Raw genomic sequence first — 72,089 nt, forward strand, 5'->3', positions numbered from 1 at the left:
ACGGGTTCTTATATGCGTATTAAAATAGCTTTTAACAACAATGCCAGCTAGAAGACTGCATAATATCTTACCTATGAGGCTTCAGTGGCTACAGGTGTTTGGTTTACTGGTGGTGTTTTGGTCCGAGGTTTGTTGTGGTTGCAGAACTCGCATGGCAGTTATATTGATTCATTCGAGCCTTAATTAACTGTAGCCTATTTTAGCATCAAGGTTTGTTTGAACTAATAAAAGGTCACTGCGTGTCGTGACTCAGTCTGGTCTCAGTGTACGTTTTAAATTAATAATATCCACACTCTTCCACGTAGTATCATCATCATCATGCACGGTGCTCACTGCTCAGCCTCAGTCAGCTGCTAAAGTCAGTGGTTTTCAACCAGTGGTCCGGGGACCCAATGGTGGACCGGCGGTGGTAGGCTATTCAATATTTTAACTCTTGAGAGACTATTAGTTAAATTATTGTTAAACATCTGCATTACTTGATTTAGGAAGAAGTCTACAGAATTAGAATAATTGTTGTTTGTATCAACGTTTGCCTGTTATCTCTCTATATGCGGTGCCACATCAATGCAGCATGGAATTGTGGACAAAATATGCTTTCGTTTTGGGTCTGAGAGGCACTGCAGTCATCATTTATGGTGGTCCGTCCGTATACTAAAACAGGTTATTATAAATTGGAAGTGAATAAAATGTAAAACTTACTATTAAATCTGTACTTTTATAACTCTTTGAATGAATGAAGTAAACGAACATGACGCCATGCCTGTGCAAGTGCACCATGCAATGTGAGTGAACGAGTCCAAGAACATTAAGAAAGTGTTGTCTCCACCTAGTGGTTGTTTGGACGATATACGTTGTGAACTTGTGGAGTTTGTGCCTGTGGACAGTAACAAATACAAGCCTAGATTTACTTGCGAACTGTCTGGAAAATATTTGGATGCAATTCTTTTGAATACGGTACAAAAAAAAAAAGAACTTTCCTCATCTACCTCCGGATTTTAACCCGGTTTCCTGTGCAAATGCTGTTTTATTTTTGTATTATAATTTTCTACCACCAAGTTAATATAGCCTGCCTGCTTGCCCAGGAGATTAATTTAATATTGACCATCAGGTGAGAATTCCTTTCAGATCCTGCATGTGTCTATAGGTGAGACATGACCGTCCATGTCAATAGTCAATAGTCAAATGTCAATGGTAGAGCAGGGAGACAAAATACAACCACCCCAATTGTATAAAAGTTAGATTGTATTACCATGCTAAATAAATAAAATATATAGGCCTATTGAACATTTTTAATATATATTTTTATTACAAAGCACGAGTACTCCAGTACTGTACACATTTGACTGAGCAACCAGTACTACCAACCACTAATATTTGACCAGTAGCATACGTGTATACTTTTTTTGTGTGTGCGTGACACATGTGCTGGGGTTAATACTTTGGTCAGGCATGCCCAAATATGGAGTGTTGTGATGTCAGAACAGGCCAGCTCCATATATGGAGCCTGGACATGCCAGGGGCCCAGTCCAGAGCCCGGGCTGAGGCCTTTTTTGGCGGTGCTGGACAACCGTGGGTCCGCCGCGTGTGTCGAATTTGAAGTTGGTGGGGCAAACGGTTCCCGAGTTACGTGGATTCTAACCGTATACATGTACAGAGTGACTTGCTCTTTTTTCTTTTTTACTATGAAAACGTGCATTTCCCGTTGGTCCGTCACGCCCCCATATATGGTCATGAATGCCTCGTGACATTCACATGACATCACGTGACAGTATCAGGGATCTCCGTATTTATGGGCATATATGTATAGTCACGACGTATAGACGACATCACCAGGGGCCCTTCCCCATATATGTGAATGTCAATATATGGCCATGCATGCATAATATCACACCTCCATATATGGTCACTGCCCCAGCTCCGCTGCCACCCTATAGATCTCCAGATATGGAGTTGATCTGTTCTGACATTCCATATGTTGATCTGACCCCCCATGCCAAAGAGCCCAGCAGTCTGCTGTCACCCAGGCGGATGCGTGCCGTGTACGCGACCTCAGGGCGCCTTAGTGGTTTTCAAACTTTTCTTTTGCTCAATGCACACCAAAAGGCAAGTCAAAATCTCAAGGCATACCTCTTTTTACTCTTAAATAACTATGTAAATGTATTAATGGAAAATAAGGCTTTTAAGGCAGCGCCAAGCCATATTTCACACTCACAAATCTCCACAAATGGCTTTTAAGGCAGTGCCAAGCCATATTTCACACTCACAAATCTCCACAAATAATAACATAGCTGAAGGTCAATGTACAAGCTCATTTATTTTAATTTGTCGAAACCACATAATGGATTAAAAAAATATAATACGTTTCACATTTTCACCTATGTGAAACACATGCCCAAAATAGGAATGCCAGGTTGAAAGTGCACATAGAATTTGCCTCTGTACTGTCAGAACTGGGAAATTGATAGTGCTCATGTCTGTAATTTAAACAATAAAAATGTTGTATATACCGGTAGTTGCCTTGGAGTTGGCACACTGTTTGGGAACGTCTATTCAAAGCACCCTAAGCATAAATTATCACTTCATGTTCACATGTTGATCTCTTTTTTGGAGCTTGTAAAACAAAGACGTAGTAGTTTCAACCACAACAATAAAAGTTGAGTGTCCATCTTGTTTACAGCATGGCACTTAGAAGGCCCAGCCTTGTCTGTCTGTCTGTCTGTGTCTGTGTCTGTGTCTGTGTCTGTGTCTGTGTCTGTGTCTGTGTCTGTGTCTGTGCAGAGCTAATCTTGCACACCGTTGGACAGATCAGTGCCAAATAACTTGTACACCAGTAATATAATACCTTAACTATTATACTATGTAGATGTTGATGGCCAAGTCTATTTCAGCGCTATAGCTGTTGAGAGAAATAAGAATAGTTAACTTATATTCTTTGGAAGGCCAGTTGGATTGGCCTTATCATATAATTGCCCAAATACAATGGGAAGTGATACACCCCAGATGTGTTATAGAATAATAGATGACTGGCCACATGAAGTCCGACAACAACATGAAGCCACAGAGTTATTATACCATTTTATACTATTTAAATGTCCCTCATTCACACCTAAGACACGCTTGTGTCCTGTGTCTTCTGTGTCATGGCCACTTCAATGCATTTCCAATGGGAGTCACATGGTTTGATAACACAACTTCATTCACACAGAATGAGGCCTAAGCGTATACATGAAAATATTAAGGTATGTTTATGAACCGTAAAGTTAGTTACAGTACATCATACATGTGGGCAGTAGTATATACGCATCATATTAACAAACTTTAAGATGTGGACATAATACAACAACTAGGTAAACAAAACATTGACATGTTGCGTATACAGTAGGTTAATATACGTTATTAAATGTTTAATATTGTGTGCACATTTTCTGCCTGTACTTAGGCCAGGTGCTGGATGTCAGGCATCAAGGGGAGGATAAAAACAACTGCTCTTTTATAGCTCCAAGGAATGTACTTTGTATTAATGGCGCAACGCTTAGACCTTTAGGTCTTCATCAGGCAAATTGCGACGTTAATACAAATGTGCAGATGTTTATATCCTCTCCTTGCTATGCCACCCGTAACAGATTTCTAACATACTCTTCCTAAATTAAACGTAGGTTCCAGCTCCTCGCGAGGGAATTTAGGCAGACTTTTCTCTCAGTATTGTACGGAGCCACATGGAGTTAATTCAGAGTGACATTTAGATACGAGCGAGAGTAAAACAACAGATGTTATTGGCGGTATAGCCATAGACATATAAAGGTAGACAGACGCCTCTTCCCCCTCTGGTGCGTGAATTCTCCTTAGAGTATATATTAATAGAGACGTCACCGGAGAGGGGGCAACATTTTCCAGAGATTCCGTGCGAAGCATAGCAGAAGCATGTCAAGCTTCCGCGAGCGTAACATAAGTCCACGGAAAAGACGCGCTGTGATTGGCCAGTATAGTCACTTGAGTGGCAGCAAGAGACATGGAGGAGTCGCACGAGTGACGTCACTTGGGCAGCGACGCAGCGTGCCTTCAGCACTCTTCCTGCACACTTCCACCCCCCTCTGCACTCCAACAAACTACAGCAGCCAACGAGGCATCTATTTTCTTTTTAATATTGGTACAGCTACCAGACAACGGTCAGGTTACTGACCTCGGCTGAGAGGTCAGTCTTAGAGGGATAGACGACCTTGAGGTTGCCATCCTGGTCCACTGTTTGAACCTGCTGGACGACCAGTTCCCCGGAGGAGGAGGAGGAGGCACCGCCGCCGGACCCCGCCGGCTCGGCGGCAGCAGCCCCGTTGCCGTCTTCTCCGTCAGACCCGGCTTCCTCCATGCTCTGCGCCGTCTGTCTGTTCAACTCTGCCATTCTCACGAGGAGAGCGTCCATGACATCCTTACAGGTCTGCAGACTGGTCGAGCTCGTCACCTCCAAGAACAGCTCTTTGGTCGCCTTTGTGATCTTGGTCTTTTCGCTGTTGGTGATCGGCGGGAACGAGACCACGTGACCCTCCGCGTCCACCAGACACGGGTAAAGCGACTGTCCGTCCAGAAGCTGTAGGTATCTGTGGAGGCCCGAGACGTTCTGTCTCTTCCGCTGTCTCCGCTGCTCGTCGGCCTCCAGCCGCAGCTGTCTGATCAGGTCCACCGCCGTCGTCTCCTTGCGACCCAGCGGCAGCATCTGCAGCTGCGGAGGCGGTCGGGCTTCGTACACCAGGGGACACTTCAGGAGCCCCACGTCGTGGGTTGCGATGGTCGCGGTGGTCCGTTTACCACACAAGTCGTCGTGAAGCTTGGTCTGAGCCACCAGGAACCTCTTGAGGGCGTTCCCGGGCCCCATGATCATGCCCCGGACGACGCAGCACACCAAATAGGGCCGCACGTTTTTAACCTCTTCAGTCACTTTGACGGTGAACACAGCAGGGCTGGAGGACAGGTGAAGAACCTTCACCACCATCTTGTTCACCTCCTCCAACTCTTCATCATCCGCCTTTTTGTTCTTCCCCTGCCGTATTTTCTTACCCGAATTCCGTCCCCCTGCCCCTTGTTCCACATTGTCTCCGTTGTCCTTTCCCTTCCCCTTCCCACCTCGGAGGTAGTCCAAGATGGACTTGGCTTGGCAGCCGTTGACCATCTTCTCCAGACGTTTGTCCTTGAGCTTGTTCCCTTTGAAGTTGATCTCCTTCAGCCTGGAGCAGTCGCTCAGTCCCGAGGGCACCTCGGTCAGCTTGTTGTTAGAGAGGTCCAGGACCTTCAGAGCAGAGAGCTTGTAAACATCCCCGCTCAGCTCTTCGATGGAATTATCCGAGGCGATGATGGTGCTGAGGAGCTCCAGACGGTCTGAGCAGAAGTCGGCAGGGAAGCAGGTGATGTGGTTCTTGGAGACGTTGATGGTGGACAGCTTGGTACACTGGTCCAGTCCCTCTGGGAGGCAGAGGAGCTGGTTGCAGCTCACGTTGAGAGTATTGAGCTCCTTCAGCTGGGCGATCTCCCCTGGCAAAGACCTCAGGGCATTCGCAGACAAATCGAGGACCTTCAGTGACTTCAGACTTCCGATGACACTTGGTATGGACGCCAGGTTGTTCCGACAAAGGACGAGGCTCTGGAGGTTGGTCAGATGTCCGATGTCCTCCTGGATCTCTGTCAGGCTCGGACACTGACTGACCTCCAGGTGGTTCAGGAGTGTGAGAGAGTAGATGGCAGGACTAAGACCCCCGTTGGAGGAGATTCTCTCGTCAACACCCGTACCGTGTAAAACGATCTCGCGCCTCTTCTCCTTCGCTGCTTTATCAATTTCCGGCCAGCTCTCCATGGTGCAACGATAACGCAACCGAGGGACACAAGACACCACCGTCCAGAATATATAACTTAAATCTATGCTGAAAGTCAAAAGAGAGCAACTCCTTCTTTTGAAGTCCATATGATGTCACAGCGATATGACATCACAAAATCAATATGATGGAATCAACATGTCATCCGAGATCCAATAGGAATACTGGTCTGTATTGATTACATTTATTTTGTTGCATAAACACTGCCAGGGGGAAGACATGAACATTATGTATAGATGTTTGAGGGGTGCTCGCCCCTCCTACAGTATATTCAGCTATGAGTGTAGATTTTCGACTTACACAAACATTAAATTCCCATTGACAATGAATGGAGAATTTACGTCATATGTGGACCAGCAAATCGGCTATTTTTGTCCTACCCAAATATTAAATTCTCATTGACAATGAATGGAGAATTTACGTCATGATAATGTACGATGATAAGAGTGCCCCTCACGGGTGTGATTTGTATCATAAACACACATGGAGTGAAGTGGAGCAAAGGGTAAAATGGTAAATGGTGCATTTATATAGCGCCTTTATCCAAGGCGCTTTACATAGATTGTGCATTACATTCACCCATTCACACAGACACATTCACACACCAATGCCGGAGGAAACCATGCAAGGTACCAACCTGCACATTGGGAGCAATTAGGGGTTTAGTGTCTTGCTCAAGGACACTTCAACACTAACTCTGGGGGAGTCCAGGTTCAAACTGGCAACCTTGCGGTTGCCATCCAGCCACTCTACCCCTGAGCCACCGCCGCCCTCACTTCACACGGGTGTGATTTTTATCATAAACATACATGGAGTGGAGTGGAGTAAAAGGTACAACATAGTATAAAGTAATACTCAAAAATCAGTCAGATGACTGCAGTTGATTCAGAACGCTGCTGTTCGAGTCCTTATAGGCTATACACATACGAAGAAAGTGGAGCATATCACTCCAGTTCTTAAATCTAACACTGACTCCCTCCCTGCATGCGTGTCAAAAGATTATTTCAAAAGCTTTGAATGGTTTAGGGACAAAATACATCTCTGATATCATGAACCAGATCTCTATCAAAATACATCTCTGATATCATGAACCAGATCTCTATCAAAATACATCTCTGATATCATGAACCAGATCTCTATCAAAATACATCTCTGATATCATGAACCAGATCATCTCTCGGATCACCTTCATGGGGAAACGTCTGCTTTCTGTCCCTAAAACCAAAAATCACACCCGTGTGAAGTGAGGGATCGCTCTTATCATCGTACATTATACCCATTAGCCAGTATACCCATTATAACTTAAAACTCAATTTTAACCATGATAGATTCATCGAAAATACCGACCTATTTTCTGTTGACTGATAATGTCCTAATACGTGAGGGGCCCGTGGATTGTCATTTACTGTTTTCAATTATTTTTAATAATTCTTTTTGATTTTGTGAGGAGCTGCAGGGCAGCAGGAGGTTCTTTTCCAAAAGAAGTATTAAAAATAAATGAAAACAGTAAATTACAATCCACGGCCCCTCACGTATTAGAAGAACAATATCAGTCAACAGAAAAAGGTTTAGGTGTCTTTGATGAATCTATCATGGTTAAAATGGAGTTTTAAGTTATAATGGGTTTGTATAGGAAGGGGGCGGGGCAGCTAAAATGAATATCAAATATCTAATTACTGAATCTAGCAACTTAAAAACTGTCTGGGGTGTTCACATAAGCCTGACCAAACGTTTTTTTTAAGTGAAATATCACTTGGCCGAGCCGTCCTGGTTGACACTGCCTTTTGAGTATAGGCCTAAATTAACTTTAGTAACTATACATTGCACCACTGGCCAGGGGCCAGGGCTATACCGAAATTCAATATTTTAGGGCCTTTAGGCTATAGATTTTATCATAAACAAGTACAAAATGTCCCTCTGAATGCAGAATTATAATAGCAAGAAATGCACACTCCAGTATAAGACGTATTTAATCAAAGTATTGGGTATTCAATAGTTACATTCTAAATTTCTACCACTGTTTGTGGTAATGTGAATTAAGATTGCTTGATTGATTGATTGATTGATTTATTTATTAACAGTATGCAGAATAGGTACATTTCAAGCACAACTGAATACAAAAACTGTTAACTGTGGACGACACCATAAAGCATTACACTTGTTTACAATAGGGTCTACCATTTTCAATTCATCAGAACATTTAGAGACGTACGAATAGCCTATACACGTCTATATAAAACAGAAAATCATCATAAAAGGAGGTAAAAAGGGATTTTATGATTATGCACAATACATATTTTTGTTTTTTTTTCACATAAAACGTCGCAATGAATGATTATAATGCAGTTCCATGGGTGTTTTGAATGTCTTCCTTTTGGCATCTCATATCATCTCATGTCGACTTTTCCACAGTGAAAAAGCCTGTTTCCTATATCGGCTGCTTAGCGCTCAGATCCGGTCTAGAGCCCGCCTACTGCATCCGGTAAGGTCCACATACGGACACAGGGCATTTCCGTATCCTCTCCATTGCCGGATACGCGACCTGCAGAGCGAATCGACCCCGCCCTGACTGAAGCAGAACGGGGAGATCATCGCAGATGTCTGCGACGCCATGCCTGACCAAAAAAAAAGAAGCCTGAAAATAGCAGATCTACAAGCCCACAACGAGTCGCGGAAGATACGCGCTGTGAGCTTGTAGATTTCCTACTTTCAAGATTCTGTCTCTTGTCTTCTTATATGAAGTAGTACCTGCTTATGAGTGAGAGACATTCATCTCTCGACTAGAGAGAGAGAGAGAGAGAGAGAGAGAGAGGCAGACAGACAGACAGCGGAAAGAAGGAAAGGAAGGAAGGAAGGAAGGAAGGAAAGGAACTGAAGCCTCCATATCGTTACACATTTACACCAGGGCGCGCGCGCACACAGTCATACACTCACTCACACTCACAGTCTCACACACACACACACACAGTACACACCATAGTTATTCATCTCCGTGTATTGACGTACATTGATGTGCTAACATTAGTGTTAGCACCCTCCCTGTCACACTCACTGTGCACAGTGTGCACACACTCATTCACACGCACTCAGACAGACAGACACTCAGTCAGTCAGGCAGACAGGCAGTCAGACAGACAGGCAGTAGTCCCAGCGCTAGTACATGGCTGGTTGAGGAGGAAGAAGGAGGACATCAAAAACTGTGACTGTACGTTGAGAGGTGGGTGAGTGAGACACACTTTTTTATTTATTTTTTTAATACATTTACATACTTTTTAAATTTTATTTACCTTTTTTAAAAGGTCGACAAAATTATGACGTATTTGACTCAACTTTTTTTAAATTACGTCATTATTTTTGGCACGGTTTAAAAAAAAAAGGTTAAAACATAAATTAAAAAAAATAAAAAATAAAATAAAGGAATCGACACTTGTCGAAGTATCATGTAAAATGAAGCCTTATAATTATTGGTGTGTGCTGGATCTCTCTGTGTGTGTGTGTGTGTACATGTAAATAAAGTCGAGTCCATTTTATTTTGGTTGGATGAGGTGGTGTTTTGTGTTGATGTTTGTGGCTGTAGCGGCATGTTGGTTTGTTTATCTGTCCGCTTGCTTTCATTCGGGCTTTTTTTTAATTCGGCGTTTTAGTTTAGTCGGTATTGTGGAGGAACCGCAAAGCAACAAAACACCGACATGTTGGCTGAACGTTGAGCCGACGTTGTGCTTCCCCTGGCCCGCTTGCTGCCGCTGCTCCACTCCGCTGTGTGTGTGTGTGTGTGTGTGATGTGCGTGCGTGCTTACTGGGGAGCTAAAGTGGCTAGCTTCAATGCTAACTAGCATGGTGGTGGTTGGTTGGTTCTGTGTGTTCACTGTTAGCTTTAGCCGTGTGTGTGTGTGTGTGTGTGTGTGTGTGTGTGTGTGTGTGTGTGTTGTGAAAGGGGGGCGGAGAAAATACAAGCACAGCTCAGAAGAAGCTTTGAATCACTTGCTGCCTTTTTAGTAGTTACTTTTATATACTTTTAATTCATATTTTTCTTCCCTCCCAAAACATCACACTGATCACAGATCTGCAAGTTGTTGTGTGTGGGCTTGTAGATCTGTGCTAGTATTATTTATTCATGTGTGATTGACCTGTAAAATGGTTGACTTTGCTTTATATCCATCAATCATACACAGAGGTATATCTGATAGGGCTGCAACAACCTAATCCAGTATGGATTATTCTCCGTTGTTTACCCATGTCAGGATTATTTTATTCAACAGTTTCATTCATTGAATTGGTACCTAACAGTTAATGGGTGTTTTTCTTTTTTTGGTGGGAAAACATCAATTAGTATTTTTGCTCTTGCTCAAGCAAAGTTAATGATAAACAGCGACGCGGTCTGCGTCACTTGTTATTAACCTTTTGTCAGACAATGGGTCTTATTCATTCATGTCAATAAAATAACCCCAAAAGTCCTAAAACCACCACGATACGTAACATTACTGCAAGCGTTTAAAATCCTCAGTTTAAATGAGGCTTTCAGAGGGAGGGACGACATTAATTGTGATATTCTAATGTCCACACATCAAAACAATGAGGGGTTCCATAACTTCCATTTAGATAAAGGGCTTTTTGCATGTCGGTGGCCCAGGGGCCCATTATCTCATGGTCTGCCTATGCTGAGTACATTATATTTATTGCCAAAAGGTTGTGACTACATAATTGTGAAACATAACATCTCGATTGTCAATAATCTTTTGATGAATTATGTGCGTCCACAGCCAGCTGAGCCCCACAGACTTTACAATGAATACTCTTAAAACACTCTCAGCGCCACCTAGTGGCTAGTGCCATAACCCGCGGCACCGCAGGTTATAATAATTACCCTTTGATGGCCAAAATTTATATCAAAATCCACCGGCAGAAGCCAAACGCGTACCTCTACTGCGCCCAGGTTGCTAGGCAGGTTGCTATGTCCCTCCTGGAATCCACTCATTATGATTTATTTCCTGCCTGTTTTCTCTGGAAAAAATACCAAACTCCAAAATCCGTCTTTTTGTCAAATTCGTCCGGCGTTCAGATGAGAATAGTGATTTTCTTATCCCATCGTGGCCGACATATTACCATTTCTGGCGAAAGTTACGTAAACAACATCGCCAGCTGCTAGACTACAATGTGCTTTGGGTTTAGTCTCTGTGAAGCGCGTGACGCACACGGAAGCGGGGCTCATGTGCGGTTGATGGCGCCGAGGTACCTAGACATGACCATTAGATGGCGGCTCTCAAAATGTTAATGACTCATCATTGTAATGATTAAAAGGGCGACCATCTCTAAGGCATCTAGTCTCCATATAATCCCTTTGCATGGTGGGTGGAGATCCATCGTGACTCAAGTCGCAGGCGTGGAGAACACATGCCAACACAACAGTGATATGTTACCATGCATTCTGAAGTTTATTACCCACACACAGTCATATATACAGTAGGACTATGACGTCCCTAGTAGATTATTGAAACCATGAGAGCAGAATGAGCAGGAACACGCTTGCATCTCGTATCATACTGTACGTACATTCAGTCCTCTGATACAGTAGTATAGACAATCATCATGTCATGGTTATCAATATGCTGAGTCAGGCAGCTGAGGCCCGGGCGGAAACCATAACAATCAATCATCGTCTGTGTGTTTCTTTCTTCTCAGATCCATAGTGGCTTCCATGTCTGTATCGGCGGCATCCAAACGTGATGGAGATGTCTGTTGGTGAAGAGACCGTGAAGACGGGTGGTGGTGGTACGTCGGAGACCAATCAGGCTCCGTCTCTGCAACCCCTGCCGCAGCAATGTGCTGAAACCCAGCGAAATAGCAGCAATACTTCCACGATGACCACCGAAGCCCCCTCGGTCCCCCCCGGCAGCGCAGCAGCAGCCGATCTGCCAGCTTCCAGTCCCGTGCTGTCCTCGCTGATGGAACAGAATCACACCATCTCCCTCGACGCCCGCTCCAACAACCCAGAGAATGGCGGCCAGAAGAACAACAACAACAACAACAACAGCGCCAGAGGGAACGAGAACCGCATTTACCGCAGGAACAGCTTCAGTCAGTCCAAGCAGCAGCAGCAGCAGCAGCAGAAACTGAACAAGCGCCGCAACACGTCCAACTTCGGATTCAAGCATCCGGCCTCCGGTGGCGGCAAGCGGCGGCGGAGGGCCAACTCCGAGAGCGACTCGGTGCTGCCCAGCAACTTCCTGCTGGGCGGGAACATCTTCGACCCGCTGAATCTCAACAGCCTACTGGACGAGGAGGTGAGCGTAGGGGCTCATTTTTTACCTGAGCACGATTCTACAAAATGCTTTCTAAATCTTGAGACAGTTTTCTGAAAAACCTCATGTTTCTATGTCAGTGGTGCTCAACCTTTTTCATGTCAAGGACCCCCAGAATTATCTGTAATTGGCCACAGACCCCCATCTGAAAATGTGTTGTTCTAGGGACCCCCCCCCCCCCCCCCCCCCAGAAGAATCTACAAGCTCATAGCGCGGCATCGAGTGCTTGTAGATCTGCTATTTTTGAATAGCTAAAGTATAACATAATCCTTAAAACACAAAAAGGGGTTCCCGTCCATGGCTTCATTGTCACTAGAATAATTGCCATTAACAATTTAATTGTGTTCTGTTTTCGGCGTTGAATAGGAATTACATTTCTGTTTGCCTTTTAGGCTTCGTAATATTCGTAATATTATTTAAAGGATATCTTTGAAAAAACAATGAAAAGGACCCCACACACTGTCGGAAACTTGCAAAAACCTTTGCTCTTCTAAAAAATAAAAATATCCGATATATGCACTTTTGTCCTATGCACCTGTCAACCTTTTGAGGTGTGCATCGGCCTTTTTCTAAAAGGCTTCATCATAAAAAAAGTGCACAGGGCAGTCATGACGAATAACTGAAATATACCAATAAATTACTGACATTTCTATAAATGTTATACTTGAAAATAGCGGAAATAGCTGATCTACAAGTATACAACACGTCACAAAGTGACATGATGTAAATTAGTAGATCTGCTATTTCTGTTCAACGTGGACACGATTGTGACAAAAATAATTATCCATTATCTCGAATAATTGCGATTTGACGATTGTGTAATTAAATTACCGACCGTGACAACCCTCCAATAGGTGAGCAAGACGATCAACGCAGAGACGCCCAAGTCCTCGCCGCTGCCCAGCAAGAGCCGCGACCCGGTGGAGATCCTCATCCCGCGGGACATCACGGACCCGCTCAACCTCAACAGCGGCATCGCCGACAGAAGGGGCTTCCTGGCGGGGCCGTTCCGGACCGGAGGAGCCAGGAGGCGCCATCGCAACCGGCACCATGGGGGGGGAGGAGGAGGAGGGGGAGGAGGAGGGGGGGGAGGAGGAGGAGGAGGCGGCGGAGGCGGCATCTCCACCACGCACGTTGAGTTCTCGGAATCGTCGGCGGGGAGAAACGGCGGCGAGGTGAAAGTCAACGCCACCGCCTCGTCGCTGCCTCTAAGTACATCGTCGTCGGCGGCGGCCTCCTGCCCGGCAGCGCCAGACGACCCCAAGGGAGGCGGAGCCTGCACCCTTCCCAGCAGGTAGGGGTGGTGGTGCGCCTTATGGTGATAAATATAATCGCAATCGTGATAAAAAATGTCTCCCATGATATACTTTTTTCACTTTTCACGTGTATATTTATTGTGATAAAGTGAATGCGCATTCTATGATTTGCAGTTCTATACCGAAATGAATGCGTATTTTGGTCTTGGGTTTTGGTAAATGTTCTGTCGCTCCTTTTTTGTCGTTTTGTTTTCCTTGTAGGTGGTACTGTTAAAGGACCACTTCACCACTTTTCAACCCATCTTCATATAGTTGATCCTCACTAATAATCATGATATAATGGCACAACATTTTTCTACTCAGTCTGCTTCTCATAGGAGGACTGTGGGCAGTTCAGAAACCCGTCCACCCGTCATCGTTAGGCAGATTTCTTTTAACCCATTCTGACCTGAGATCAGATTCATACGAGGTTTCCACTGGACACACACTGGGTCTGATTAACCCATTCTGACCTGAGATCAGATTCTAAAAAAATGTCAGTAGTTCTTCGATTTTTCAAAAATAGCAGACCTACAAGCTCGTATCGCGCCACTCGGTGGCGCGATATGAGCTTGTAGATCTGCTATTTTTAAATAGCTAAAGCATAACATGATGCTGACACCAAAATGGGTGCCCGTTCAGAATGGGTTAAACAATTTGTTTACAAAAATGTTTAGATTTTTATTATCGTGATGGCTTCCATTTTCGCATTGCAACTTTTCAGTTGCTTGGATAGCTTGGATTCCCCATCGATGATGTCACTGGTGGACGGGTTTCTGAACTGCCCCACAGTCCTATGAGACACAGACTGAGTAGAACAAAATGGTAGCCATTTTATAGTAAGGACTAGTATATGAATATAGGTTGAAAAGTGGTGAAGTGGTCCTTTAAGTAACACACAAAAAAAACGCATGAAAACATATCGTGATAATATCATGTATCGTGATAATGCATGAAAACATATCGTGATAATATCATGTATCGTGATAATGCTTGAAAACATATCGTGATATTGTATATTTTCCCACCCCTCTTCCTCCAGGGTCCCGGGGGATTCCCACGGCAGTAAGGAAGCTGAGCGGACCACCAGCAGCAGGGAAGAGGTGGCCGCGCCCTCCGTGTCGTCCGCTCCGCACGTCCGGGCGCAAAGCGCGGACGAGTCCGCGTCCACGACGAACCAGCAGCAGCACTCCAGCAGGCGCAAGCGCAGACGCAACTCTGGCAAGATGGAGGCCCCCAGTAGGCTCTCCACGTCGTCGTCGACGACGACGTCCTCTGCTCCTCCGGCGGCGGCGAAGCCTCCAGCAGGAGGAAGGCCTGGAGGAGGAGGAGGAGGAGACCACCGGGCGTCGTCTGGGAAGAGCACTCAGTCGTCCTCCTCCTTCCACACGCCGAGGCCCAGCGGCGCCCAAGGCGGCGGTCGGCCGCCGCAGCAGCAGAAGAAGCAGCCGCAGAAGGTGTTCCAGTACGGGAACTACAACAAGTATTATGGCTACCGCAACCCGGGCTCCAACGAGGACTCGCGGGTGCGCGCGCTTCGCCGCCACTGGTTCGAGGGCAAAGACGTGCTGGACTTGGGCTGCAACTCGGGCCACCTGACTCTCTATATCGCCAAGGCACTGAAACCGGCCCACATTCTGGGCCTGGACATCGACAAGAACCTGATATACATGGCCCGGAAGAACATCAGACACTATCTGTCTGCCGAGCTGCAGAGGCGCCCAGCGGCCGCGCCCACCACGCAGGGGGGGACGAGCACAAGGAAAGAGGAGGCCAACGGGAAGGACACTCTCGCAGGTGAAAAAAAAAGGGCTGTCAAAATCCTGAAATATTTACTTGGGACGATTTATTCATATGTCCGACTGTTTGGTGGCCTGGGCCGGCTTTGCGGTCCAGGCACCTTGACTGGTAATCTAGCATGACAGTGTGTCCCGATCCTGATGAACCAATCGCTCTCCCCGTTTCCTTTCAAGTGGTCCTACAACTACAACCTATCTCAAACCCTAAACCTAACCTCCCACAGGGCAGCACACCTAAACCTAACCTTAACCCATGTCTAACCAATGACTAGTCTAAACTAAGTATGCACCCCTATTATCTATCAATAAAGGCAAAAAAGCCCCATAGATAAGAATATCTTAAAAATAAATAATAATACAAAAACGACTGACAATGAGCGATTTACTTGTGCCCGTGTGATAATTGTGACGGGGCCTAATACTACTCCTCTCGCAGGCAGAGAAGAAAACCAGGACAGGCGCCTCGACGGCAGCGCAGCTGAAAATGGGAACGCCGTCGGGCCGGAGAGAGGGGGAGAGGGCGCCCCACCCCCTACCGAGGAGGCACAACAGAGCAGCAGCAGAGACCCCCATCGTCCCGCCGTCGACAACGGGAAAGAGCCTCGTCCTCCTCCTCCTCCTCCTCCCGACGAGGTAGGGATCCAGACGGAGCGAATGGACTGTGGGAAAGCCCCCATTGCTGTCTCCTCCTCCGCAGTGGAGCGGGTCTCTACCAGCTTCTCGTTCCCTGTGTCCCTGCAGATCTCCAGGGGGCCCATAGCGGCGCCCCCGCTGACCGAGACGCCCACCGTACGCCTGGGGCAGTTCCCCTCCAATGTGTCCTTCATCAAGGTAAGGGCTGCCCTGCATCACACTGCAAAACAAAAAGATAATTGAGGTATTGAAATGATTGTGGACCTTCTGGGACACAGCTTTTTTTAATACTACTAGATTCCTCTCTTTCTTTACAATCACTTGAGTCCTATTTATATTCCCATCGTGTTGCGTGTTGGTGAGAATAGTTCATCTACAAGCTCGCAACGCCGATGCGTCACATTTTGGCGCTATGTGTGTGGACTTGTGTGTGCTGTGCCCCTTTTTTTAGGTCTTTGGGGAGCAAACCATAGCGCCTGCTCAGGCTCGCACTGGTGCTCCTTATGTGAAAACGGGAAGATTACGGTTGAACACATTCCAACACTGGTGTTGTCGGATTGCCCGTGCCTGCCTCCCTCCCTGCCCACCTGCTCGTCTCTTGTGTGCTTCCTGTGTGAAAAATACCTTTTTAAGTGAAAGTACAGCGTGAGCAAAGATGGGCTGATCACTGGTTTCTAATGGAGGTAGAAACGGGGATGTTGGAATGGAAAGCTGGTTTTTCAGGATATGGTGGCACATTTATTCATGCAAGGCAAAGCTGCCTTCTGGCTAATAGGAAAGGGTTCAAGGGGAGGGTCAGATATCCCTGCACAGCAACGCAGCAGAGACACACACGGGGTGAATGACTGGGAAGGAAGAGTATATAACAAGATATAACTTCAAACCAAACGCGGCTGAAACGTCCGCGAGGCGCGAGGTTGTGACACACAAACATACACGTTACTAAAATAATGATCAGACTAATGTTGGGGGGGGGGGGGGGGGACACACAACGGAGACAGCGCACGCAAACAACTGCCATAAGGCGCGAGGTTAACTTGTGACACAAACATACACGCAATAATCATACTAATATCACTATGTGATTCTTGTTTTACAGTGGTTCCCAAACTTTGGGTCAAGGACCACCAAATTAGCACTAATTAGCCCCGCGGACTTACTTTTGAAAATGTATGCCAGGGACCCCCATAAGTGAAGATTTTTACGGCTCTAGCAGTGATTCTCAACCCGTTTAATTTCAAGGACCCCCAGTTTGACACACATTAGTCTACTAGTTACAAACTATCATTTAGATGGGGACCCCCTGGAACTCCCTCAACGACCCCTTGGGGGTCCTCCACTTCCACACTGTTTTATAGAATCAAAAAGAGAAAGTCTCGCAAGTATTGTGTGCATTTACATGTAGTCAATTGTTGCCATGACTCAAGAACATGAACAAAAATTGTAACGTGATATTCCATTCATAATGTATTTCTCAATCTAGCGTGCATAACTTCATTCCATTGAATACTGGACAACTCACCCCGGTGCTCGCCCGTTTTAACTTGTAATATGCTATTGGCTGTTTGTATTCTTTTTGGAAAAATATAAAAAGATACTCCTATGGAAAGGCTTCATCATTTTACTTCTATTGACCCTATAAACAATTTAGTATAATTTAGTATAATGTAAGGTTTTGCCCACTCAAATGGTACCTAGTAATAATACTCTGTGTTATCCAATGTGGCTGATTCAATGGAGATCAATCTGATGGGAGACATGAATACCGATGTATCTAAACATACCCACCCTACAATGAAATAAATATTTGTGTAACTCCTATGGTTTTAAGCAACTAATCAAACAACCTACTAGAGTAAGTGAAACAACAAAAACCATAATAGATCTTATCTTAGTCTCAGATGTCACAAAGATTTCACAGAGTGGAACCATCGAGTATGGCATTAGCGACCATTATATGACATTCTGCACAAGAAAAATAGTAAGGGATACATACAATGACCATAAGACTGTCCTGGCGAGGTCTCTTAAAAATTACTCTGCGGACAAATTCACAGAGCAAATAGGAAAGAGGGACTGGACACCAGTTCTAACGGGAGGCTGTGTCAATAAAACTTGGGAAGCTTTTGGGAAGGAATTCACCCAAGCCATTGACACAATCGCACCCCTCAGACAGGTGAGAACTAAACAGAGGTCTAGTCGCTGGTTTAATAATGAAATATTGGAGTCCATCAGGGCCAGAGAGAGAGCCCATAAATCTTACCGCAATTCCGACTCTTGCTCTTTTTAAGAAGCTAAGAAATGAGACCCAGAGGCTCATAGATAAGGCAAAACGGACCCACTATAAAGATCAGATAATGGAGAATAAAGGTAACACACAAAAACTCTGGAAAACCCTAAAAGAGCTAGGAGCAGGTAATAAAGTCAATAATAATAAAGGCAGCAAGATCGGCCTTAAAATCAATGATGAGATGGTTTTTGATAAGCAAATAGTGGCAAACCAATTCAATAATTATTTCAATAATGTAGCAGCAGAGCTGGTCGCTAAATTGCCGGCTTCTCCGGGTATTTTTGACATTAACAGGGTTAGGAACTTCTATGAGAACCAGGGGGTGACCTCTAACTCATTCTCCCTGCAGAAGGTGGAAGTGGAGGCGGTCTCAGGGATGCTTTCTGAGATTAACTGTGCAAAGGCCACAGGTCTGGATGGTATATCTCCTCTCTTTTTAAGGGATGCAGCAGCACAGATGGCTCCATATATCACTTACATCTTCAACCTATCCATAGAACAGGGTGTCTTCCCACAAGATCTAAAAAAGGCTAAAATACTCCCCCTGTATAAAAAAGGAGCCAAAAATGACCCCGGTAACTACCGATCGGTGTAAATTTTGAGCTCGGTATCAAAAATCTTCGAGAAGATGATTAATGAGCAACTAAATGAATACCTAAATAGGAATAACCTAATGTATAAACTCCAATCTGGCTTTAGAAAATCGTACTCAACCGACACATGTTTATTATATTTAACAGAACAAATTAGGAAAGCAGTTGACAATGGAAAACTTTGTGGAATCAATGTAGGTTACTGAGCAAGCTTGAGGCTCTGGGGGCGGACAGGGCAACATGTAAATGGTTCAAATCATATCTGACGGGGCGCGAACAAAGGGTAGAGGTGAATGGCATTTTATCTGACCCAAACACCATGGAATGTGGAGTTCCACAAGGAAGCATTCTAGGTCCAGCCCTATTTTCAGTGTACGTGAATGATATGACAGATGCTTGTAACTGTGATTTGTTCCTGTACGCTGATGATTCTGCACTGCTAATGTCCCACAAGGATCAAACCACATTAGAAAGCTCCCTGACTGAGGAAGTAGCCACTGTTAGTTCCTGGCTTATAGATAATAAGTTATCTTTACACTCAGGGAAGACAGAATCAATTCTGTTTGGCTCGAAAATCAAATTAGGAAGAAGCACAGACTTCAAGATCAAAATAAATTCGGAATACATAGCAGCAAAATTATCACTTGGGTTGTATTTTAGAGGGTAACTTAGACGGCCGAAATATGGCCAGCAAGGTGCTAAACAAGGTCTCCGGACTGACTAAGTTTCTAGCTCGAACAGCAAGATACATGGATAGGGAGACAAAATTAGTGGTAGCAAACTCCCTTATCCTGTGCCACTTTGATTTCGCGTGTACATCGTGGTTCGAGGGCTTGATTAAGTCTTTTAAAACAAAGCTACAGTCAGCTCAAAATAGACTGATCAGGGTTATACTAGGGATGGAACCCAGAACCCATATAGGAAGGAACCAGTTCAGAGAGCTGAACTGGCTCCCAGTTGAATCAAAGGTTACAATGGCTAGACTAAACATGGTCCATAAAATTAAATACGGAGAGGTCCCAGAAGTTTTAAGAACATGTTTCAGGCAGGTAAACGAGGTACACAACCATTTCACCAGAGCCAGTATTGCAGATGTGGTGCTCCCTGCTTTTGAAAGTAAAGTGGGCAAAGGCTCATTCATTTATATAGGAGCCACACAGTGGAATAGCCTTTAAACAGAAGACAAAAAAATGGCTTCTGGAAAAGGGTCCCCTATAAAGGGTCATCTTAGAGGGATGGATAGGGACGTACTTGTTGTGTTGTGTATGTAATGTATATGTACTGTTATGTATTTGTGATGTATTTTAAAGTATTGTTCCGTTCAGTGTGAGAGGACCCCAGTGGAAATAAGTCTTTGGACTTTACTGTGTAATCCTTGGATCGCTGATTATAATGCTGTATTATGATTGCTTTTCTAAATAAATCAAATCAAATCAAACTAGAAAAAGTGCCCTTCTGGGCACAGGTCTCCACTAGGATAGGAATGTAGGACATTGCAGCTTGCCTTCATCTGGTGGTTGGATAAAAGGGCAACAAAAGTAAATCAGGATGGAGTCTGAGAAATCTGAAAGACCGGTTTCGTTGAATGGCTCTAGAGAGACTGTGTACCAATTTGCGTGATGTTTGGACAAAATCTGTAGGTGTACTGTGCAAAAACTTGTTTTGCACAAAGCGGCCTCCTGGTGGCGCTATAACAGGCCGTTCTGGAAAGTTTGGGGCAGAGGTTCATCGTTGGCATCCAGGGAGTGTGTGTGCAAAATTTGGCATCGACCGGGTTAACGGTGGCCGAGATAAGCTGCTCACGGACACACACACACACACACACACACACGGACGGACGGACACACACACACACGGACGGACGGACGGACGGACGGAGTGCAAAACATACTCTCCCCCCATGCCTTCGGCCTGGTGGAGACAATCACATAGCGTACAACAACTTCCGTGAACCGACTTCACTGTAATAGCCTTTTCATAAATTATATTTGTATTTAGGCTGTCTGTCTGCTGTTGTGAAAGTTTATAGTTAGAGATATTCAAAGTCCAGCCTCTCCCACCCCTCACTGGGAAAGATTCCGGGAGGAAAAAGGGTGAGTTGTCCTGTTAGCGGCACGTTGTTCTCATTCGACATTCACCTTTTATCTTGTTTGTTTGACCTAGAGAGAGACCACCGCTAATAAATCACCATCACAGGTTGAACCTGTTGAATCATTTGTAACGGTCAGTGTGTGTCCTTGAGCGGCAAAGACTTAGCCTGGGCGTTCCAGCCTGATTCGCTGTGTTCCACCGATCTGAAAATGTCCCTACGCTACTCAGTCTGGACAGTCTCCACACGGCTAGGCGGGACATATGAAGGCCGTGTTGCTTTTGTCGACTACCTTTTTTCCACTGACGAAGGCTAAATGGAAACTAAATAAAAACTAAGCTATGATGACTAATTTCGTCAACAGATAAAAAACTAGAGTAAAATGTTAGGAAGGGACTAGTGGACAAGAGATCCGGTATAAGTCATTTCACAATTAGTTGCATGCTGAAAATAGCCTATCTACAAGCTCACATCGCGCCGCGTTGTGACGCATTGTGACGCGTTGTGGGCTTGTAGATCAGCTATTTTCAGTCATTACGACGGCATCAACTGTAGATTTAGTCGACTAAAACTAGACCAATACTAAAACATTCCAGGTGACTAAAATGTGACTAAAACTAAATGGAAAACTATTCAAGAGACTTTGACTACTGCATTTGACTGTACTACTGAATGGTTTACTCGTGTGAGACAGTGAGAAGAAGCATTGACAGAGTGGCGCTGGCTGATGACGTATCGGCATCAACGTGGCTACGTAACGGTTGACGTCATGAAATGCGAGTGGAGCAGCCTCTGTCCACACTGAGTAGCGCAGTGACATTTTCAGATCCACGGAACGCAGTGAATCAGGCTGGAACCCCAGGCTAGCGAAGAATGTCTTCTGTCAACACTCTGATGTGCACACTAGTGTCTGCGTTGTGACCTACGGTACCTGATGATGAAATGATACGATATTCAATCAAACACCATTCCAGGGCTAGTTCACTGCTCTCTGCAAAAGGAAAAGATAAAGCATTAAGAAACTCTGTGAACTTACTGAAGTGTCAACAAGGTCTGAGCTGAGGTTCTTGACTGAGGCGAGAGGTGTGTTAATTATTAAAGGACTGCTGTCTTGCTGTTTTAATCCTTAAAACACCAAAAGGTGTTCCCGTCCTGAATTGAGTCCTGTTTTGAGTCAAGCACTTTGATGTTGTCCGTTTAAAGCCACAGTAGTTCCAGGTCCCACATTTTTAATGTAGTAATGTTCAGCAACTACAGACTAAAGACAATAAATATTCTCATAGAAAAAATGAGATTCGTTTGAGAATCGTGATCTCAATTCTTGTGGAGGAAATAAAAAACGAGATTCACATTTGAGCAAGAATCGTGCAGCACTACTATACTCTCAAACATCTCTCTGTCTCCTCCGTCCACCACAAAAGAAATACGGGGAAGCAGCTTTCTGCTTCTACGTGCCGACGGCGTGGAACAAACTCCCACTACACCTTCGACAGGCAGCCTCTGTAGACATTTTTAAAGCACAGCTCAAGACCTACTTCTACACTACTCTAGCTTTTAGTGGAGCTTTTAATTCATGTTATTCATGTCCTCGCTGTATTGCATTACTGCTATTATTGTCTCCACCAGGCCGAAGGCATGTGGGGAGAGTATGTTTTGCACTTCGTCCGTCCGTGTGTCCGTCCGTCCGTCCGTGTGTGTGTCCGTCCGTCCGTCCGTCCGTGTGTCCGTGAACAGCTAATCTCGGCCACCGTTAACCCGGTCGATGCCACATTTTGCACACACACTCCCTGGATGCCAACTTTCCAGAATGACCTGTTATAGCGCCACCAGGAGGCCGCTTTGTGCAAAACAAGTTTTTTCACAGTACACCTACAGATTTTGTCCAAACATCACGCAAATTAGTACACAGTCTCTCTAGAGCCATTCAACGAAACGGGTCTTTCAGATTTCTCAGACTCCATCCTGATTGGTTAAGATTGGCTTCCAAAGTTCACAGGAGTGCTCAGTTTCAAACAAAATGCTGCAAATCATGAACACATCGCGTGATTTCCGTGAAATTGTGCACGCACATTCCCACTAGGCCGAGGACGAAATGCCACATGAACAATTTCAACTCAGCCTCAAGGTGGCGCTATAACTGGCCAAAAAGTGTTTTTACCTCTAACTGCACGGATCTGTGGATAACCTGGTGGAGACCTGTGCCCAGAAGGGCACTTTTTCTAGTTTTAGTTGTTTTACGCCTTTTGCTTTTCTTTTTTTCTCTATTGCTCTGTAAAGCATAAAAAATAGGAATTCAAAAAACTCGAAAAAGGTAGCACGTCCAAAAATTTAACAAAGTTCTCAACTTCTCACATTTCCTTTTCTTTATTGGCACACACCAAAAAGGAACGCTTACGCGTTTCGGCTATGCAGCCTTCATCAGAGTGTGCCAATAAAGAAATGGAAATGTGAGTACTTTGTGCGCCATTTGTTTAATTGTTGGACGTGCAACCATTTTATGTATACTGGATTTGGGTTTGGCACTCCATTGCTGATGCGCAACCTCTTCTTCTCATTTTGCTCTGCAAAGCACTTTGAGCTGCATTTCATGTCATGAAAGGTGCGATACAAAATAAAGTTTTATTATTATTATTTTGTTTTCCAGGCCAACTACGTGCTGGAGAACGACTCTCTGCTGCTGACGCAGAGGGCCGAGTACGACGTGGTCATGTGCATGAGCGTCACCAAGTGGATCCACCTGAACTGGGGCGACGGCGGCCTCAAGCGCCTCTTCCACCGCGTCTACAGGCATCTGAGGCCCGGCGGCCTGTTCATCCTGGAGCCACAGCCCTGGGACAGCTACGCACGCCGGAAGAAACTCACAGTAAGACCCCGTGTCATTATTATTACAGGGGGTCTTCAACTTAACCCATTTAGGACTTAACCCATTCTGAACTGAGATCAGATTCATACGAGGTTTCCGCTGGACACACACTGGTCTGATTAACCCATTCTGACATGAGATCAGATTCTAAAAATGTCAGTCGCTCTTCGATTAAAAAAAAAATAGCAGACCTACAAGCTCGTATCGCGCCACTCGGTGGCGCGATATGAGCTTGTAGATCTGCTATTTTTCAATAGCTAAAGCATAACATGATGCCAACACCAAAATGGGTGCCCGTTCAGAATGGGTTAAGACCAGATTCTACAAATGTTCTTCTAAATCATGACAGTTTTCTGAAAAAACCCCTATGTTTCTATATGGGTATTTTTCAAACATAGCAGATCTACATGCTCGTAGCACGGAACTCGGTGCCACACTGTCAGAGCTGGCATGTGGACTTCAGGGCTGCTAATACAATTACAATACCAGTTAGTTCTCAAACTTTTTTTAATTTCAAGGACCACCGTAACTCTGAGAGGGTACAAATGGAACCATAAGGGTCCATTTGATTTATTTTGTACCATCAGACCGTTTATAGGGAATTGCTAAGGAACTGGAACCGTTAAAATCACAAAGGATAATTTTGCAGGCCATGGACCCCTTAGCTGAGAGAGAGATGAAGTAGGGACCCCTTAGCTGAGAGAGAGATGAAGCAGGGACCCCTTACCTGAAAGAGAGCTGCTGAGAGAGTGAGAGATGAAGCAGGGACCCCTTAGCTGAGTGAGAGATGAAGCAGGGACCCCTTAGCTGAGAGAGATGAAGCAGGGACCCCTTAGCTGAGAGAGATGAAGCAGGGACCCCTTAGCTGAGAGAGATGAAGCAGGGACCCCTTAGCTGAGAGAGATGAAGCAGGGACCCCTTAGCTGAGAGAGAGATGAAGCAGGGACCCCTTAGCTGAGAGAGAGATGAAGCAGGGACCCCTTAGCTGAGAGAGAGATGAAGCAGGGACCCCTTAGCTGAGAGAGAGATGAAGCAGGGACCCCTTAGCTGAGAGAGAGATGAAGCAGGGACCCCTTAGCTGAGAGAGAGATGAAGCAGGGACCCCTTAGCTGAGAGAGAGATGAAGCAGGGACCCCTTAGCTGAGAGAGAGATGAAGCAGGAACCCCCACTATACATATTGTAGGAAATTGTGTCGCAGATTCAACCTCTTTGTCAAAAATAGCTGATCTACAAGCTCACAGTGACAGATCTGCTATTTGTTTTGGCTAAAGTTCGAGTCCTCAGAATAGGAATACTAGGGTTCAAGACTTGGTTCATGTAAAAAATATATATATATATTTTATCTCACACTTGTTGACGACCCCTGGCCCTGACATAATAATTGATATAGTAATAAAATCATGAAGGGAAAAAATAGATACAGAGACACTCTTCCAAATGTAAAATGGCTTTATTAAAAGGCTAGTTGGTCATAAAACCACCGCAGCACAACATGCCCAGACATGTTTCAGCCTGGGATGGACTTTGTTTGCCTGAAGAAGGTCACCCGGGCCGGTGGTGAGAAAAACATGTTTTTGTGTTATTGTTCTCTGGTCAACGACTAGCAGAATAACTATAGTCCATTATTAAAACCCATTTTGACCTGAGATCAGATTATAAAAATGTCTTCTACATCCTGACAGTTTTCTGAAAAAGCTATGTTTCTATGTCAGTCGTTCTTCGATTTTTCAAAAATAGCAGACCTACAAGCTTGAATAATTGATTGAACACGTACGCCGTAATATGATTTAATTTGGGTGTGTTCTAAATAAAGTGTGTGTGTTGATTATTGTGTAATTTGAAACATTATTGTACTGTAAAAAGGTCTCTTTTCCCTTTGATCTTTATCTATTTTAGTATAATAGTATTAGTTTACTATAATTGGATTCATTTCATACACGATAATCAACACTAACACTTTATTTAGAAACACACCCAAATCAAATCATAGTACAACGTTAGGCCTACGTGTTCAATCAATTATTCGATCAAAGCAAACGGCATAAACAATATTAGTTTGCCTCCTCTACAAAAATGGTCTCAGTTGGGTGTAAACTTCACACGTTTAACCCATTCTGACCTGAGATCAGATTCATACGAGGTTTCCACTGGACACACACACTGGTCTTATTAAAACTGTTACTTTTCTGGATTCAAATTCCAAATTAGGAAAAGTAGCAGATCTACAAGCTCTCCTGCTACCTTTGATGCATTTGTGTGACGCTGTAGTATGCTTAAAGTAGGCCGTTAATTTATGAAGATTAGTTCAAACATATTGAGGTTCCTGCCAGACAGCCACGATATAATAATAATAATCTGATAAACATATTGAGGTTCCTGCCAGACAGCCACGATATAATAATAATAATAATCTGATAAACATATGGAGGTTCCTGCCAGACAGCCACGATATAATAATAATCTTCATTCACCTTGGAATGTAACTTCCATCTCGCCAGTTGCCAAAAGTGTTACGTACCAGGATCATGGGCGGGCATAGCGGGCTAGCATCGTGTTATGCTTTAGCTATTGAAAAATAGCAGATCTACAAGCTCATAGCGTGCCACCGAGTGGCGCGCTATGAGCTTGTAGATCTGCTATTTTTTGAAAAATCGAAAAACGACTGACATTTTTAGAATCTGATCTCAGGTCAGAATGGGTTAATCAGACCAGTGTGTGTGTCCTCGTATGAATCTGATCTCAGGTCAGAATGGGTTAAACGTGTGTAAACTAAACTGTAGATGGTTTAAGTAGGAATAAACGATGGCTGCTTTTCCACTCATCTGGCAACTCTACGAATGTATAATAATGTCAAACAGGGAATGAATGAATGAGTTTATTTCGAACATTATTTGAAATCAAATACATTAAAACAAAACTGAAACAAAAAAGAAAATACTCCAACAATGTCCGAAAAGCTTTTACCCATATAACTTAAAATATATATATACATGTATACAAACTTATATTTATGCATGTCACAGGTTTTTTTTCCCTTTCAGTATGTGGGACCTTGGTGATAAAGGTTGCTCTTTACGGAGGAAGATGCTGCTATCTCAACCACTTTTGATTTGAGTCTTTATTTTTTCTATGGAAGTATGTCAGTCACGCAGCGGAAACAGCCCATCTACACAAGCTCTCAGTCCACTTCTAGATAGGCTGTTTTCGGTTATAATTGTAAGCATTTGTAGTGGTCAAACTAAGCGATTATGTTCAGAAGGATTTCACATAAAATCTTAATAGTCTCGGTCGGATATTTTATGCTTTTGTATAAGACCAAAGGTTAAAACATCAGTAGTCTGTGACTTCTTAACCTGGTTGGCAGCAGCAGCAGGAACAATATTAATATAACTTAATTTACATATTGTGCAAATTGTTTAGGAATCATCCGTGCTGCTTTCACACCGTCTCATAAATCACACATTATGACATGGCTATAATCTATACGACATTGTTTTTGCAGTCGTGAGGCTTTATTTTTCGCTTTAGCCATGAACTCTAGAAATATAACGGTCCAGCAGGAATGCATTCCGCCAGTCAGGTGTTTCTCGCCAGAATGTGGGGAGCTCGGTGGTGTTGATGAAGGTGCTTTTAACCCATTTAGACCTGCGGACGCATTTATGTTGTCTTAAAGGACCACTTCACCACTTTTCAACGTATCTTCATATAATAGGTCCTCACTAATAATCATGATAAAATGGCACGATCTTTTTCTACTCAGTCTGTGTCTCATAGGAGGGCTGTGGGCAGTTTAGAAACCGTCTTCCAGTGACATCATCATTAGGCAGATCTTTTTTTTAAACAAGATTTATTTTACAAAAATAGATTTTCATTATCGTGAGAACGATGGCTTCCATTTTCGCATTGCAACTTTTCAGGACTAGAAAGCCTGCAGTTTCTATTAGCTTGTATTCCCCATTGATGATCTCATTGGCCACTGCCCACTGCCCACAGCCCTCCTATGAGACACAGACTGAGTAGAAAGAAATTGCGCCATTTGTTCATGATTATTAGTGTGGACCTATTATATGAAGATAGGTTGAAAAGTGGTGAAGTGGTCCTTTAACGTTTAACCACTTTAACTATTATTTTAAACTTTAAAATAAAAATAAAAAAATAGCAGATCTACAAGCTCATAACAATGAGCTTGTAGAAATGCTATTTTTTTTTTTAATGGTGAAAATGTATACAAATCTTTTGAACATTTTTAACTCAAATATTTACTTCTGGGAGTCCCTGGAACAACACATTTTCAGATGGGGGGTCGGCGGCCAAATGCATATCATTTATTTGACATGAAATAGTTTGAGAACCACTGACATAGGAAGTTAGGAACGTAGGTTTTTCAGAAAACCGTCCAAAAAAATCTGGCGTCAAGTCTTAAGGGGTTATAGGAAGAAGGTGCTATTAACCAATTTTGGGTGGCAACCCCTTTTGGTGTTTTAAACATTGTTATAATTTAGCTATTGAAAAATAGCAGATCTACAAGCTCATAGAACTTGTAGGTCTGCTATTTCTTTGAAAAATCGTAAAAATGCGGCACAAATCTTTGAATATATATATTCTTTCAGAGCGAACTTTTTTATTTCGATGTCAGGCCTAAATAGCGCGGCTGGAGTCGTCATGGGGGTGTTAGTAGTAGACGATTGAGACGTCGTTAGCTTGTTTGTTGGCCTGGGCTCTGAGGATGAAGGGAATCCAGGGCCGGCCCACAGCTTCCCACTTCACTTCTATGGCAGTATTTATAGCCCTCTCTCTGGCAAGCAGAGCAGGGCTCTCTGGATGACTGTCTGTCGCTAGGTCAGTCAGTCCCTCTGTCTCTCTCTCTCTCTCTCTCTCTCTGTCTCTCTGTTCACCACTTGGTCAGTCTGTGTCTCTCTCTCTCTCTCTCTCTCTGTCTCTCTGTTCACCACTTGGTCAGTCTCTCTCTCTCTCTCTGTCTCTCTGTTCACCACTTGGTCAGTCTGTCTCTCTCTCTCTCTCTCTCTCTGTCTCTCTGTTCACCACTTGGTCAGTCTGTCTCTCTCTCTCTCTCTCTCTCTCTCTCTCTCTCTCTCTCTCTCTCTCTCTCTGTCTCTCTGTTCACCACTTGGTCAGTCTGTCTCTCTCTCTCTCTCTCTCTCTCTCTCTCTCTCTCTCTCTCTCTCTCTCTCTCTCTGTCTCTCTGTTCACTACTTGGTCAGTCTGTCTCTCTCTCTGTTCACCACATGGTCAGTCTGTCTCTCTCTCTCGCTCTCTCTCTCTCTCTCTGTCTCTCTGTTCACCACTTGGTCAGTCTGTCTCTCTCTCTCTCTCTCTCTCTCTCTCTGTTCACCACTTCCTTGGTGCCAAACAATTAAGCAATGTTGCACTTTACCGTCATTAATGGCACGCCTGCGTGCAATAGGGAGTTCAGAAGTGCCATTAAATTACGGTAAAGCACAGCCCTTGTGTGTAATATTGAAATTATACAACAGTTACCCTTTTTTTTTAAACACGTCAACTCAATTTCAATTTAACTAAGATATTTGCTAAAAAAAAATCATTTTTTAAATGACAGATGTAGCCACTACGACCGAAAAATGTCCCTAGCAACCCTCTCTGGTGAGCTGAAGAGGGGTGCTAGCCCCTCCTTTATTCAGCTATTGGTGTAGGTTTCCGTCTTACACAACCAATGAATGGAGACATGGGGCTGTATTTTGCGTGTCTTAACACAAAAAATGCTGGAAACGTATCCATACGCTTTATTAATATCGAACGCCGTACGCGCGAAGCGTATGTATACGTTTTATACGTTTTTTTATTGCTTACTGTACATCAACGTCCTATGCTCCAGGACACCGAAGAAAATAACAGCTTTCGTCTCCAGGAAGCTCCAATATGTGATCCGGGAGTAAAAAGCCCCTCCCTCCTGAAAAGAGGTCTGTCTGTGGCGAAGACGCTCCCTCCTCCAATGCCTCCATTACACGTATGGGTCTGCACGGCAACGGCATAGACCAACGCAGATGTCAGGGCATCTAAAATGGAGTTACCCATACTCTAGTGTCTGTGAATACACTCGATTCCCCCTCCCCTCCTGTTTCTACATGGTTTCTCCCGAGGAAGCTTTGTGGGGGGAGTCTCTTGATCGCTTTGGCAGTTTGAGTTCCCCCCCCCAGGCCCCACTGCGCCTTGCGATCGCCTTGCACCGCCGACACAGCCCTCTCTAATTCTTTCCAACGACAACTCACCGGTCTGCCGCCTCATTCTCGGAAATATAAACCCGTATATAAACCAATAATAATCTCCAACGGTCGATCGCCATTTCACGGACAGGTATACGCGAAACGAATGACGTATTCTCGAAGGACCGCCATAGGAGAAGCAGTATACATCTGACCAACTGTCTTTTTTTCGCCGTCGCGTCAGCCATGTTTGGACAAAGAAGCAGTATACTAGGCTAGCAGATATCACACCGTGGAACCCCCCCCACACTGCGAGTTGCGATCGATCGTTTTGCAGTTTGCAATGCTACTCTCATTCTCGGAAAAAAGATTCTCGGCAGTTGATCACCATAATCGCCATAGCGCCTTCGCCAGCCAATTGCAGTGATAAGGCGTCTGGGACGTAATCGACCCGTTTGTAATGGATAACTAATACAATCCTAAGCTGCGGAAGCCATCGTGTTGTCTGTCATTTTGTCGAAATCACAGCCAGCCTGGCTACGCTTATCGCTCCTGTGGTTCATGTCCAGACATGTCGTGGAACCCCCCCCCCCCACTGCGAGTTGAGTCGCTCCTGTGGTTCATGTCCAGACATGTCAACCTCTCAAGTCACTGTTATGCTATCAAACGATCTGTTGATTTTGTTTACTGAGACAATGATCACATATGTGCATAGAATCATCATCATCATGACGTTATCATGACAGGCAGATATAAACATAAATAAAGTATCAACTACACACTGAATGAAAGCCCTAAATGTCTAATTTTAGGAGGAAAACAAATAAAATACACATATCCCATATACTGTTTGTCAATACTAGACTATTGAATCCATTTCATTTATAAAATTCTCTTTTTCAGAGAGAACTTTAGCCCATTCTGACCTGAGATCAGATTCATACGAGGTTTCCACTGGACACACACTGGTCTGATTAGAGAAAGCATGGACCTATAGAACTATTATTCACAAAATAAGGCATATAGCGACATGTACATACTATATACCGTATGAAACAGAAGACTCTCTGCTTTCATAAGAAAAAAACTAATACTGTAATAATAATAAAAATCACACCCATGTGAAGTGAGCAGTGCAATGTTGTGAAGTGAGCAGTGCAACATTGCACTGCTCACTTCACAGGGGTGTGATTTTCATTATTATTACAGTAGAAGTATTTTTCTTATGAAAGCAGAGAGTCTTCTGTTTCATACGGTATATAGTATGTACATTTCGCTATAGGCCTTATTTTGTGAATAATAGTTCTTCTGGTCCATGCATTTTCTGAAATCCTCTCTGGTGGGCGCAAGCTGCATTCAATAGCCAATTACTGACAAACTATACATGGGACCATGTGTATTTGTTTTCCTCCTAAAAGTAGACATTCAGGGCTTTCATTCAGTGTGTAGTATGTATATGATATTATTTGTGTTCATTTTTATATCTGTCTGTCAATGTCTGTCAACTTCAACCTTCCATATCTCTGCTGTTTTTTCAAGCGAGCAGCGTGCCTTCAAAAGCAGGTTTTAGAAAAAGGTCAATATCTCCAGAATGGAAGATGGTAGAATCATAATTTTTTTTTTAAATTGAAGTGGACATGTTTGGCCTACTTTTTATTTATGCGATGTGATTCTAGCTATAAGAGGCCCCTCGCTGTGGGCCCCTAAAAAGTTCAAAAGTCCAATGTTAATCGCTTAGCACCAGCAAGCCTGAGCAAATAGAAAACTCTAGCATACAATGTGTTAAGTACCAGGGCTTATTACTTAACTTAAGACCTGGAGGCGCGATAAATGCCATTTGGCTATTCTGAGTGGCCAAAGTGCATTGACCGCGTGGTCTCCAGGTCTTAAGTTAAGTAATAAGACCTGGTACTTAAAGGGACACTTCACCCTTTTTGCAAATAAATACATGTTAATGACGTTTAGAAGCTTTAGAACACTTTCCTGGGGGTCTTTATGTGTGTAATATGTGGTTTTAGATATTTTAGATCGTAGCAGTGAGTCCAGTGTCTCTGATGTCATGGACACTGGTCTCACTACCTTCCTGGACTACAATTCCCATACTTCTTTGGTCCACTGCTCCTCCTTGTGAATAGGGGGAGAGCTGTCTTACTGAGACAACATGTAGTCCAAGAAGTAAGTGAGCCCAGTGTCCATGACATCAGAGACACTGGGCTCACTGATACAATCTAAAATATCTAAAACCACAGATTACACACATAAAGACACACAGGAAAGTGTTCTAAAGCTTTTAAACGTCATTAACATATATTTTTTTGCAAAAAGGGTGAAGTGTCCCTTTAAGACACGCAAAATACAGCCCTTTACGTCTTACGTGGACGAGGAAGTCGCCTATTCAGTCTTTTGGATTCCATAGAAGTCGGCATGTCGACTCTTAATCTATGGAAGCAATGTCGCACACTGAAAATGGCATATCTGCAAGTTCACAACACGTCTCGCTGCAACGTGTTGTGGGCTTGTAGATTGGCTATTTTCAGTGGTCAAACTAGCAATAGATACCGGTAATAATCTATCTAAATAAATATTTACTTCTGGGAGGTCCCTGGAACAACATATTTTCAGATGGGGGTCGGCGGCCAATTACATATATTTTTGGGGGTCCTTGACATGAAAATATTTGAGAACGACATGAAAATATTAGTTTTTTCAGAAAACTGTCAGGATTCAGAAGGCATTTGTGGAATCGTCCTCGGGTCAGTGGTCGGATGGGTGGCCTTGGGCAATTTCAGAGCATGTTATTAACCCATTCTGACCTGAGATCAGATTCATACGAGGTTTTCCACTGGACACACACTGGTCTGATGAACCCATTCTGACCTGAGATCAGATTCTAAAAATGTCAGTCGTTCTTCGATTCTTTTTTAAATGGCAGACCTACAAGCTCGTATCGCGCCACTCGGTGGCGCGATATGAGCTTGTAGATCTGCTATTTTTCAATAGATAAAGCATAACATGATGCCAACACCAAAATGGGTGTTAATGGACCAATCAATGGATTGTGTTCCGTCCCGGTGCGATGGACCTAACATTGTATACATTTATATGTTCCTACGTATCAACTATCAATACTTTGCTCTGCAGGAGACCATCTTCAGGAACTACCACAGCATCCGGCTCAAACCGGAGCAGTTCTCAGTGTTCCTCACATCGGAAGTAGGTTTCTCCAGCTACGAGCTGATCGGGACGCCCGAGTGTAAATTACGAGGTAACACACGCACACACGCGTGCATGCATGTGTGCATGCGCACACGCACACACAAACACACACACACACACACACACACACTCGTTTTCTTTTCTTTTTTGTTGTTGCTTTTTACTTTTATTATAAAAGTGGTGCAACCACTCCCTTAAAACTCTTTCAGCGCCACCTGGTGGTCACCAGTTTTGGCTTTCGTTGCCAATTAGCCCATTATAAAAAAAAGAAAGAAAATGTAATTATATTATGCATGTAATGTGCATGTCATCACCTGCACACGAGATTAGAGAAATGTTCTAAATATGGATTTATTTTCCCCAAAAAACTTGTCTTATCGTCCATGGCAATCGGTGCATAATTGGATTCATCTCGGCTATGTGTGTGGCTTGGTGGTTGACTGGGTCTGAGCACCAAAACAGCATGGTTGCCCACCTGTGCGCAACCTAACACGCCCTCACATATTAACTGTATATATGAATGATTTTGGGTGTGCCAGGAAATAAATGGTTTCGGGACAACTCTAGGTCTAATTATTTAAGTGTATAAGTCCAGCTTAATTATTTAACCCATTCTGACCGGGCACCCATTTTGGTGTTGGCACCATGTCATGCTTTAGCTATTGAAAAATAGCAGATCTACAAGCTCATATCGCGCCACCGAGTGGCGCGATACGAGCTTGTAGGTCTGCTATTTTTTGAAAAATCGAAGAACGACTGACATTTTTTTGAATCTGATCTCAGGTCAGAATGGGTTAATCAGACCCAGTGTGTGTCCAGTGGAAACCTCGTGTGAATCTGATCTCAGGTCAGAATGGGTTAAGTATATAAGTCGGGTTTAATTATGTAAGTATTTAAGTCCAGTTCAAGTTCAAACTGAACGTTTCATCTCCTCCTGTCCTCCACCCTCCTCCTCCTCTCTGCTCTTTCCCACATTCAACAGGTTTCCAGAGGCCCATCTACTTGTTTCACAAATGACCACTCTGCCTTCTGGAAGATGGATGCTGAATGTGTGAGCGAGTTGGACCACCACCACCCTTCCTCCCTCCGTTTAGGAGGAACGCATAGCAGTGCTCATCTCAGACAGAGAAGCTCTTCTGTAGAAGAGCGTCGTTCTTCAAAGGCACACACAGTCTCACACACACACACACACACACCCGAGAAGAAATTGTTGGAAGACGAAAGGGGACCAAAAACTAAAAAAAGAAAAGAAAAAGGATTTAATTAATTTCATAAAAGATTTAACATCTACCTATCAAGAAGAGATGATGCCTGTCTGGAAAAACATTTTAATGGAAAGAAGTGCTTTGTTGCAGGACGAACGCAGAATAACTAACCACCACGAACGAGCCCCGTAAAGGAAGAAACGCTGGCTGTGTTGTCGTGTAGTTTCTCGTACATGGAGTAGAGGTGGGTCATTCCCCCCCCCCCCCCCCCCCCTGTTTGTTGTGACCCAGCCCCCGAAGTTTGAAACGCAAAGCCATGAAATGCTTTAGTTTTTTTTTTTTTTTTATGTATTTTGATGTGCAGAAAGTTTAATTTGTGCCACAATATCACCATGCAATCGGGACGTTTATTTTCTTTTTTCTTTTGTTGTTTTCATGCCACAAAAACGCATCCATCCGTGCACTATCAAGACAAGTTGCAAAATAAGCCTTAACCCATTCTGACCTGAGATCAGATTAAAAAAATGTCTATTACATCCTGACCGTTTCATTATTAACCCATTCTGACCTGAGATCAGATTAAAAAAATGTCAGTCGTTCTTCGATTTAAAAAAAATAGCAGACCTACAAGCTCGTAACGCGCCACTCGGTGGCGCGCTATGATCTTGTAGATCTGCTATTTCTCAATAGCTAAAGCATAATATGATGCCAACACCAAAATGGGTGCCCGTTCAGAATGGGTTAAACCCTATATATTTTGTCGTATAACAAATGATAAAAGATCTACTAAGACTGGAGCTTGTGCTTCTGAAATGTTAGCTATTTAACTCATCTACAGCAGTGGTTCCCAAAGTGGTGGTCCGGGGACCCCCAGGGGTCCCTGAGGGAGTTCCAGGGGGTCCCCAGCTAAATGATAGTTTGAACCAAATTGACCCTTATTGGTCTATAACTCTTGAGTGTACAAATGGAACCAAATGTGGTTCCATTTGTACAATCTCAGAGTTAAATTAACACAGATTTTTACAATATAAATTGGGGGTCCGAGAGATAGAAGTGTCATTAAATGGGGGGTCCGTAGCCTAATGCATGACGGTCCCTGAAGGTTCTTGACATTAAAAAGGTTGAGAATCTCTGCTAGAGCCGTAATAATCTTCTCTTATGGGGGTCCCTGGCATGTGTTTTCAAATGGGGGTCCTCGGGGCTAAAATGAGTGTCAATGTGGGGGTCCTTGACATGAAAAGGTTTGGGAACCACTGCTCTACTGTATTCTGAAAAAATACATACTGTATCGTTCGTTTGCTGTCGGGCAGAAACCTCTCGTCTCCTTATTTTAAAAGTAACAGTTTCGGACATTTGAGTTTTCCACCCGACAGAGACAAGATATATATATATTTATATATAGTTATAGTTCATTGTCTCCTGTTGGAGCCAAAGAACAGAACCGGTGCATTCATCGACCTCCGGCCTTAGGAATTCTACGACCAAAGCATTCTGACCTGAGATCAGATTCATACCAGGTTTCCACTGGACACACACTGGTCTGATTAACCCATTCTGACCTGAGATCAGATTCTAAAAAATGTCAGTCGTTCTTCGACTTTTCAAAAATAGCAGACCTACAAGCTCGTATCGCGCCACTCGGTGGCGCGATATGAGCTTGTAGATCTGCTATTTTTAAACAGCTAAAGCATAACATGATGCCGACACCAAAATGGGTGCCCGGTCAGAATGGGTTTAAAGACTATATTTAAGGTTAATGTGGTTAATGGGTATGAATGCAGGCGGAGTTGAATGATCTGAAATCGGTTATCCCTTAAGTGCCATCACACTTTTAGCGATCCCCTCAGCCCCTCATAGATGTACAAACTTTTTTTTTTCTGTAAACATTTCCAGCCCACAGGAGCGCTTGATTCCTAGTAGTAAATGTGTACATAGATATATATATATATATCATAGCCCTGCTGGTGTTGGTGTCGTGTGTTAATCCCAAATTTAAGGATTTCAAAAACCCGAAACAGGACGTTCTAAGTTGTGTTCATTCTTCTCATCATCGTGTGATGAGACCGAGGGGATGTTTCACATGAATAGGATTTAATCGTGTGTGTGTGTGTAGCAAGACTTATTTTTTTGCAACTTGTATTTGTAGTGTCGACCATCTAAGATTGTTGTTGGGTTTTTTTTTTCATGACAGAAAATCAGGAAATGTATCCCCTGGCACCTCTATAATAGGCTAAATGGCGGAAATAGCAGATCTACAAGCTTATATACAGGTTTATTATATATATTTTTTTCTCCCATGTGGTTAATTTGTGTACGTTCGAAGTGTGGTTTAACGACATTTGTGATTCTAAATCCAGCTGCAATGCCTCGTATATAGACTCGCTGACATGCAACGGTTTAGAGACAGGACTTGTTTTTAACTGCAGCTGATGAGCTCCACAATGTGTGTAAACCAAAACCAAAAAATGTCAGAATCAAGACAAAAAAATAATACACTCATCGTAGTGCCATTCCTGTGATTTTGATTTTGGTTTGGTTAGACAAGATTTATGTACTGTAAAAATGCTCTCAGAGCGAGAAATGCACAGCTGCGGTAAAGATGCTAGTGCGTGTGAGCTTGTAGATCGGCAATTTTCAGTGAAGGCATTAAAGTCTAGATGGGCGGGGGGGAGGGGGGGAAGGTTTAAGTGTTGTACATAACATCATGACCTTCCATCGTCAAGAAGTTCACGCAGGATTGATGAAAGGACTTGGGGCCTATACTTTGACCAAGTTAGTTGACGTTTAATTTTAGTTTGTTAAAGACGATACCATCAGCACCCACGAGGTGGGCATGCAGACGTTCAATCTCACTGCTCCACTATCCATCCTTTCAGGTGGGTTAGCGATCAACGCACCTAGTCATTCATTCTCAAACGAGAGGCCTGCGTTTCTCTTTGTGCGGCGGGCGGGCGGGGAGAAGCCGAGGGGCGACAACAACAACGCAAGCGTATTTACGCGCCGGGCGCGGTCCCGTGAAGTGGTCGTGCGCTCGTTTTGTGCGCACGCCCGCGACGCCCGCGACCTGGGTTGTGTTTGACCGACTTTTTTTTCTCTTTTTTTTTTTTACGCTTGCGTTGTCGCGCCCCCCTCATGAGCAGACCCTGGAGCAGAGCTGTCGTTCATCCAGGCGACCACATGTCTGCGCCACACGCTTGCCCATCTGAACGGAGCTGAATGCTTTTAACCCATTCTGACCGGGCACCCATTTTGGTGTCGGCATCATGTTATGCTTTAGCTATTTAAAAATAGCAGATCTACAAGCTCATATCGCGCCACCGAGTGGCGCGATACGAGCTTGTAGGTCTGCTATTTTTGAAAAATCGACATTTTTTAGAATCTGATCTCAGGTCAGAATGGGTTCATCAGACCAGTGTGTGTCCGGCGGAAACCTCGTATGAATCTGATCTCAGGTCAGAATGGGTTAAAAATGATGAATGGGAAAAACAGGTTGTTCCTAATTATAAAATAAGATTTTTCTTTTTCTTCCCTTTTTTTTATGCAAAGTAGAACATGGCCCAGTTCAATTATTAATATGCCCTTTAGTAATGAAACTGCCAAAAAAAAAAAGGTATTCTAAATGTTTTCCTGTTTGAAAACGATTAAATGAATCGCTGGGGAAAAGTCGGCGTACAGACTGAGCACCGTGTCCTTCAGGCAGTGGTTCCCAAAGTGGGGTCCGGGGACCCCCCAGGCGTCCTTGAGGGACTTCCAGGGGGTCCCCCCAGCTAAATGAGCTATGAACCAAATCGACCCTTATCGGTTGGTTAACTCGGAGAGTGTACAAAAGGACCCATTAGGATCAATTTCTTTCCAGTTGTACACTCTCAGAGTTGAATTAACTTACATTGGGGTCCCAGAGATAGAAATGCCATTAACCCATTCTGACCGGGCACCCATTTTGGTGTCGGCATCATGTTATGCTTTAGCTATTTAAAAATAGCAGATCTACAAGCTCGTATCGCGCCACCGAGTGGCGCGATACGAGCTTGTAGGTCTGCTATTTTTGAAAAATCGAAGAGCGACTGACATTTTTACAATCTGATCTCAGGTCAGAATGGGTTAAATGGGGCTCCGTAGCCTAATTCCTGCATGTCAAACTGGGGTTCCTCCTTGAAATGAAAATGGTTGGAAAAATCACTATTGGAGCCATAAAGAATCTTCTCTTTTGGGGGTCTTTTGGGGGCTAATGAGTGTCTATTTGGGGGTCCTTGACATGGTCCGAGTTTGGGAACCACTGTCCTTCTAGACATTCTGCTGCACCTTCCTCTCCCATGAACCGACCTGCTGGGCACAGAGTGTGTGTGTGTGTGTGTGTGTGTGTGTGTGTGTGTGTGTGTGTGTGTGTGTGTGTTGTAACTGTCTGGTTCACCTTGCTCTTCATATGGACATGCTGGAGGGGCAGAGTGTGTGTGTTGTTGTTGTAACTGTCTGGTTCACTGAGAAAATGTGTCACGGTGTGTGAATTGTGAGAAGCCTCTCGTTTTTTCAGCAACCGATTGATGGAAGAAATTCTGCCCTTTTTTATTTTTGTTTTAGTTTTTTTTGTTGTTGACTGAATTCCTAGCGGCTTTTGTCGAGATTTTTTTTTTTCTTCAGACATGTCAACTTGTCAAGAGTCACAGGTGAGAGTTTTGTCCTATATTGGATTGTAAATCCAAACGTCTATTGCAACAAATCAATATATAACATTTCAAATAAATACATAAAAGTGTTTGCGTTGTTTTCCTGCTGGCAAGTGATTATACACTACATACATTCAGGACGGGAACCCCTTTTGGTGTTAGTTTATAGCATTATGTTATACTTTAACTATTGAAAAATAGCAGATCTACAAACTCATAGCGCGGCACCGAGTGCCGCGCTACAAGCTTGTAGATCTGCTATTTATTTTTAATTGTGAAAATGTGGCGCAAATCTTTGAATATATATTCTTTCAGAGTGAACGTTTTTGGTGAACCCCTCCCCGGGCAGAAAATGGTACCCAAATCGTACAAAATGGTCTCCTAAGTTGACGTTGGCAAGTCTGATCTCGCCAATGTCCTATGTTTACTGCTGCTATTATTTCATACAGAAGGATGGTCTTCCTGCTTTCTCTGTCGCACCTCCAACGGTGCCATGGAGGACTATGCACGGCAGGGGCATCCTCTTCCCTGAGCCAAGCCTAAGCCTGACCGCATACCAGAAAGGTCAGTTTTGCTGCAGGGTCATCAGCTGGGGACCACCATTCATGGATGTTTCGCCCCCCTTATCCAGAACATCTCCTGGTGGCGGGGCAGCTACATCCATGTGAGAGTGTGTTGCTGGGACAGAGAAAGGTCGACAATAAAGTAGATTTTCTCCTGGTTCGTATCTGGGGGGGAAAAAAGCCATTTTAGGATGAAAATCTCTAGGGAATACTGTGGTTTGTGGCAATCGGGTTCCAATATTTAATCCAGTGACCGTGGAGCTAACGAGTGTTCACCGTGTTCACTTCACGCTCACTCTTCTCATTTGGAATGAATCCCCTATGAAGCAACGCAACTATACAAGCAGCGGGACATAATAGCAATTAACCAATCTAAAAGCTCAAAACGTGCCATGTGACGTATTTTGAGGTTGTAGATTGGCTATTTTTGCTACGACAGTAATATGCAATGTGGCCCTCTGGACTTAGTGGAAAAATAGTGGCTCTCTGGAGTGAGTGTGGAAATATAGTGGCCCTCTGGAGTGAGTGTGGAAATGTAGTGGCCCTCTGGACTGAGTGGAAAAATAGTGGCTCTCTGGAGTGAGTGTGGAAATATAGTGGCCCTCTGGAGTGAGTGTGGAAATATAGTGGCCCTCTGGAGTGAGTGTGGAAATATAGTGGCCCTCTGGAGTGAGAGTGGAAATATAGTGGCCCTCTGGAGTGAGAGTGGAAATATAGTGGCCCTCTGGAGTGAGAGTGGAAATATAGTGGCCCTCTGGAGTGAGTGTGGAAATATAGTGGCCCTCTGGAGTGAGTGTGGAAATATAGTGGCCCTCTGGAGTGAGTGTGGAAATATAGTGCCCCTCTGGAGTGAGAGTGGAAATATAGTGGCCCTCTGGAGTGAGAGTGGAAATATAGTGGCCCTCTGGAGTGAGTGTGGAAATATAGTGGCCCTCTGGAGTGAGTGTGGAAATATAGTGGCCCTCTGGAGTGAGTGTGGAAATATAGTGCCCCTCTGGAGTGAGAGTGGAAATATAGTGGCCCTCTGGAGTGAGAGTGGAAATATAGTGGCCCTCTCCACTCAAAGTTGCCCATCCCTGCTCTATGCTATGGTATTACTGACAATCCTTTCCAAGGGTTGATACACTAGAGATAAACTAACCCCCAGAGTAATGCAACCCGAGAGCTTTCATTCTCTGGCTCATATCAGGACAACTGCGCGTTCTCCTTGAGTTCCATGTACACGCTATTGACTCATTTATTTATCTCCTTTCATTGAGACCTGTGTGCACGGAGCGTGCTCTGTTTGTGCACACGCCCGCGACTCACCAGACCTGGATACTAGTGCTGCTCTGTTGCCTGCTATCAACATAATGGAATGTCAGAACTGTTCAGCTCCATATTTGGAGATCTAATGGTGGCAGCGGTGGCTGTGTCTTGAGTGTACAGGGTTTGATGAGGGCCCAGGTAGGATGGATGGGGAACAGGTTCTGACATATATCCATATACTAATATTGATGACATCCGGGATCTCCATATTGCGACAGCAGGTAACATTTACTATATGATCCCCGATTTACTATCAACCCTGATGATGTCATAGTGATGTCACCAGACCTATGTCCTAGTGATGTCACGAGACCTATATGTCTTAGTGATGTCACGAGACCTATGACCTAGTGATGTCACCAGACCTATGACCTAGTGATGTCACCAGACCTATGACCTAGTGATGTCACCAGACCTATGACCTAGTGATGTCACCAGACCTATGTCCTAGTGATGTCACCAGACCTATGACCTAGTGATGTCACCAGACCTATGACCTAGTGATGTCACCAGACCTATGACCTAGTGATGTCACCAGACCTATGACCTAGTGATGTCACCAGACCTATGACCTAGTGATGTCACCAGACCTATGTCCTAGTGATGTCACCAGACCTATATGTCCTAGTGATGTCACCAGACCTATGACCTAGTGATGTCACCAGACCTATGACCTAGTGATGTCACCAGACCTTTGTCCTAGTGATGTCACCAGACCTATGTCCTAGTGATGTCACCAGACCTATGTCCTAGTGATGTCACCAGACCTATGACCTAGTGATGTCACCAGACCTATGACCTAGTGATGTCACCAGACCTATGTCCTAGTGATGTCACCAGACCTATGACCTAGTGATGTCACCAGACCTATGACCTAGTGATGTCACCAGACCTATGACCTAGTGATGTCACCAGACCTATGACCTAGTGATGTCACCAGACCTATGACCTAGTGATGTCACCAGACCTATGTCCTAGTGATGTCACCAGACCTATGACCTAGTGATGTCACCAGACCTATGACCTAGTTATGTCACCAGACCTATGACCTAGTGATGTCACCAGACCTATGTCCTAGTGATGTCACCAGACCTATATGTCCTAGTGATGTCACCAGACCTATGACCTAGTGATGTCACCAGACCTATGACCTAGTGATGTCACCAGACCTATGTCCTAGTGATGTCACCAGACCTATGTCCTAGTGATGTCACCAGACCTATGTCCTAGTGATGTCACCAGACCTATGACCTAGTGATGTCACCAGACCTATGTCCTAGTGATGTCACCAGACCTATGACCTAGTGATGTCACGAGACCTATGACCTAGTGATGTCACCAGACCTATGTCCTAGTGATGTCATGAGACCTATGTCCTAGTGATGTCACCAGACCTATGTCCTAGTGATGTCACCAGACCTATGACCTAGTGATGTCACCAGACCTATATGTCTTAGTGATGTCACGAGACCTATGACCTAGTGATGTCACCAGACCTATGTCCTAGTGATGTCACCAGACCTATGTCCTAGTGATGTCACCAGACCTATGTCCTAGTGATGTCACCAGACCTATGTCTTAGTGATGTCACCAGACCTATATGTCATAGTGATGTCACCAGACCTATGTCTTAGTGATGTCACCAGACCTATGTCCTAGTGATGTCACCAGACCTATGACCTAGTGATGTCACCAGACCTATGACCTAGTGATGTCACCAGACCTATGACCTAGTGATGTCACCAGACCTATGACCTAGTGATGTCACCAGACCTATGACCTAGTGATGTCACCAGACCTATGACCTAGTGATGTCACCAGACCTATGACCTAGTGATGTCACCAGACCTATGACCTAGTGATGTCACCAGACCTATGACCTAGTGATGTCACCAGACCTATGACCTAGTGATGTCACCAGACCTATGTCCTAGTGATGTCACCAGACCTATGACCTAGTGATGTCACGAGACCTATGACCTAGTGATGTCACCAGACCTATGACCTAGTGATGTCACCAGACCTATGACCTAGTGATGTCACCAGACCTATGACCTAGTGATGTCACCAGACCTATGTCCTAGTGATGTCACCAGACCTATGACCTAGTGATGTCACCAGACCTATGTCCTAGTGATGTCACCAGACCTATGACCTAGTGATGTCACCAGACCTATGACCTAGTGATGTCACCAGACCTATGACCTAGTGATGTCACGAGACCTATGACCTAGTGATGTCACGAGACCTATATGTCTTAGTGATGTCACCAGACCTATGTCCTATTGATGTCACCAGACCTATGTCTTAGTGATGTCACCAGACCTATATGTCCTAGTGATGTCACCAGACCTATGACCTAGTGATGTCACCAGACCTATGACCTAGTGATGTCACCAGACCTATGTCCTAGTGATGTCACAAGACCTATATCCTAGTGATGTCACCAGACCTATGACCTAGTGATGTCACCAGACCTATGTCCTAGTGATGTCACCAGACCTATGACCTAGTGATGTCACCAGACCTATGTCTTAGTGATGTCACCAGACCTATGACCTAGTGATGTCACCAGACCTATGACCTAGTGATGTCACGAGACCTATATGTCCTAGTGATGTCACCAGACCTATGACCTAGTGATGTCACCAGACCTATGACCTAGTGATGTCACGAGACCTATGACCTAGTGATGTCACGAGACCTATATGTCTTAGTGATGTCACCAGACCTATGTCCTATTGATGTCACCAGACCTATGACCTAGTGATGTCACCAGACCTATATGTCCTAGTGATGTCACCAGACCTATGACCTAGTGATGTCACCAGACCTATGACCTAGTGATGTCACCAGACCTATGTCTTAGTGATGTCACCAGACCTATGTCCTAGTGATGTCACCAGACCTATGACCTAGTGATGTCACCAGACCTATGACCTAGTGATGTCACCAGACCTATGACCTAGTGATGTCACCAGACCTATGACCTAGTGATGTCACCAGACCTATGACCTAGTGATGTCACCAGACCTATGACCTAGTGATGTCACCAGACCTATGACCTAGTGATGTCACCAGACCTATGACCTAGTGATGTCACCAGACCTATGTCCTAGTGATGTCACCAGACCTATGACCTAGTGATGTCACCAGACCTATGACCTAGTGATGTCACCAGACCTATGTCCTAGTGATGTCACCAGACCTATAAGTCCTAGTGATGTCACCAGACCTATGACCTAGTGATGTCACCAGACCTATGACCTAGTGATGTCACGAGACCTATATGTCTTAGTGATGTCACGAGACCTATGACCTAGTGATGTCACCAGACCTATGACTTAGTGATGTCACCAGACCTATGTCCTAGTGATGTCACCAGACCTATGTCCTAGTGATGTCACCAGACCTATGACCTAGTGATGTCACCAGACCTATGTCCTAGTGATGTCACCAGACCTATGTCCTAGTGATGTCACCAGACCTATGTCCTAGTGATGTCACCAGACCTATGACCTAGTGATGTCACCAGACCTATGACCTAGTGATGTCACCAGACCTATGTCCTAGTGATGTCACGAGACCTATGACCTAGTGATGTCACCAGACCTATGACCTAGTGATGTCACGAGACCTATATCCTAGTGATGTCACCAGACCTATGACCTAGTGATGTCACCAGACCTATGTCCTAGTGATGTCACCAGACCTATGACCTAGTGATGTCACCAGACCTATGTCTTAGTGATGTCACCAGACCTATGACCTAGTGATGTCACCAGACCTATGACCTAGTGATGTCACCAGACCTATGACCTAGTGATGTCACCAGACCTATGACCTAGTGATGTCACCAGACCTATGACCTAGTGATGTCACCAGACCTATGACCTAGTGATGTCACCAGACCTATGTCTTAGTGATGTCACCAGACCTATGTCTTAGTGATGTCACCAGACCTATGACCTAGTGATGTCACGAGACCTATGTCTTAGTGATGTCACCAGACCTATGACCTAGTGATGTCACCAGACCTATGACCTAGTGATGTCACCAGACCTATGTCTTAGTGATGTCACCAGACCTATGTCTTAGTGATGTCACCAGGCCTATGACCTAGTGATGTCACCAGACCTATGTCTTAGTGATGTCACCAGACCTATGACCTAGTGATGTCACCAGACCTATGACCTAGTGATGTCACCAGACCTATGACCTAGTGATGTCACCAGACCTATGACCTAGTGATGTCACCAGACCTATGACCTAGTGATGTCACCAGACCTATGACCTAGTGATGTCACCAGACCTATGTCTTAGTGATGTCACCAGACCTATGTCTTAGTGATGTCACCAGACCTATGACCTAGTGATGTCACCAGACCTATGACCTAGTGATGTCACCAGACCTATGACCTAGTGATGTCACCAGACCTATGACCTAGTGATGTCACCAGACCTATGACCTAGTGATGTCACCAGACCTATGACCTAGTGATGTCACCAGACCTATGTCTTAGTGATGTCACCAGACCTATGACCTAGTGATGTCACCAGACCTATGTCCTAGTGATGTCACCAGACCTATGACCTAGTGATGTCACCAGACCTATGACCTAGTGATGTCACCAGACCTATGTCCTAGTGATGTCACCAGACCTATATGTCCTAGTGATGTCACCAGACCTATGACCTAGTGATGTCACCAGACCTATGACCTAGTGATGTCACCAGACCTATGATGATTATGATGATTATAGTCATAACTCCTACGAGCCTTCCACTGAAAGGACATTTAAATGCCTTCTCTGCAGGTCTATTTACAACTCACGGTGGTACTAGGCATATAGTAGGCAAACCATGTTCTCACCTGTTGGTTGCCTGTCTGTCTGTCAGAATAACCCTTTCCAAACCGATGGCCTGCGAGTGACACAAGGTTCAAGGTCTTTATTAATGTCCCAGAAGGGCAATTAGGTTTACAGCAAGAGTAGTGGTTTAACCCATTCTGAACGGGAGTCGGGAACCCATTTTGGTGTCGGCATCATGTTATGCTTTAGCTATTGAAAAAATAGCAGATCTACAAGCTCCACAAGCTCGTAGCGCGCCACTCGGTGGCGCGCTACGAGCTTGTAGGTCTGCTATTTTTTTTTTTATCGAAGAACGACTGACATTTTTTAGAATCTGATCTCAGGTCAGAATGGGTTCATCAGACCAGTGTGTGTCCAGTGGAAACCTTGTATGAATCTGATCTCAGGTCAGAATGGATTAAAACATACAAACAATACAGGACAACAACAGACATGAGACACCATCTCGTGCAGGTATAAAATCGAGGATAAAAAATAAGAAAGGCTACATTCAGAAAAAGTGCATGTTACTGGCAGCGTTGACTGCACGAATCGAGGCAGGGACAAAGGAGTGCTTATATCTGTTGTTTTTGACAACGGGGGCACCGAGACGACGGCCCGATGGCAACAGCCTGTACACCGCAGTCAGTAGCGTGGAGTGGAGTGGAGTATGTGGGAAGGAGGGAGCACAAGCTAACTCTCTCCAGTGCAAGGGCTGTGAGGAACGGGTCCATGTGAGGAATGGGTCCATCGGAGATGCCGTGGAGTAAAAGGCAGCCTGCAAGCGGCAAGTGGGACATTCCAATGCAATCGGTGCATGGGGAAAAGTCCCACAAGCAGATGCAGCCGAGCAAGAGAGGGTCTCGAGTAGGGCTGCGAATCTTTAGGTGTTCCACGATTCGATTCGATTCCGATTCTTGGTGTGACGATTCGATTCAAAAACGATCTTTTCGATTTTTCCGATTCTCGATTCAAAAAAGATTTTTTCCCGATTCTAAAGCAGTTTTTTTTATTTTTTATTAAAAACAATTAAATAGAATTTTAGCATGATCTACTCCAGTCTTCTGGCATGAAAGCAGAGTACATTTAGTAAAAAGCTTGTATAATTGTAAAGGTTTTATCAACTGAATGATTTAAACACACAAAGGTTAAATCCAAGAGTAAGAGTAAGAATTTATTTAGCTTGCACAAATTTGAACCAGTACAAAAGTTACAAAATCTCTTCTCACTCAATACCAGAACAATACATTAGTATTAAAACAGGTGTAAAATAAATACAATTGGCAGGCTTAGCTTATAGCTGGTAGTAAATGCACTATGCAGAAACCCAGGTCATAATGCATTGCATGCACAGGTAGTACCTGTGCATGTTTTTTTGGGTTTTTTTTGCACAAATGTACCTGTCAGGTACAGGTACATTTGTGCAAGAAAAAAAAAAGATTTTTGGAAAATGAGAATCGATTCTGAATCGGACGGCATTAGAATCGCGATTCTAACTCGAATCGACAGCCCTAGTCTCGAGTGTCCATTTGGACCCCCTGGCAGTCCCCGCACCGCACTATGAGAACCACTGTGTTGTGAAGATCACATCCATTGCAACTGTTGCATTTTCTTTCTATTCCTTTTCTTTTTTTTACTCCAAGTGGGAAACGATATGGTTGCTAAGCAACAGTTCATAGAGTGAGTCACAAAGTGCAGATTGTTATGCGCGAGGGAAAGCTTAGACATCCCGTTAGTCACTAATTAGCCCCATGGACCCCCATTTGAAGAGATATGCCAGGGACCCCCATAAGAAGATTTTTGCGGCTCTTTAATTTCAAGGACCCCCAGTTTGACATGCATTAGTCTACGGACCCCCCATTTAATGGCATTTCTTATCTCTCTTTTTATTGTAAAATCAATGTTAATTCCAACTCTGAGAGCGTACAAATGGGTCCATTTGGTTCCATTTGTACGCTCTCAGAGTTACAGACCCATAAGGGTCCATTTGGTTCCATTTGTATGCTCTCAGAGTTACAGACCCATGAGGGTCCATTTGGTTCCATTTGTACGCTCTCAGAGTTACAGACCCATAAGGGTCCATTTGGTTCCTAACTATCAGCTGGGGACCCCCCTTTTGGGACTTTGGGAACCACTGGACTAGATAGACACCCCGTTAGTCAGACAAGCGTGGCCGGTTAAGACTCACCCGTGCTGCGGGTTAAAAATCACGCATGGCTTCCTGTCATGGGAACCTATAGGGGATGGAGCCAATGACGTCACGGACTTCAGCACTCCATAGATTAACGGACCTATTGGGTTTCACGATCCTGTTACAGTGAACTATTATAGAGTAAAGTATGCATTGAGTTCAACCAGCTCTGAAAACAAACACAACAAACAAACATTGTGTTACATTGTTGTATGTTGTAATCTGACACTGTGGTTAATGTTCAGACAACATTCTATGGAGTAATTGTTCAGTCCTGTTATACATGTTCTTATACACGTTCCTACGCTTTGTTCCTAATACGTCATTGACATTCTCACGTGATGTGAAGGACCCCTCCCCCCCCTCCCCCCCCAACAACAAATAACAACCAGAACCAGCAACTGCATTTACTTAATCACATGTGAAAAATGTGGTTTACAATATGTCGGAGAAACGGGTAAAACAATAGGTACAAGGCTGGGACAACACAGATACAATATTAACAATGGAAAAAAGACAACCACAAGGTTTGTGCAACATTTCATGGCTCACGGCATTGAAGCTCTAAAATGCGCTGGACTTCAACACAATCCCAAATGGACAGTAGGACAAAGACGTTTTAATGAAAAACAGTGGATTAAGTGGATCAGACTTCCTTCAGATACATGGCGAATGCATTTATTCCTTGCATTGTGCCTACACATGTTGCGACCTGCTGTCGCAACATGTGTAGGCACAGTGCACTGAAGTTTTTTAATTCCCCCCCTCCCATCCCAAAGGATGTTGCTCCCCGAGGCGTGAGCTTGTAGATTTGGTACTTTCACAATATTTATCTGTGTGGGGCCGAGTCAAAGTAAATGTAATCCCTTCAAAGTGCTTGTTAGGGTTATGATTTGTTATATGATTATTTTTGGGGGACTGTCAAGGTCGGGGGTTCTGGGGGTCCGTGTGCAGCTCAAATATGATTAATTTTGGGGGGCCAAGAAGGCCTGAGAAGGTTGAGAACTACTGGAGATTATGATGGAAACTGTGTAGGGGTGGTTTTAGTTAATCTCGCTCAAAGATACATTTATAAAGTTCTGTTGCTGCTAATCAAGTTTGTTTAATTTTACCCATTCATTATTTTACTGCTGTTAAGTACAAACATCTGTAAGGGTCCATTTGGTTCCTATCTGTCTCAATAACCATGTTAATGAGCACCAGTATGGTAGAGACCAGAGGAGCTATACTCTCTTGCACTGACTCCCTCTGGTGGCTGTCACATGTAAGTTGAGAAATATTTGGCCATTTTACCCTCATGAGAGGGATATTGGGTTATTGTTATTGAGTTTGAATGATCCTGATGTGAAAGAAGATATTTCTAAGGTTGTTATGTGTATCCTATGGACGATCAAAATCAGCTGTGAGTATTTAATTTTGATGTGTCATAATTGTAATTATATATGGGCCATGGCACACTGACTATCACGAAAATGAAAACATGGCACTTGATGTGAAAAAGGTTTGCGGACCCCTGCACTACAGTATACTTTGATTCAAGTAGTGGGGTTGACTTGGTCTGCCATTGCTCACGATAGAGACATATTTAATTCACTATTTATTATTATTATTTTTTAATTATTATTATTAACCCATTCTGGACGGGAACCCCTTTTGGTGTTTTAAGCATTATGTTATACTTTTTTTTAAATCGTGAAAATGTGCCGCAAATGTTTGAATATATATTCTTTCTGAGCAAACGAGGGGGGGGGGGGGGGGGGGGGATAATTTTGGGGGTCCTTGACATGAAAAAGGTTGAGCACCACTGACATAGAAACATGAGGTTTTTCAGAAAATTGAGAACTTAGAAAACATTATTTTTAGAATCGGCCTCAGGTCGAAATGAGTAAGCATTAAGCATTATTTTCTCTGCTCATTTTCTTATGTTGAGTATCTCCGAAACGGGAAGTCCAAAAAGGAGTAGACTCGGATTAGAGGCAGTGTTGTTTTTGTCAGCAAATTTAGATTTTAGTTTTAGTCATAGTCTCTTGAATAGTTTTCATTTAGTTTTAGTCACCTGGAATGTCTTAGTGTTAGTCTAGTTTTAGTCTACTAAATATCATAGGATTTTAGTCGACTAAATCTACAGGTGATTTAGTCGGCTAAAGTTTGTTTTGGTGGGCCTTGATGCCGTCGTAATGACTGTTTCTATTTACACTTGCTGAAAATAGCCGATCTATTTTCAGATGTAAAAGGACTTATAATGCATCTTTTTGTGTATATTTAGCCCTCATAGCTTAGTGTTCATTTAGTTTAGTTTTCGTCAGTGAAAAAAAGTAGTCGACGGACATTTTTCATCTTAGTTTTAGTCGACGAAAACAACACTGATTAGAGGTGTGTGTCTGTTTCTCTGGTGGTCTCTCCTCCACTATACAAGGACTGTATGCCAGTCATGTTTTAGTCATGTTTTAGTCATGTTCTCCTCCACTATACAAGGAATATAAGCCATTCATGTTCTAGTCATGTTCTCCTCCACTATACAAGGACTATAAGCCAGTCATGTTTTAGTCATGTTCTCCTCCACTATACAAGGACTATAATAAGCCAGTCATGTTTTAGTCATGTTCTCCTCCACTATACAAGGACTATAAGCCAGTCATGTTTTAGTCATGTTCTCCTCCACTATACAAGGACTATAAGCCAGTCATGTTTTAGTCATGTTCTAGTCATGTTCTCCTCCACTATACAAGGACTATAAGCCAGTCATGTTTTAGTCATGTTCTCCTCCACTATACAAGGACTATAAGCCAGTCATGTTTTAGTCATGTTCTAGTCATGTTCTCCTCCACTATACAAGGACTATAAGCCAGTCATGTTTTAGTCATGTTCTCCTCCACTATACAAGGACTATAATAAGCCAGTCATGTTTTAGTCATGTTCTCCTCCACTATACAAGGACTATAAGCCAGTCATGTTTTAGTCATGTTCTCCTCCACTATACAAGGACTATAAGCCAGTCATGTTCTAGTCATGTTCTCCTCCACTATACAAGGACTATAAGCCAGTCATGTTTTAGTCATGTTCTCCTCCACTATACAAGGACTATAAGCCAGTCATGTTCTAGTCATGTTCTCCTCCACTATACAAGGACTATAAGCCAGTCATGTTTTAGTCATGTTCTCCTCCACTATACAAGGACTGTATGCCAGTCATGTTTTAGTCATGTTTTAGTCATGTTCTCCTCCACTATACAAGGAATATAAGCCATTCATGTTCTAGTCATGTTCTCCTCCACTATACAAGGACTATAAGCCAGTCATGTTTTAGTCATGTTCTCCTCCACTATACAAGGACTATAATAAGCCAGTCATGTTTTAGTCATGTTCTCCTCCACTATACAAGGACTATAAGCCAGTCATGTTTTAGTCATGTTCTCCTCCACTATACAAGGACTATAAGCCAGTCATGTTTTAGTCATGTTCTAGTCATGTTCTCCTCCACTATACAAGGACTATAAGCCAGTCATGTTTTAGTCATGTTCTCCTCCACTATACAAGGACTATAATAAGCCAGTCATGTTTTAGTCATGTTCTCCTCCACTATACAAGGACTATAAGCCAGTCATGTTTTAGTCATGTTCTCCTCCACTATACAAGGACTATAAGCCAGTCATGTTCTAGTCATGTTCTCCTCCACTATACAAGGACTATAAGCCAGTCATGTTTTAGTCATGTTCTCCTCCACTATACAAGGACTATAAGCCAGTCATGTTTTAGTCATGTTCTAGTCATGTTCTCCTCCACTATACAAGGACTATAAGCCAGTCATGTTTTAGTCATGTTCTCCTCCACTATACAAGGACTATAAGCCAGTCATGTTTTAGTCATGTTCTAGTCATGTTCTCCTCCACTATACAAGGACTATAAGCCAGTCATGTTTTAGTCATGTTCTCCTCCACTATACAAGGACTATAAGCCAGTCATGTTTTAGTCATGTTCTAGTCATGTTCTCCTCCACTATACAAGGACTATAAGCCAGTCATGTTTTAGTCATGTTCTCCTCCACTATACAAGGACTATAAGCCAGTCATGTTTTAGTCATGTTCTCCTTCACTATACAAGGACTATAAGCCAGTCATGTTTTAGTCATGTTCTCCTCCACTATACAAGGACTATAATAAGCCAGTCATGTTTTAGTCATGTTCTCCTCCACTATACAAGGACTATAAGCCAGTCATGTTTTAGTCATGTTCTCCTTCACTATACAAGGACTATAAGCCAGTCATGTTTTAGTCATGTTTTAGTCATGTTCTCCTTCACTATACAAGGACTATAAGCCAGTCATGTTCTCCTCCACTATACAAGGACTATAAGCCAGTCATGTTTTAGTCATGTTCTCCTTCACTATACAAGGACTATAATAAGCCAGTCATGTTTTAGTCATGTTTTAGTCATGTTCTCCTCCACTATACAAGGACTATAAGCCAGTCATGTTTTAGTCATGTTCTCCTCCACTATACAAGGACTATAAGCCAGTCATGTTTTAGTCATGTTTTAGTCATGTTCTCCTCCACTATACAAGGACTATAAGCCAGTCATGTTTTAGTCATGTTTTAGTCATGTTCTCCTCCACTATACAAGGACTATAATAAGCCAGTCATGTTTTAGTCATGTTCTCCTCCACTATACAAGGACTATAAGCCAGTCATGTTTTAGTCATGTTCTCCTCCACTATACAAGGACTATAAGCCAGTCATGTTTTAGTCATGTTTTAGTCATGTTCTCCTCCACTATACAAGGACTATAAGCCAGTCATGTTTTAGTCATGTTCTCCTCCACTATACAAGGACTATATGCCAGTCATGTTTTAGTCATGTTTTAGTCATGTTCTCCTCCACTATACAAGGACTATAATAAGCCAGTCATGTTTTAGTCATGTTTTAGTCATGTTCTCCTCCACTATACAAGGACTATAATAAGCCAGTCATGTTTTAGTCATGTTCTCCTCCACTATACAAGGACTATAAGCCATTCATGTTCTAGTCATGTTCTAGTCATGTTCTCCTCCGCTATACAAGGACTATAATAAGCCAGTCATGTTTTAGTCATGTTCTCCTCCACTATACAAGGACTATAATAAGCCATTCATGTTTTAGTCATGTTCTCCTCCACTATACAAGGACTATAAGCCAGTCATGTTCTAGTCATGTTCTCCTCCACTATACAAGGACTATATGCCAGTCATGTTTTAGTCATGTTTTAGTCATGTTCTCCTCCACTATACAAGGACTATAAGCCAGTCATGTTTTAGTCATGTTTTAGTCATGTTCTCCTCCACTATACAAGGACTATAATAAGCCAGTCATGTTTTAGTCATGTTCTAGTCATGTTCTCCTCCACTATACAAGGACTATAATAAGCCAGTCATGTTTTAGTCATGTTTTAGTCATGTTCTCCTCCACTATACAAGGACTATAAGCCAGTCATGTTTTAGTCATGTTTTAGTCATGTTTTAGTCATGTTCTCCTCCACTATACAAGGACTATAATAAGCCAGTCATGTTTTAGTCATGTTCTCCTCCACTATACAAGGACTATAAGCCAGTCATGTTTTAGTCATGTTTTAGTCATGTTTTAGTCATGTTCTCCTCCACTATACAAGGACTATAAGCCAGTCATGTTTTAGTCATGTTTTAGTCATGTTCTCCTCCACTATACAAGGACTATAAGCCAGTCATGTTTTAGTCATGTTTTAGTCATGTTCTCCTCCACTATACAAGGACTATAAGCCAGTCATTTTCTAGTCATGTTCTCCTCCACTATACAAGGACTATAATAAGCCAGTCATGTTTTAGTCATGTTCTCCTCCACTATACAAGGACTATAAGCCAGTCATGTTTTAGTCATGTTCTAGTCATGTTCTCCTCCACTATACAAGGACTATAATAAGCCAGTCATGTTTTAGTCATGTTCTAGTCATGTTCTCCTCCACTATACAAGGACTATAATAAGCCAGTCATGTTTTAGTCATGTTCTAGTCATGTTCTCCTCCACTATACAAGGACTATAATAAGCCAGTCATGTTTTAGTCATGTTTTAGTCATGTTCTCCTCCACTATACAAGGACTATAAGCCAGTCATGTTTTAGTCATGTTTTAGTCATGTTCTCCTCCACTATACAAGGACTATAAGCCAGTCATGTTTTAGTCATGTTCTAGTCATGTTCTCCTCCACTATACAAGGACTATAATAAGCCAGTCATGTTTTAGTCATGTTCTAGTCATGTTCTCCTCCAATATACAAGGACTATAATAAGCCAGTCATGTTTTAGTCATGTTCTAGTCATGTTCTCCTCCACTATACAAGGACTATAAGCCAGTCATGTTTTAGTCATGTTCTCCTCCACTATACAAGGACTATAATAAGCCAGTCATGTTTTAGTCATGTTCTCCTCCACTATACAAGGACTATAATAAGCCAGTCATGTTTTAGTCATGTTCTCCTCCACTATACAAGGACTATAATAAGCCAGTCATGTTTTAGTCATGTTCTCCTCCACTATACAAGGACTATAAGCCAGTCATGTTTTAGTCATGTTTTAGTCATGTTCTCCTCCACTATACAAGGACTATAAGCCAGTCATGTTTTAGTCTTGTTTTAGTCATGTTCTCCTCCACTATACAAGGACTATAATAAGCCAGTCATGTTCTAGTCATGTTCTCCTCCACTATACAAGGACTATAAGCCAGTCATGTTTTAGTCTTGTTTTAGTCATGTTCTCCTCCACTATACAAGGACTATAATAAGCCAGTCATGTTTTAGTCATGTTCTCCTCCACTATACAAGGACTATAATACGCCAGTCATGTTTTAGTCATGTTCTCCTCCACTATACAAGGACTATAAGCCAGTCATGTTTTAGTCATGTTTTAGTCATGTTCTCCTCCACTATACAAGGACTATAATAAGCCAGTCATGTTTTAGTCATGTTCTAGTCATGTTCTCCTCCACTATACAAGGACTATAATAAGCCAGTCATGTTTTAGTCATGTTTTAGTCATGTTCTCCTCCACTATACAAGGACTATAAGCCAGTCATGTTCTCCTCCACTATACAAGGACTATAATAAGCCATTCATGTTTTAGTCATGTTCTCCTCCACTATACAAGGACTATAATAAGACAGTCATGTTTTAGTCATGTTCTCCTCCACTATACAAGGACTATAATAAGCCAGTCATGTTTTAGTCATGTTCTCCTCCACTATACAAGGACTATAATAAGCCAGTCATGTTTTAGTCATGTTCTCCTCCACTATACAAGGACTATAAGCCAGTCATGTTCTAGTCATGTTTTAGTCATGTTCTCCTCCACTATACAAGGACTATAAGCCAGTCATGTTTTAGTCATGTTCTCCTCCACTATACAAGGACTATAAGCCAGTCATGTTTTAGTCATGTCCTCCTCCACTATACAAGGACTATAAGCCAGTCATGTTTAGTCATGTTTTAGTCATGTTCTCCTCCACTATACAAGGACTATAATAAGCCAGTCATGTTTTAGTCATGTTCTCCTCCACTATACAAGGACTATAAGCCAGTCATGTTCTTGTCATGTTCTCCTCCACTATACAAGGACTATAAGCCAGTCATGTTTTAGTCATGTTCTCCTCCACTATACAAGGACTATAAGCCAGTCATGTTTTGCCGTGAAACACATTTCACAGAGTTGTGGATTTGTTTCCATGTTATGCTATGGCAGTGGTGGACTGGTGGTATCCATATCATGCTATGGCAGTGGTGGACTGGTGGTATCCCAGTGGTGGACTGGTGGTATTATGTTATGGCAGTGGTGGACTGGTGGTATCCATGTTATGCTATGGCAGTGGTGGACTGGTGGTATCCATATTATGCTATGGCAGTGGTGGACTGGTGGTATCCATGTTATGCTATGGCAGTGGTGGACTGGTGGTATCCATGTTATGCTATGGCAGTGGTGGACTGGTGGTATCCATGTTATGCTATGGCAGTGGTGGACTGGTGGTATCCATGTTATGCTATGGCAGTGGTGGACTGGTGGTATCCATGTTATGCTATGGCAGTGGTGGACTGGTGGTATCCATGTTATGCTATGGCAGTGGTGGACTGGTGGTATCCATGTTATACTATGGCAGTGGTGGACTGGTGGTATCCATGTTATGCTATGGCAGTGGTGGGCTGGTGGTATCCATGTTATACTATGGCAGTGGTGGACTGGTGGTAGCCCAAACCTTTGTTAGCCGGTGTGAGGGACCCTAAAGAGAAGGTAGATAGTTTGCCTGAGAGACCCAAACTAGTAAAAATAGCAGGTCTACACTACAAGCTCACTGCTGCAAGCTTAATAATAATAATAATAATAATAATACATTTTATTTATAACGCACTTTACATTTGAAGCAAATCTCATAGTGCTACATGCAGAAATATTTAAAAGAAAAATAAGAATAAAAACAGTTAAAACATTCTGTGGACAACCTAAGCAGCTAAAAGGTTAAAAGGTTCCCTGCCTCGCTCAAAGTATTTTCAGACGGAGGTCCGTAGCAATACATGTCAGTTTGAGAGTCCTTAACCCATTCTGACCGGGCACCCATTTTGGTATTGGCATCATGTTATGCTTTAGCTATTGAAAAATAGCAGATCTACAAGCTCATATCGCGCCACCGAGTGGCGCGATACGAGCTTGTAGGTCTGCTATTTTTTGAAAAATCGAAGAACGACTGACATTTTTAGAATCTGATCTCAGGTCAGAATGGGTTAATCAGACCAGTGTGTGTCCAGTGGAAACCTCGTATGAATCTGATCTCAGGTCAGAATGGGTTGACATGAACATGTTTGAGAGAGAACCACTTGTTACAGCTTTGATTTCACATAAGGTTTTCAGACCGTTTGGGCCCTTAATTATCATGGAGGTAAATTCTTTTCTCTACACTATAGTCCAACATTTGCAGAGAACTCGCCTGCAAATAACTCTTCTGCTAGTACTATCTTTCTTTCTTTCTTGAAAAATTCTAAAAGATTTTGAATACGTTTTTTTGAAAATGTTCAATTACAACATAACGCTCTCATTGGAGAGGGGCGGGCGGGGATAGATATGGGAGTCCTGCACCGTCCGCGGCCAAATTAATATATCAGTTTCGGGACGGGTCGACCTTGACATGAACATGTTTGGGAACCCACTGGGGTTTTGTTTTTTTTGTAGGTGTTTTTCCCTGTCTGTGTTTGTGATATATAGCAGCAGCAGACAGACAGACAGTGAAGATCTGTGTGAAGCCTGATGTAAACACATTTTAGTGGGAGGTTTTTGCTCCATTGTGGCCTCCAGCCTCGCTGGTGGCTGTGGCTCACTGGCTCACTGAATAGTACAAAGATTCACCCAGGATGACAATGCGGAGCACAATGCACAGGCCCGTGTTTACTGTTGACAGCCACGGACGTGCCTTTTAACCTCCATCACACCAAAATAAGCCCCAAATCAGGGTCCATCTTCACCGGGGAGGTTTTTTTGCACTACCTTCACAACACACTGTATACGGGAGATTTGTGTTGCTATAGCAAACTTGGCAACACTATACTTTATACTCAATTCATTTAAACATTTAATGACATACAATCAGTGGTGGAAAGTAAGTAAGTGCTTTTACTCAAGTACTGTACTTAAGTAATTTTTTTAGGTATTTGTACTTTACTTGAGTATTTCCAAATGTCAGTACTTTTACTTCTACTACATCTCAGAGCCACAATTTGTACTTTTACTTCAGTACAATTATTTGAAAACTTTAGTTACTTTGGCGATTTTAAAATTTGATTAGAAAACATACATTAACCACTTCAACCCTATACATTTCGGCCATTCGAAAATAGCCGATCTACAAGCTCAACGCAACGCATTGAGAGCTTGTTGATCTGCTATTTTCAATAGATTTTCTACACATTTTGAACTGAATACTTAAAATTTTAGTACTTTAAATATACATTTTGATGCCGATACTTTTGTACTTTTACTCAAGTACATTATCAATTCCGTACTTTAAACTTTTACAATTGAGTACTTTTTCCACCACTGCATACAATACAAATATACAGTAGACCTACTATGCAAAAACGAGGTCATCAGAGCAGGAAATTATAACTACCATACGTAGTGAGTTTTAGAGTTTTAAACTAGAGTTCAGAACTCTAATTTTATGTAACACTTAACTTACAGTAACAGTTTTCTTGCCCCGTGACTGTATCGTAACTGCTGTGCTGCCTTTGGCGACTGAGTGTGTGTTCTATACTGTAACTAACAGGGTTACAAATGTACATTTTTGTTAACAACTAAATCCAAAACATCCAACTGTCCATGAGGGATAATGTACGACGGTTGAGAAATCATGACGGACAGGATTGTTTAAACACAGACGAAGTCGAGGTGTTTTAATCATCCTGAAGTGCATTATTTCTAAACGACTAACGGCGTGTCCTACATTATCCCACTTATTAGTTATTACACAGCTATTAATAAATGAATACATTGACCCAAAAGTAACAACAGAACGAGGTATTTCCTTGCTTGTTCCATAAGCGTTGAGCTGGCCGTGGGCCCAGCTGAAGCACAGCCTCCTCGGAAAAAAACAAGGAAGTGAGTGTTGACCAAATGGAATCCATTTTCGCCGGGTTACTGCATCGTCTTATTTCTCGCTTAAAAAAACAAATCATTGTGTGTTTTCTTCAGTGTTTGTTTACATGGCTGTCACGTTGGATATGGTATCAAATCCAAGCAGCGCAGCCAGGTGCTCTGTGGCTTTGATTAGGCAGCGGGCTGATAATAGAGCGGAGCGGTCTGTTATCAATAAATAACACACCGCTGAATTCAGCTATTGACCAATCATGAATCAAGCATTCAACCAAGCCGTGTAATAACTATCATTAATGTTATAGAGAGGGGTTCAGACCGACATGGTCCAACGTCATTTCATGCAATCAGATAGGACTTTTCTGTTTGGATGTATGGGCTGTTAAGGCCAGAAAGTAGTTTTTTATACCACTCAGTAGGCATTCCCGCATAACTTCTGGGTATGATGATGATGATGATGATGTCACACATCTGGGGCAGCGGTGGCCGAACGGTTTGCGGAGCGTTCTTGATACCGGAATGTCGCTAGTTCGTATCCCCGGACCGGCACGTTAAAATTACCACCGCTGCCCAGGCGGTGGCGTAACCGTCTGGGCACCCGACTGGTAATCCAGTCGCAGTGTGCCGCGGGTTCGACTCCCGAGCCCGACACGGCCTTTACTGCATGTCTTCCCCCATCTCTCTCCCGTTTCCTGTCAGCCTACTGTCTGTCCCTTCAAAATAAAACCAATAAAAGGCGTAAGCCGCAAAAATAAAATAAAAAATAAAAAAAATAAAAAAAATTACCACCGCTGAAGTGCCCTTGAGCAAGGCATTGAACCCCTACCATGAAATGTTCTATGAGCAGGGCCTGGCTGTAAACAAGTTCTTGAGCTTAGTATAGTTACCCTGGGTAAACATGGTACCTTTGCTTTGCTTTGCTTTGCTTTACACACATAGGCCTGGCCCTCTTATTGATGAATATTGAAGTCACACATAACTAAATCATTTTATCTGTAACAGTTAAATTGGCTGGAACCCTGTCATATTATGGTATGTTGTGTGTGTGTGTGTGTGTGTGTGTGTGTGTGTGTGTGTGTGTGTGTGTGACTATGTGTGGTCACTGGTCAGTGACGTAAACTGACCATATCCCCAAACGCAGGCTGAGCTGTTGTCCGGTCCCGGAGCCACAAAGAGGCGATAGCTGGTGTGAGAGAACATAAACACTAGATGAGACAGATAGCAGCACTTCATTCACAAAAGCTTCCATTCCATCCCCAGCTATGTGGGTCAGTCACTTGACCGGCATATTGTGTCCCATTGGTGAGCGATGCGCCGCATGCTACGCTAAACCCCAGACAGCATTGCTGCATGCCTGCACGTTTACAACACCCAGGCCAAACGCCATCCATAGTGGCAAATAGTCATGGAATGAAAGCAAGCACTTACAGGGGCAGTTCACTGAAAAGGTCGTTTGCTCGTTCATTTAATACATACATTCTACCATTTCTAATGTGCAGGTTAGTTCAGCTGTAGGCTATAGTGGTTGAATTTGTCATCCATCTGATGGGAAACCGTATTTTCGCCCCTATAGCCAAGCAAACATGTATGTATAATCATGTGTTGCTTGGCTATAGGTGCCGTTTACAGTAAGTGATATGTTTTTGGTTAAAACAAAAGGCATTTTTTGTTTTAAGTGAAAACTTTTGTCATCAATTATTCCACTGAGTGTTTGTTTGTTTTATTCATTAATGGGTTGGTTTCCCCCAATTTCTTCCAGCTCTTTACACAGAAAGAGCTGGAACAGAGTCTGTGTGGGACACCAATTTCATCCAATCGGGAGAGAGGACCCATTTATCAGCTACAACGTGTTACAAATCTCATATTTTTGTTGTTGTTGTTTTGCTGTTTTGTGACATCACTTCCAGTTTCACGTGTTAATAATCCTGTATTCTTTCTGTAGGAGTTCTCTATCCTGATTGGATGAACTTGGTATCCTGACCTAAAAATGTATTCCCTGTTTACTAAACAGCTACAGATATGGGGATAATCCTGTTATTGAACAAACACTATAGCAACTAAGCATTATGTTATACTTTTTGAAAGAATCGTGAAAATGTGGCACAAATGACAAATCTTCGAATGAAATCTTGAATGTGAATATATTCTTTTTAACTCAAATCTTTTCTTCTGGGGGGTCGTTGGAACAACATATTTTCTGATGGGGGTCGGCGGCCAATTACATATAATTTCTGGGCGTCCTTGACATGAAATAGTTTGAGAATCACTGATATAGAAACATAGGTTTTTGACATGAAATAGTTTGAGAATCACTGATATAGAAACATAGGTTTTTCTGAAAACTGTCATGAGTAGACTCGAACTTAGGTCTCAATGGGTTAATATTGAACTTCCTCTGCTTCCTATATTTAGTACAGCAGTTTGATAAGAATTGATTTCATAACGGTAAAATATCTAATGAAATAAGGGCAGCAGGTAAAATGCAAACAAACAAACAAAGAATAGGAACAAACATGGGCTTATTTGCATGCATTTATTGACAACAATTCATTTCGGGGTGCAAAGCCGACATCTTTGCATTAAACAAAACATAATTTTGATGGGAGTGAAGCGGTCGATATTTTTTTTATGTTCGTTTTTTTTAAAAGAATAAATCAGTTGGCAGTATGAAAAAAACACAATGAGTAGAAAAACTAAACATCTAACCTTTTATCACGGTCTGTAAAGAAAAGTAAGTCCAGACATTCATATTTCACAGCATTTCCAAGAATCCCCAAACAAATTGTACAGATTTTTGATTTGAACAAAGTCTATATATCCTATACGGTCCTCCTATGGTCCCAGCTGGCTGCGTTGGAGCGATGGGAGAGTCGTCCACTCGATCCTTTTAGCTCAGAGAAGCTCCATCCTTCTTCCTCCTCCGGTGATGTGGAAGTGCTAAAACCTCACAGCACAGCACCTGCAAATAAAATGAACACGACCTAAAGTTACAGTGACCAGACAGACTGACCACTAAACCAGACAGACTGACCACTGACCAGACAGACTGACCACTAACCAGACAGACTGACCACTAACCAGACAGACTGACCACTGAGCAGACGTCTGGGTTTGGCCCTGGGATCGTCCCGCTTTCAAAGCTGGGTTCTCCCGACCCTCGAAGAAAAGATCCGTATAATGACAATTTTGTATTATACAGATCACGGATCACGGTTAAAACAATAATTCTTGCATGGTTGTTTTATCCTGTTCTTTTGAAAGCTAACATTAAAGGTGATTTCGGATTTCTAGCGCCGTTTTACCGCCGTTTTTTCCCACGAAGAACGCGTGTCCAGTCTAAGATAATTCCACCTCATCCTGATTAAATCACCAGGTGAAAATAAGAATGGAAATGTCAAAGAAATAGTCCAAACTGGTGGAAATAGCAGATCGACAAGCGCTGTTCTCGGTTGGTTTCATGTGGTTAAAAGGGTCCCGGTTCGGGTGTATCTCAAAGTTTGTAATACCGTACTTTACTGTACTCCCTGCTTTTCCTTTCAACTCTACCCAACATATATATAATGTATAGTCTTTCTACACTGGATGTACGTCAACTGTACTTTGACAAGCATTCTTTTATTTGATCTATCGATATCTACCGCCATGGTGACTAACGATGTATCCTATACCTGTATCTGCGAGGACAGCCATGGTGACCAACGATGTATTCTTGGGAGTAACAGAACCGTCTGCAAAGTCCTCTATATCCACATGTCCAGTACTGCATCTCCGTATCGTTATTGGCTGGGGAGACAAGAACACGGTTTAGCCCATTTGAACGCGACTAATAACTTCATGGCCATTTTGCATATTTTCATAACTTTGCTGAATGCCACAACATCCCCACAGTGTACGCAATGGAATATGTCCATCTTTTCTATACAATGATTTGGACACAAGAAGAGTTGGCACCTTGATCAAAAATTCTCTACTTTTGTCCAAAATGTAAAAGAAAAACATATATAATTGAAAGAAACTGTCTGAGTAAAGTATACATATTAATCTCAACATGATTCAGCATCTTCCTAAATGCATCCTGAAACCTCTTATGTATGCCAAAAATGATTGAATAAATATTTTGTAGCAATATTAGGCCCTCAATTGTTCAACTTCAAACAAGTTCTAACCGTGTATAGGCTACTTTACATTGGGCTACTTAAGAAAAAGAAATTACAATTTTTACATCAAGGACCCCGCTCTATTCTTTTAGTGCCCACTCTTCCTGTGACCTTATTATAGCACACACACACACACACACACACACACAGTACAGTAAGAAAAGTGAGTGTGTGTAGTGTACAGTACACACACTGCTCGGCTTAATGCTTACCCTCCCCAGGTGGCGAGAGCATCACCAGAACGACCACAAGGACCACCAAGCTCTGGAAAGCCTTCATGATAACGTTGTTTTGGTGCCACTAAGTTGTTCTCATCAGACAGTGTGGCTGCCAGGGGGCTGACCCTGCATTTATACAGCATTTCAACAACCAACACGTCGTCCCACCGGGGGTGGAGTCCCCCTGTCCCGTCCCACACCACACCAACGTACTCTCCCTCCTCTCTATAGCGCTCTGTCCAGATCACAACAACACAGTCATGTTTTTTTAACACTCTGAACTACAGGAGGAAGAGAAAGAGATGAAGAAGCCCCCAACCTGGTGCTGAGGTTTTGCACCGTGACAACGCCCCCGACCTCTTGAAGAAGTTGGTTTGTGTAGGCCTACTTATTTGTTTTTATTTTTTAACGGAGCTATTAACGGTGCTGTACGGTGATGTTTGTTTGGTTAAAAGAAAGACAATTGTTACAAAGGTTAAAAATGCTCTGATATTGTGATGTAATTGCTGTATTTTCTCTGGAACAGTGGTCATACACCATGTCTCAAGCTCTTTAAAGAAAACAGAAAATACCTTAATGGTGACCAATTTCATCCTATTAGGAAAGAAAAACACCAATTTTCCCCCCCACCTTATATTGATAGTGTTCCAATTCCAGTTGTGTCTGCTCTTTTTTTTTGCTTTTCTTTTTTTTCCTCCATCATTTACAATTTCATGGGTTTGTTTAGCCTGTATTCTCTGTACTTTCTCCTGAATGGATGACATTTGTATCCCTCACCTGGAAATGTATATTTTCTGTTTAGTAAAGAGCTGGAGAGATGGATTTTTATTGGCTGAATTTGTCCTTGAAGAGAAAAGAGACTGGCGTGGAAAGATATCCAGGTTAGAAGAAAAAAAGAAAGAAAAAAAAACCTGCACCTTAAAAAAGTTACATATTATAATATACAGTACTTACATCAACCACCTATCCCTGCATGGCCAGTTGGAGTTTAGTAGGCTACAGGAATATCAAAAGAAGAGAGTCAAACACACTAGAGACCACAACGGACTCCTATATAAAGCAGTGATAGTCTCAGAGTCAGACCACAACCTGTAGGCTGTACACAAACATACAGCTGCAGAGTACAGCTTCAGAAGGAGCTTTTAGAGTGAGTGACCACCATGAGCTAGGTATAGCAGGCCTATGGCTCTGTCTCTCTCTCACTCCCCCCGCTGTATATGTGAACATGACAGTATAGTTCATGTGATAGTGCTGATGCTGTCAAACTACAATCAAACCCACACAAAACAGTTACACACGGCTCTGATGTGCATCATGGGGCTATTGTTGAACATCCACCCAAAAAAACGCTGTGCACAGACAGTGGACACCACAGACACATTTATATGAACAGTGTGCCCCCTAGTGCCGCGTTCACGGTATACACAGCATTTTGGTTACCTATTTATGTATATTATTGTTTATTTTGTAGTTGTTCTCAGAAACAAGACCGACGATGACAAAGAAAGAGAGATTAAGACAAGAAGCTATTGAAAGAGTATAACAGAAATAAAAGGCCTAAAAACAGCATTATTACACAGTTATAAAAACATTCATACTGTGTCAAAAGGCCACAGTGAAAATGAGTCTTGAATAAATATGTAAAGGCCTCTATAGTGAAGGAGCAGAGTGAATATGAAGGGGAAAGGTGTTCCAGAGACTTATTATATCTGGTTATTGTATAAATAAATATGATATAAATGTGATAAAAGGTCTGACAGCCTTTTGGCTCAGCTCTAGCCCAGTGTGCTGGGCTATATCCTGGCTTTGCTCCTAATCTGTTCTGCTTCCATCCTCATTTATTTCCAAGGTCACGGTAAACTTTATCGTTAAATGTGGCTTTGGGCTTTCACCTCTGCTGCACCCACACACAAAAACATCAGTGACAAAAAACAGGTGGTTTGGCAGTAAAAATGTTTTACTGTATATAGACTGTATATTTTATACATTCTTTCTATACATTTTAGTTGATCAGCCTTGTGGCCAAAGGCCCCATCTAGGTAGTCACTGGCCCCATTGCCCAAAACCTGTCCACAGCACTGATTAACCTACTATCAGAGGTATTAACACTTAACAGTATTTTTAATGACCACTTCACACTTTTCAACCTATCTTCATAGGTCCTCACTAATAATCATGATAGAATGGCACCATTTTTTCCTACTCTGTCTGTGTCTCATAGGAGGGCTGTGGGGCAGTTCAGAAATCCAAACCAGTGACATCATCGATGGGGAATCCAAGCTAATAGAAACAGCAGGCTTGCTAGTCCTAAAAAGTAAATGTGCCTACTTGTTATAGCAACACCAATAAAGGTATCTAAAGCTGCGATAGCCTGGAAAGAGAACTAGAAAACAGATAGTTAGACTACATAAGACAACAATGGAAACAAGTCTCCAGGACTTCTTTTTTTTTAGGGATGCAGGATATAATCAGTAGCATAATCGGAATCGGCCATAAAAATGCCATATCGCTATCGAAACGGTCTCAAAATAATCCCGATTATTTTAATCGTTTTTCACCAGCATAACAAATGAAAGATGAAAAATGTAAGAATTCATCAGAGAGTTCAATATAACTCAAAGGTTTCTAGTACCTCTAGTCTAGAACAAAAGCCAAATGAAATATGTCAAATCTAAAAAATAAACATTTATTTTTCTACATTTAAAGGTATATTCAGTGATTTCACTCAAAAAACCTTAGGTTTCGTTTTTGGCTGGGACCTAAGCCTTTCATCCAATCAGGATACAGAGCCAAAAACGAAACCTAAGGTTTTTTGACCCCCAGGGGTTAACTGGGGACAGGGAGGAACTCCTTATATGGTCAGCACACTCTATAGTAGAGAGGATTATCACAACAAAACAAAAAAATAAGTGATATTTGAATTAAGTGAAATCACTGAATATACCTTTAATTTGTGTACTCATCTCATTCAGTAGTCATTCCGTTGTGAAAACAGACACTTGGAAAAGAGTATAGGCTATGTATTGATTGATTGAATACTTTATTAACAGGCTTTGGGCCAAGCCCCTATAGGGCCTAGGCTTGTTTCCATTGTGGTCCTCTGTATAATATCGGAATTGGTCAGAATTGGTATCGGCAGATATAGCCCTGCAAATAATCGGAGATCGGATATCGGTCTCCCCAGCTGATTCACTGTCTGTCCTTTCTGCCTCCCCCCAGCTGATTATCTCTGTCCTTTCTGCCTTCCCCCAAGGACTATTAAAAGAGGACAGGAAGCGAAGACCGCACGGTGGACTCCATGTTGCTCCCTGGAAGGAAAGAAACATGCACAATTGAGACCAAGGAAGCTGAACGTGGAAGTGTTGGCTGCATATAGCCCATTGCGCATGTTGTTTCTGTCCTTCCAGGGAGCAACATGGAGTCCACTGTACGGTCTTCGCTTCCTAACCGCTTTTAATTAACCTTGCCTCCCCCCAGCTTCACTGTCTCTTAACCCGTTCTGAACGGGAACCCATTTTGGTGTTAGCGTCATGTTGTGCTTTAGCTATTGAAAAATAGCAGATCTACAAGCTCAAAGCGCGCCACCGAGTGGCGCGCTACGAGCTTGTAGGTCTGCTATTTTTGAAAAATCGAGCGACTGACTTTTTTAATCTGATCTCAGGTCAGAATGGGTTCATCAGACCAGTGTGTGTCCAGTGGAAACCTCGTATGAATCTGATCTCAGGTCAGAATGCCTCAGTGTCCCGCCTCCATGGGTGCATGTTCTTTTAGGCCACCCTCTCTTACGCTTCCCCTGGTGATTCCAACCCAGGGCCTTGCAAAACAGTACAGTGGTACGAATATTATACAAATGGTGCTAAAGGGATAAATTATTAATTGAATATGAAGGACCCCAATGGAAACATTTGTAAAAAGTTTGTTTTTAAAGTAAAAAGTCAACACCTGTTTCCTACTCGTTTATGCATAGTATTGTGTATATTTGTCTGTCATTGATGTTTTTCGATGAATTGAGTACTGTAAAAAAAATCTTCCCCCCAAGGGGTACCTAAGTCAAAAAAGTTTGGGAACCCCTGATGTAGTTGATTAACAATAATTGTAACTCTTGAGAGTTAATAAGGGTTCATTTGGTTACTAACTCCATCTTTTAAATGAGGACCACTGGTGGTCCCTGGACCACTGTTGATCCAATTGATCACCATAGCAACCCCAGCCTAGGCCTGATTAGGTAAATTCCCAACACCTGCTAAATCCTCCAAACCTGTATCTTGATTGGAATCAATCTCCACTCACACTCCTCTCAGTCATGCAGCTACACAGACACATCCCAGGCACACTTTGGTAGGCCTATAACCCTGTCCTGTTTGGATGACAATATTGCCTTTCCAACAGATTTACATTTTTTTTTAAAGAGGGGAAAAAAAGGGGAAAAAAACGATTATCGATTATTAATTTTCATAATCGATTTTGGGTCCTATTAACGATAATCGATTAATCGGACCCATCCCTAGTATGCGGATCACCAATGGAAACAAGCTAATACTTAGGCTTTCTTGGATTCATCCTTGTATTGAACTGTACTTTCCTGTGCTTTTTCCCCCCCTTAATAAAGTTCAATAAATTCACACAAGGTCAATTCACATTGACCTATTATATAGCGCCACCAGGAGGCCACAACCTGACCTGGCCTGGTGACTGGAGATGGAGACCTCCTGCATGTGCCCCGAGGCGAGGGGACACCTTTTCTAGATTCCATTGGCTGTGGCTACACTGGCAGGCGTGAAAGCTTCAGTTGTCCGTCGCGTCAGGTCTCACTTTAAATCCTTCCGGGGCTTTGGGCGGTTCCTAGAGGAGACGCACACGGAAGCCTATTTAAACGCCTGTAGTCCTCTATTTCTTCGTTAGCGAAATGGGCGTGAGAGGGACGTTTGAGTGACAAGATGTTGACACAGACAAAGGCGCATTCTAGTGTAGGCTCTATATCTTGCTGCCTTGCTACTTGGCTATGGAGTCAGTCGACAGTCGACTGGTTAACCTACGTGCCTTTGGAACGGGGGACCCGGGTACGCCTCCCGGCCGAGGAGTTTTAAAACTAGTTTTGTTTTCGCCGACGACTTGCGGACGGACAACTTACATCTGACGCTCTCCTCCGCGCGGCGTCAGATGTAAGCTGCCGACAAGCGTGTGTCACCCGGCGGTGAGAAGGAGAAGGAGATTTTTGATTGATTGATTTAAATATTTATTAACAGTTTGCAGAATTACAATACATTTCAAGCACAAACTCAATACAAAGACTGTTAACTGTGAGTGGACGAACCAATTAAGCATTACACTTGTTTACAACAGGGTCCACATTGTTCAATTCATCAAAACATTAAAGACGTACAAATAGACACTTCTATATAGTTAAAGAACAGAACAGGAATTCATCATAAAACAGTGTTCCCTGACCGGGAATCGAACCCGGGCCGCGGCGGTGAGAGCGCCGCACCCTAACCACTAGACCACCACGGAGATGGATAATGGTGATGAGAAGGGCAGCACATGATGAAGAGAACGGGCTATTTTATAAAGTATAAAAAAAAGTTATTTTCAATGTCATGGATCAGGGTTACAGTAGTAAATGACAATGTAATTCAGCCAGGGGTGCCATGGATGAAAAGATTACAGGGGTGATCTGAAGCAAACATGAGAACCAATGCTTTACTTTATTTCTTCAGACGATTTTTCAATGTTTTGTTAATAATTTGGACATAATGTTACTTCGAGCAGTTCGAGCTGCCCACTGCCCAGATGTCTTCCTGTATCCCTTGACATGGCTTCACAATTCCCTCCCAGGGGGCGTTTGACAGCGTGAAAGAAGACAACTACAAGTATAACTCCTCCCAGTGGACGGGCTGCAGGCTGCATCTGTTCCATTGGCTAGTGCCTATCACTGCCGGGTGACGCGCTTCATTTTCACGCTTGTGCGCGGCTTCCATTTGAGTCTGTCCGTCGCGTCCATTTGAGACTGTCCGTAGCGTCCGTCGGACGCGGAGGTGGAGCTTATTTTCCATCCACCAGCTGTCTAAAAAACCCACGAAGAAGAAAGCTTGAGCTTCAAGTTCACGCGTCTGAAGCTCCTGGTGTGCTCACAGGGATTGTGTCCCTGTCTGTGTATTAAATTCAAACAGATGAAGGTAGGTGGCGGTACCGGCGGGGTACCTTTGGCTTTCCCGCATTTACGCGCGACGAAGACGAAGAAGAGCGCGACTTCCGGTCCCAGCAGCGACGTCACTAAACCAAACAAAACAAAACACAGCGCTCGCGCTGCTCTCGTCTCATTTACTTCCAAGATGGCGGACCTCCTGGGCTCGATCCTGAACTCCATGGAGAAACCTCCGACCGTGGGCGACGCGCAGAGCCGCCGAAAGGCGAAAGGTACTGAGCCTTTCACACCGCGTAGCGCCGCGACGGACCCCCGCACGTCCATCCACGACCCCCGCGGTGTTTTAGTACAACGGCGAAACATGTCCATGTTGTTTATTGTTTAAAAGGGCAAAGCGAGGAGGGTTCATTTCCCCCTCCTCCTCCTGTGTGTTTCTCTATTCTCATTGGCCCGCCGTCCTGTCAATCAAGGCAACGGCGTGTATGGGCCTTAAAAAAAAAGAACAGATGTACAAGCTATCGACGCGTCGCAAGTGACGCGTTGATGGGCTTGTAGATCTGTTCTTTTCAGTTTTGGGGGGCGGACGAGCGACACCGTCGTACCAGGGAGTTGTAACTAGTGAGCAGTGTTGCCATGTCTGCTTATTATAAGCGACTTTGGCCCCCTCTGTTTTCCACCCCCCCCCCCATGCAAAGTTACTTTAGTTGCGGATTTTTGGGCTTGTTTCTAAAGTGTAGTTGCTTATTGTTTCTAAAGTGTAGTTGCTTATAGTTTATAAAGTAGTTGCTTATTTTGTTTATAAACTGTAGTTGGTTGGTTATTGTTTATAAAGTGTAGTTGCTTTTGTTTATAAAGTGTAGTTGTTTATAAAGTGTAGTTCTTTGTTTATAGAGTGTAGTTGCTTATTGTTTATAAAGTGTAGTTGGTTATTGTTTATAAAGTGTAGTCGCTTATTTTTTCTAAAGTGTACTTGTTTTTTGTTTCTAAAGTGTATTTGGTTATTGTTTCTAAAGTGTATTTGGTTATTGTTTATAAAGTGTAGTTTATAAAGTGTAGTTGCTTATTTTGTTTATAAAGTGTAGTTGGTTGGTTATTGTTTATAAAGTGTAGTTGGTTGGTTATTGTTTATAAAGTGTAGTTGCTTATTTGGTGCTTGTTTCCTAAATGTTGTTAAAACAAGTGGTTCTCACACATTTCATTTCAAAAAACAATCAAGGACCCCCAATTGTCATCCGCATACCCCCCCCCCCCCCCCCCCATCTGAAAATACAAGATTTATGTTGTTAAAAATGTTTCAGAACTATTCAAAATGACCATTTCCCCCCAAAATAATTTCAAGCCCTCCTTTTGGGCTCATAGTCCTGGTTTGGTTGCTTATTTCTCTCGCAGAATCTGGCAACACTGTAAGTGATGCTTTTAAAGTAACAGTGCAACTTGAGTAGTAGCCTAAGCACTGCCAGAGAATGTTACTATTTATTATTGTTATGGAGAGGAAACTATTTATTTGAAATACTGCTCTCTTCAGCTGTGTTAATAATAATAATAAACGTATCTGATGGCAAACAGGAGGATATTGTCTCCTATTCATCCAGCTAGTCTCCCTCTGTTATCATAACAAATTGTTTTCTTTCTGAAGCATCTTAAATGCACTTGTCCTGCATGTGTCTAATAATCCCTTTCAGCCATGTATGTGTGTCTGATTGATGTTACGTTCTTAAGTTTAATGTTGCCACTAAATGTTAATGGAACTGGAAGTTCAGTTGCAATTGCAAACACTGTATTTGATCACTTTGGTTAATGCATTCTGCCATTCTCCAATTGTCCGGCAGTAACTGCATGGTGATTAGTCTATATAGCTCTATACTATTAAGTGTTGCTTGTCAACTGAGAGATGCATTATTTGGCCAGCTTTTACAGTGAAATGCTGTTTCAACAATGCATTTGCACTTTCCATTTGTTAGGTCATCTGTTGGAAATATAGGATAACACATCAGAGGAGTTTACAATTGCAATCCTATATATCCTGCTTTGAATGCTAGCTGCTTGTACATGAATGGACGCTGTAACTGTAAGACAGCTTTTATACGGGTAGATTCAGGGGATTGGAGTGACTTTATTTGAATGGATTCTCTGTTGTTACCATGAATTTACCCTCCAAGAACCCCTTGAATCTGAAATGCCCTCATTGCAGGACTTTGAATGTCATGACATTTCACTAGAAAACGTTTTGTTCTTGTTCTGTAAACTTGTAGGTTTGTCCTCCTATAGCGCAAACATGACACTAAACCTTGTTTGTAACGGAAATGCTACTCATTCAAGGAGAAGTAAAAACAGACAGCATGACAACAGTGTTTATTTAGGTAGCATTTTATTTATTGTTTTTATGTATTTATTACGGGTACGTTCTTTGATCAACTGGCATCTTATAGTTTCAAGTACAGTTCATTTTCGATAGTATATTGTTTAGAGACTTTAGACTGATTATAGGTTCATTGTTTGCCTATGATCCTAGCACTACAATGCTCTCTCTGCATTTGATGTGTGTGCTTGCCTTGCATATTATGGTCAGTCGCTCTGGATAAACTAAATGCTTATTATTAATACATTCAAATAAAAAGTGCTTATTGTGTTCTTTCAGAGCAAGCAGCAAAGTTCAAGAAGATGCAGGAAGATGAAAAGAGAAAGAAAGCAGAGTTCCGTAAAAAGGTGAGATGTCGATAATCAATATGATTTTAAACCAACGACATTCCTGTCTTCTATAATAGTATGTAAATATCTGAAGTTGTCCCTTATGAGTTTAAGCAAATGTAGAGACGGCCTCACTCCGATATCTGTTGTCTCACTAAATGCCCTCTCTGGTGTGTGCAAAACGTATTGTCTTGTACTAGGGTTGAGAACTGCAACCGCATCCAACACAGAGGAACTGGAATCGGGTCCATTGCATTTGAAATGTTTTTTTTTGTTTGTTTTTTGTCACACTGTCAGAGCTGGTATGTGGACCTCACGTCTGCAGTCTGCTATACAATAACAATACCAGAGGTT

General features: G+C 43.0%; 4 protein-coding genes across 5 annotated transcripts in view; 2 read left to right on the forward strand and 2 right to left on the reverse strand.

The window, feature by feature from the left end:
• Positions 1 to 4,153: 4,153 nt before the first annotated feature.
• LOC310862104 (leucine-rich repeat-containing protein 47-like) lies at positions 4,154 to 5,839 on the reverse strand (the record flags this gene model as incomplete). Its single annotated transcript, XM_083769841.1, has 1 exon — positions 4,154 to 5,839. One exon carries the CDS (start codon positions 5,837 to 5,839, stop codon positions 4,154 to 4,156), a length of 1,686 nt encoding a protein of 561 aa, XP_083625967.1.
• A 2,827-nt stretch (positions 5,840 to 8,666) lies between these two features.
• mepcea (methylphosphate capping enzyme a) lies at positions 8,667 to 34,206 on the forward strand. The gene is made up of 9 exons (XM_083781315.1): positions 8,667 to 9,075; positions 11,538 to 12,139; positions 13,012 to 13,202; positions 13,320 to 13,451; positions 14,495 to 15,249; positions 15,688 to 16,082; positions 23,501 to 23,719; positions 33,044 to 33,167; positions 34,101 to 34,206. The coding sequence occupies exons 2-9, from the start codon at positions 11,582 to 11,584 to the stop codon at positions 34,133 to 34,135; spliced, it is 2,409 nt and encodes an 802-aa protein (XP_083637441.1). The 5' UTR covers positions 8,667 to 9,075; positions 11,538 to 11,581; the 3' UTR covers positions 34,136 to 34,206.
• A 27,258-nt stretch (positions 34,207 to 61,464) lies between these two features.
• On the reverse strand, positions 61,465 to 62,940 carry defbl2 (defensin, beta-like 2; the record flags this gene model as incomplete). The annotated part of the gene is made up of 3 exons (XM_083784587.1): positions 62,897 to 62,940; positions 62,196 to 62,310; positions 61,465 to 61,486 (listed from the first exon to the last, which is right to left on the reverse strand). The coding sequence occupies exons 1-3, from the start codon at positions 62,916 to 62,918 to the stop codon at positions 61,465 to 61,467; spliced, it is 159 nt and encodes a 52-aa protein (XP_083640713.1). The 5' UTR covers positions 62,919 to 62,940.
• A 6,255-nt stretch (positions 62,941 to 69,195) lies between these two features.
• The window catches only part of LOC310866892 (sperm-associated antigen 7 homolog), a 40,856-nt gene continuing 37,962 nt past the window's right edge, over positions 69,196 to 72,089 (forward strand). For both annotated transcript variants that reach the window (XM_083776689.1, XM_083776688.1), the window contains exons 1-2: positions 69,196 to 69,319; positions 71,686 to 71,753. In XM_083776689.1, coding sequence (XP_083632815.1) covers positions 69,235 to 69,319; positions 71,686 to 71,753 — 153 coding nt within the window. In that variant the 5' untranslated portion in view covers positions 69,196 to 69,234. The remainder of the gene's footprint in view (positions 69,320 to 71,685; positions 71,754 to 72,089) is intronic.

Source organism: Protomyctophum parallelum (genome assembly GCF_964188405.1).
Source record: "Protomyctophum parallelum genome assembly, chromosome: 1".
NCBI classification, from domain to species: Eukaryota; Metazoa; Chordata; class Actinopteri; order Myctophiformes; family Myctophidae; genus Protomyctophum; species Protomyctophum parallelum.

Excerpts from the sequence above, each read along its gene's own strand:
- mepcea (XM_083781315.1), top strand. The coding sequence starts at position 11,582 with ATGGAGATGTCTGTTGGTGAAGAGACCGTGAAGACGGGTGGTGGTGGT. Across the intron at positions 12,140-13,011 it reads ACAGCCTACTGGACGAGGAG|GTGAGCAAGACGATCAACGC; the intron begins GTGAGCGTAGGG and ends ACCCTCCAATAG. Across the intron at positions 13,203-13,319 it reads AGGAGGCGCCATCGCAACCG|AAACGGCGGCGAGGTGAAAG; the intron begins GCACCATGGGGG and ends GTCGGCGGGGAG.